The sequence below is a fragment of the Centroberyx affinis genome, unplaced genomic scaffold (assembly GCF_046629955.1).
Source record: "Centroberyx affinis isolate AG114_WGS23_722 - 3 ecotype Tasmania unplaced genomic scaffold, CSIRO-AGI_Caff_v1 ptg000786l_1, whole genome shotgun sequence".
NCBI classification, from domain to species: domain Eukaryota; kingdom Metazoa; phylum Chordata; class Actinopteri; order Beryciformes; family Berycidae; genus Centroberyx; species Centroberyx affinis.
This window is the reverse complement of record NW_027279393.1, coordinates 78299-148791: the sequence shown is the minus strand read 5'-3', so window position 1 is coordinate 148791 and position 70493 is coordinate 78299. Positions and strand designations below refer to the sequence as shown.

Sequence of the window (70493 nt, the reverse complement as noted above, 5' to 3'; positions counted from 1 at the left end):
GTGTCTTGAGGTCAATTCAAAGCTGTGTGTGGTGTCATGAACCAAAAACACTCTCAATCCATTTTTCCACGTTCATTTCCAGCATCTCTCTGAGCCTTACCAAGAACAGGCTGTTTCTGTCGCTGTGTCTTTAAGGCTCATTAATATTAACGACCCCTCTGTTCCGATTGGCTAACCGTTTCGAGAGTGAAACGTGAGACACCGTGGCCAGGCAGCTACAGGTAGGGAAAACGCATCTAACTCCTTTATAACAAAGAGGCAAGGGAAATCCTGTTTTCCACAGTATGGGACCTTTAGTAAAACTCAGCCAGCTAAAATAATAATAATCCAAATAAATAATAATGTTTTTTAAATAGCACCTATCTAAAATGCAGAATTTAGTGCTTTGAAGGAAGGTGAAAAAAACCCAGTAAAATTCATAATGAGGAGACAAAATCGGAAATAAAATTAAGAGAAAACAGGTTAAAAGAAGAATAAATAAATAAATACATGACGTAAACAAAACACTCTCTCTTTTACATTTCCCCTTTCTCAGAATCGCGGTGCCAGCTTCTCTCTGCACCGTAACCATAGCAACTGCGTCGCCGGGGGGAAGCGGCCATACCACACCCTAATGCCCGCCCTCCTCACCGACTCCGCCCAAAAGTCACACAAGCCACGCCTCCTCGCCGCGCTCGGGGTGATGGGAGCTTTCATGCAGCCGCAAGGACATGTCCAGGTACACAAAATTAAATTGTAAATTTTTTTTGTAAATAAATTGTTGATTATAATTATTATTGGTTATTTTGGTCTAGATTTTTGGCTGTCTGCAGAATATGCCCTTGACGTTTTACTCATCAGTGGTTGTCAACATGGAGTCCGGGGACCACCAGGGGTCCTTGAGGGGGTTCCAGGGGGTCCCCAGCAAATTGATAAATTGTTAAACTTCAGCATTATTTCATTTACAAGAAGTTAACACAGTTAGAGAATGTAGAAGAATGACTGTTTTGATCATAGTTTCTCTGTTATCTCTCTACCTACAATACAGATAGTCATGGAATTCTGGACAAAATCATATCTAACAATTAAAATATTCTCAGATTTGGGTCCGTGGCCCTAATGTGGACTGAATTAGGGGTCCGTGATATGAGAAAGGTTGAGAATCACTGAGTTAAATCATACAGACACACTCACCTATAGACACACACACACACCTGCTTATAAGTGTCTATACAGATCACAAAAGCACACATGCGTTCATAACACACTGTTGGATACACAGATAGTCACACACAAACTAGAGCGGAATAGACAAATGTGAGTGGCTGCCAAAAGAAGAGCCTGTAGGCCAAGTATAGTGTGTTAATAGTGTGACAGGCAAAATATTCTAGATTTTGATATATTTTGCATATTTTGGTACAATTTTAATAGAGTATAAAGGCATTGAATAGCTGGTTCAGTCTGACTCTTCAGTATAATGTGTTGATAGTTGTTGTTTCTCTTGTGTGGTAGGTGTTGCTGAACATGCTGGAGTTTGGGATGAACCCTCAACAGGCTCTGGACGCACCAAGAGTCTATGTACACTATGACCACAAAGGTACCCCCCCCTCCTCTCCCCCATACACACACACACACACACACACACACACATACATACATGCATACATACACCATGCAAACATGTTTCAGCATCATTTGAATGTTTTTCCATACCTATTAGACTATGGCTTGTGTGTGTGTGTGTTTAGTAAAACTACTGTCCGGTGGTGTACTTTCTGTTGTGAGGATAAGGTTAGTACAGTAATACAGTAATGTTAGTTGCAGTTAATACAGTCATGTTAGGCTGCTTGGATTTATAGTGCGAGAGTATGTGCTGCATACGAGAAGAGGATTCTGGGAGTCATTGAAAAATCACAGCTTAGGTGGGAGTCTTTATGGTTAACTTTTAATAATAATACGTTTACTTTATGTTATTAATAATGCTCACTAGAGAGTAACCCAGTTTTCTGTCCCATGCTCACGTAAAGCACTCGTTATCAATATCCTATTCTGATTGGCCGGTGTGTCTGTTCAGCTGATCAGTGGTTGGTTAATCTGGAGGAGGGGGTGGACCAGGAGGTGGCTGAGGAGCTGAGAAGGCGGGGCCACCAAGTCAACTGGCCAATCACAGGTACCCTGTTTATTTACACAATTACTGTTTGTAGTAGTCTTTTAATATCTATTATTTAATTAAGCAAGCTGACTGCTATCAAACGCATTCATGACACATTTTGTAATACATTTCTATTTAAAGGTGTTACATTTTTAAACATCAATATATCATGGCCAAATGAATTGTGATACCTTCCTATAATTACCATAAACAAATAAGACCATTTTCTTGTTTTGTGCCGTAAAGCAATCTCCATTTGTGAAGTAAAGCAGATTTCCTATGAAATCCAACCTGGTGACACACAATGTAAAATGCAGTGTAGAGGCTGGTAGAGGCTGCTGATGTCCTTTGTTTATGGTAATTATACTAATATTTCAAAATTAATGTGGTAATCATTTGTTGATGATAAACGTTTAGCACCTTTAAACGTGTTGTCAACTGGAAATGAATTCTTGATAATGTGCTTTATAATATTTAAAAGCTCGGGTTATGAAAAGACTTGACGCAAAATAGAATTCCTAATTTCTTTCTTCCTCCTTTCCCTCCATCCGTCTATCCATCCATCCATTTTGTTGCACTGCCTTTTATTCAAAGCCAAATCAGCGAAGCCACTGTGTTGCTGTCCTAATAAATGTTTCACTGTTTGCATGATGTGTGAGTTATGACTCTCCTGGTGTCAAATTTTGGTAATAATTAACAAACAAAACCAATAAAAGGCACCAAACGCCCAACCCAGTGCTCATCACTCAACCACACAAGCCCTGTGCATCTCTCACCCTCCACCCTCTCATATCCCGCCTCATGATATTAGCGCCACCTAGCGTGTTTTGTTTCATTTATCCATTCGTTCGTCCGCTCGCAGGCCACCAGAGGTCTCAGTTTGGGCGGGGACAGATCATCACGGCGGGGGATTGGTGGAACCCGTCTGTCAATCAAGCCGACGGTCCGACCGGGGTGCTGTGGGCGGGATCGGACCCGAGAGCGGACGGATGTGCTCAGGGCTACTAGACGCGGCTTTCTCCTTCTCTTCTCTTCTCTTCTCTTCTCTTCTCTTCTCTTCTCTTCTCTTCTCTTCTCTTCTCTTCTCTTCTCTTCTCTCTTAAAATAGAGCAACACAAAACACTGAACATCTTTGTGTGCGATGATGCATTGCAGACCAGAGACGCCCTTTTTCAACTCTCTTTGTATTTTTGGCATAGACAATTATCTGTTTCCATCTCTTTATTTACTATCTACAATCTTTAATAGATTTAATATGGGAGTAGTGTGTCTCTGATGTACTGTTTGTCAGAAATGACTAAATCTATAACTATAACTTGAGGCTTAAGTCTCTAAAATACTTCTATAAATCATGGTTATGTCTTTACTGAGGGTGATTATCATTTTATGAAGACAAATAAATTCACTTGAGTTCAGAATTAATGTCGATCCAGTCCATCAGTGTTGGTTGGTTGATTAGATTCCAATTTTAAAGTGGAGGATGATCGTTTCTGTTATTGGAAATATTATTGGTATTTCAAATATCTTGATTGAAGTGATGCTGAATCTATTCATAATGATTTTGTATATCTTTTATAAAGGCAAATAAATGTATTTTTATGTTGACTTCCTGCTTGTCTGAGTCATCATGGCTGCTGAGGTACCCAGCGTTCGTCACCCCATGACCACCCTCTAGGTGTCATCTGAGGGGAACCACCCTTCTCTCTGACACACACACACACACATACTGTACATACTGTATTAGGGACACTTACTGATTTCCCTTACATTTTCCCTTACAAAGTGACTCACACACACAATGCCTCACAGACTAGTGTCTCACTCACAGTGATTGTGTCCCCCACCAAGCTTGTGTTTGTGTGTGTGACACTAGAGTGAGTGGTATGTGAGAAAAAGCGTGTGTGTGTGTTTTATCTGCGAGTGTATTTTTAGCTGTAGGGAAACGCCTTGCTGCCCCTGAACGCACCACTCAGCCGGGGGAAAATAAAGAAGGTACATTGTACTAGATAAGCCTGCACAGCTGCAGCACACACAGTCAGTTTTGAGGATGTGAGCAGTGGCGTGTCCAGGTCATTTAGATTGGGGGGGGCCAAGGTGGGGCACCGAGTCAAGCAGGGGTGGCACTGAGCGCGGTGTTTAGGAAGGGTGTAGGCAGGTCCCACTGCTGTGTGGGTGGTGTTGTGGTGAATTTTGATTGCTTTTTGGATTCAGCTGTTGGAGATTGTGTTGGCCTTGTGTGTTTATAGCCGGCCTATTGGACAGCAGCGCTCCTGACTATCTGGAGGTATGAAAGCTCTACAGTGAAGTGAAAAATTTGAGTTCTGAGATTAATCTAAAATCCCCAAAAAATTCTCAGAAGTCTGACTTTAATCTCAGAATTCCAACTATTTTCTCAGAATTCTGACTTTAAACTCAGAATTCTGACTTTAAACTCAAGATTCTTTTTGTGACCAACTTTATTTAATTTAAAGGAAAAATTAGTACACAACATTCTAGAAACAAAAACATATATGTTCACAATATGTGTACTTTTCCCCCCAAACCCATCCCGTCTCAACTCCCCGACCCTCCCTCATCTTCCCTCCCCCTCATGGCGACCGATCCCCCCACCCACCCACCCACACACCCAACACAGATCTCTATTAATCAATTCTCAAAAGGAAGGCAAAAGGAAATGATTATGAAATATTTTTAAACTCAGAATTCTAACTTTATTCTGAGAATTCTGAGATTAATCTCAGAACTCAAATACATTTTTCATGTGGCCCTAATCCTCTTCCTATACAAGGCCCAGGTTGAAAACAGCACGAACCTTGGCGGAGGTCTGTGCTCTCCGAGTGTCCTTCTAGTTCTGGTTATTATTGCTTGTTCATGAGTCGGATCCAGATCCGCTCCAAAATTGATTGGGTTCTTCCTTGGCCCATGCTACAGTACACTCTTCCACAAAGTTTCATGAAAATCGAACCAGTAGTTTTTCCGTAATCCTGCTAACAGACAAACAAACAGACAAAAAAACAAACGGCACCGAAAACATAACCTCCTTGGCGGAGGTAATTATCAGGCAAAACTGTCTACTGTATGCATATGAAAAATGTAGGCTACTAACATTACCTCTTTGTTTTTATCTTCAGGTGCATGTTGCATTTATATTTGCCATTCAGTTTGGTCAGTTTTTCACATTAAAAGATCCCTGAATTTGGTCTTCTCTCTGCTCCCCTTGGTGTGTTTCTTGTAACACAGGTGCGTAGTTTTGGAAAAAAAAAATGCACCGACTCTAACCTGGCCATCAGCCAATCATAACTCACGATTTTGGGGTGGCACCTGGGGTGGCCACCCCCTAGACGCGCCCCTGGATGTGAGAAAAATGTGAGAATGCGAGCACCTTGGGAAACAGCTTGTAAGCTCCAACATGCTGGCAGCTCAGCGCGAACCTGTTGATGAGGAAACAACCATGTTGATGCGGACTTTGTCTCCAGGCTGATCTCCTTACGAGCTCCGATCCCCTCCGGCACCATAAAGAGCCGTGTGTTCCGTCCACCCAGACACACTCCGCTTTACATAATCAGCCTTAATGAGGAGGGCTCGTTAGACGGGCTCGTTAGTGTGGCTCGTTAGCGGCAGATTACAGCTCGTTTAATCTGGATGTGCCACATTCCTGCTGGATTATTAGACGCCTCACAACATCCTGGACACACACACACACATACATACATACACTTATATACACAGTGTGGTGCTCTGACACAGCATTGCACATACATATTAAGGGCTCATGCCCCCATTGGAAGTCATGTTGTGCCCTATTGCCCTAGATAGACCTGCTGAGTTATGATGACCCAGAGAGAGAGAGAGAGAGAGAGAGAGAGAGAGAGAAATGACAGATATTAAGAGGTCCTTGCCAAAATATGCCTATGCTTAACATATGCTTCTATATATAAATATACAGTATGGTAGATATACTGTGCATAAGGATGACTGGGTTTGAGTATGAATGAATTGAGGTGCTTGGAAACATGGAGGCCAGTTGTGACTCAGTAGTTCTGTAGGAAATTAATTCTCTTGTTCGGTGTGCTGTGTGAGGCCCTGCTGCCTAAGAGGGTGTGGGAAACACACACACACACACACGCACACACACACACACACACACACACACACACAAACGGTCTCCACTCTTGTGGGATTTGTCATATTTTTCTGGCTCAGCTCTCTGCAGGGATTGGTCAACCCCCTTCCTGCGTCTGTGTGTGTGTGTGTGTGTGTGTGCGCGCTTCCTGAGGCACGTCGTGTCATACCAGAAGTCTCTCTCTGCGAGGAAGGAGAATCCGTTAAATACGTATACACACACACACACACACACACACACACTCACACACACAGCAGGCCCTCTCACCACTTGTTCGTTTCCTGGCGCTCCAGCTGGCTTGACCCACCCCTCCTCTCCTCTCTCTCTCCTCTCGCTCCCTCTCTCTCTCTCTCTCTGCTCTCCTCCGTCCATTCCAGCGCTCTCCTCTCGTCCCTTGCGGTCGTGTGTTTTTTTTTTCTTTCGGGGGGCTGAGCGATGTGCTGTTCGGTGGGTTTCGCGCGGTCTCTGGGCCTGGCCCTGCTGCCTCTGGCCCTGTGCTGTATCGTGGCCAACCTGCTGCTCTTGTTCCCTATGGGAGAAATCACCTACATCCAGCAGTACCGCCTGGCCAGCTACATCTGGTACTTTGGTGGACTAGGAGGTGGGGGAGTGCTGGTGAGTTCAAACTCTATTCTATTCCGTTCTATTCTATACTTGTGGCTTATAGCTAGGGCTGCTTTGTTTAAATTCTACTCAATCATGCCAAAGCTAAGATGAAATTGTTCTATTCTGCTCTGTTTTGGGGGTCAGAGGTCATAGATGCTGTCGGCAAGGTAAATTCATTCTATAGGTTTAGTATAAATAAAGTGTATTAAGTGTATTCAAGTTGTAGTTCAGTTCATTTCTCCATCTATTCAGCCACACAGGCAGTTTAGTTTAGTGGGATAACTAACCCTTTCAGTGCCATATATGGGGAATTTTATTATACTTTAACTTAATTATTAGATTTATCATGTCATGTATCATATCATATATCATACTATATGATATTATATAAACCTTTTAATTAGATGTTTGTAAAGAGAAGTGAAGTTGAAGCATGGAGAGGTTTTGTATCTTTGTCTGTAGGCAGGAAATAGAGGAGTGGTAGGGATGAGGCAGTATCTTCCCTAACAGTGAATGGTCAGGTTGGGACACCCTGCCCAGCAGATTAATATTGGTTTATTAGTTTATTGGTCTGTTTCAAAGAATTCATCAGTATCGGTTTCAGCCGGGGGCAGAAATCCACCGGAAACCAATAATAATGAGATTCTTCGGAAAAGGCGGTTTAACTAAAAGTCTCCATTGAAACCGATGCAAATGAAATTCTTTTCATTGCAAAGCAGTACCACCTCCCTTCCTCCCTTATTCAACGATAGGGGAGACACTGGTGCATGTATTGTATGTACAGTGGTGGCAGTGTGTTGCTATTCAGCAGACTGGCCAAAGCCTGGACTGCACTGAACTCATTGGTCTTCATTTGCCTTCCTCATCCACTTGCTTTGTGGGTTTGTTTCGGATTAGCTCTGTCTTTCTTATACATGCATATTATTAAGTTTTTTACATCCAGCACTACTTCAGCTTCTCAGTCTCAGTTTGTTTGCCGTTGCTCGTCGGGAACAATGGAGTGTTGTGTGAATTCGCAGTTAATCCATCTGCCCTACATGTGGCTGATCTGATGGGTTTACCCGCTGACTGAGCAGAAAGGAGCTGCCCTTTAGGTTCGGTTTTTAAGACTGAACAGAGGAGAGATTGTGCTTCTCTCCGGCGAGATTAACCCTCCTGAACGGCGGAGGGCGTGTAAAGCTTCACTCTCCAAAATGTTTCGTTTAGGTTGTTTATTTACACGTATGAAGCGATGAAACCCAAAGAGAGTGCAGTTTGTGCAGGTGAGATAAAATTTAAAAAAAAGAAAAAGTAAGGGACTCGCAAGAACGTGATCATCTCAAGTAAATTAGATACCATAACCCAACTTAAAACAAAGTGGAATAACAAAAATGAATTGTTTCTTAAAGGAATAGTTCACCCAAAAATGAAAATTCTGTCATCATCTCCTCCCCTTCATGCCAGTTGAAACACAGGTGAAGTTTGTCCATATAACACACAGGGAGGCTGCAGCACAACTCCATAGCAGCCTTCTCCAAAACAACTGAAGTCAGTGGGGACCAGTTCTTCAGAGTTCCAAAAAGACCTACAGTATATTTACACCATCATTTAGTGCAAATCTTAACTACAGCTGATTGATTTGCAACAATTAATGGTGTATAGGTCTTTCTATTCACAGTGTGATTGTTTGGCTGTTTTTGTTCTGGAACTCTAAAGAACAGGTCCCCATTGACTTCAGTTGTTTTGGAGAAGGCTGCTACCAAGTTGTGCTGGCAGCCTCCCTGTGTGTTATATGGACTAACAAATTTCACCTGTGTTTCATTTGGCATGAGGGGGAGGAGATGATGACAGAATTTTCATTTTTGGGTGAACTATTCCTTTAAAATGCTCAGTTCAGACACAAGACCCGGGAATTCCCTATGGGTTGTCCCCTTATAACGTTGTCAAAAGCAGATTTGTTTACATTCTAGTTTATACTTCCTGGAAACAAAGCCAAGGTCGGCTTATTGGCCAATCAAAAAGCAATGATGCCTTGTGTCGTTCGCTGGCACAACCCTATGAGATATGTGGCTCTGGGTAGATCAGGAAACAATGTTGTGTCTGTGCTTAGTAGATAGATTGATTATCGAGGAGCATTTGGAGTTATATAAGTTTGTTCTGGAGATTTAGCTGAACCAACTTGTTTTTGTCCCTTTTTTCCCTTATTTATTGCTTCTTTTCTGGAGATGACAGAACACCAGGAGTCAAAGTGCAAACCGAACCCCTCTGGGAGAAATCTATCTTTAGCTCGCTCCCTTCCTCTCCCTCTCTGTCTCTCTCCCCCGTCTTTTTTCCTGTCTTGCTCTCCCACCCTCCTCCCTTTTCTCTCCCTCTTTCCTTCTCTCTCTCTCTGCGCCTCCCCTTTACGCTGCCAGCCTCTCTCTCTCTGGCTCTGCTGAGGATGTTAAGGATAGTGCTTCAGGGGGACATCCAGGATGTGTGTGTGACGATGTTTTGATCTTTGCATGTATGTGTGTGTGTGTGTGTGTGTGTGTGTGTGTGTGTGAAACCTTGGGAACTTCCCTCCCTCTGTGAGGATGTGATTTAAAGTCCCTGACCTCTGGGAGAGAAACAGAGAGACAAGAACACAGGAAAGACGAGGAGAGAGAGAGAGAAGAGTGGAACCCTCAAACAAAGGGATGTATAGGGCTGTCATCTCCCTTCTCTCTCTCTCTCTCTCTCTCTCTCTCACTCTGATCCCAATCTGTGACTGGGTGAAAATAATGAACCTACCAGCCCATGGCTCGTACTTGGCCATCCTTCCTTTTATCACTCGCTTCGGGGAATTACTGAAAAGAAAGGTCGGCTTGTCTCGCCACTCCAAGTTTTAGGCGCTCTGCTGTTTTATGGCGCTGTTTATGCCAGTGTTTACCCACCAGTCGATCGCTTTTATCGTTAAGAATGTGGAACTGTGAGAAAAGGCCGGTCATAAATCGAGTGTAATCTTCCCTATTAACAGGCCACAAACTGCTGATGCTGTCTCAGGCCATGGGAACACCTACTGCAGCCACAGTAGACAGTATAGTATGTATCAGCATGACAGAGGTGGAAAGTAACTCAGTACATTTACTCAAGTACTGTACTTAAGTACAATTTTGAGATACTTGTATTTCCATTTGATGCTACTTTCTACTTCCACTCCACTACATTTCAGAGGGAAATATTGTACTTTCTTCTCCACTACATTTATTTGACAGCTTTAGTTACTTTTCAGATGGAGATTTGACACAATGGATAATATAACAAGCTTTTAAAATACAACACATTGTTAAAGATGAAACCAGTGGTTTCCAACCTTTTTGGCTTTTGACGTCTTCCAAAAAGCAGTGTGTAGTCGGGTCACATTTCAGATGTCTATGAGTTGTTAACAGCTCCACCAAATAGTGATTTTTCCCTCTAAACCTCACATGGTTTCATTTCAATAAATGTTCAAATGATCCAATATTTCAGCAAAAATCAAAGATTAGAGAAAAAGTCCAAAAACTGAAAACAGATTTGTGTATCAGAACTTTGTTTTTTCTTCTTTCCTCTCCCATTAATCATCTCACAACCCCTCAGATTTATCTGGTGACCCTTTGGAGGGGCCCGACCCCTAGGTTGGGAACCACTGGACTAAACTAGCTAACTGTATATAAAGTAGTTCAAACTAGCTCCACCTCCAGCAGCTACAACAGTAACATGCTGCTTACACACTGATGCTTCAGTATTAATAATCTAATGATGTCATATAATAAAATATCAGTCAGAGGGACCAAACCACTACTTTTACTTTAATACTTTAACTACATTTTGCTGCTAATACTTATGTACTTTTACTTAAGTAGGATTTTTCGTGCAGGACTTTTACTTGTAATGGAGTATTTTTACATTGCTGTATTGGTACTTTTACTTAAGTAAAGGATCAGAGTACTTCTTCCACCACTGATCAGCACAGTGGATTGATTTCTTTACTTCCCAGGTGATTGGTTTGAAAGATGGACTAATTGATCATTACCTGAATAGATTCTAGGTTGCTTATATGAGCGGTATTGCCTTAACACTTCAGGCTATAAGGCTAGTTAAGCACTATGTCAGTGCTGATGAGCAATGCTCCCAGTAACAAGCAACAAACAGAAACCAGGTCAAGGTTCTCTAGATGTTCCCTAATTTTCCTATCTTTCTTTACAGCAAACCAGCTGCAGCCTCCTCCCTTAAAACGTTGCCATGTGTATCACTTCCTAATGGAAAAAAAGTTGTTGTTCGGAAGTTATATGTATTGAAATGATGTCATTTTTTTGTTCTTCCAGATGCTGCTTCCAGCTGTGGTCTTCATCACTTTGGGGAAATGTGACTGCTGCTGGAACGAGAGCTTAATGGTGAGGAGCTATGCTAACACGGACGCTAAACCTGTAGGAGGCATGCTAAGCTAATGCCGCACGCTAAGACCCATAAGAAGCGCATGGGAGGAATGCTAAGCTAATCTTTCTTAAATGTGGTGTTCACTCGCTATATTGTTAATACAAAGCTTGTGTCTTTCAAGCGACGAGTGACGGGCTGCCAGACATTTCCTTGGTTATGCTTTTGAGAGCCAAACAATTTCTTGCTGTCCCGGAAGGGGGTCATCCTTATGTTCCCTCATCCCTATGTTCCCTCATTAATCTTTTTCCCCATCCAAATTAGGCCCTATGTTCCCTCAGCATCAGAAGGTAAGGGTTAGGGTTAGGGGGCGAAAGGGGTGAAAACATTACCTCATTGGCGGAGGTACTGATCTGAAGGAACATAGGGCTGAGGGGACATAGGGCTGAGGGAACATAGGGCTGAGGGAACATAGGGTCGAGGGAACATAGGGCCGAGGGAACATAGAGTTGAGGGAACATAGGGCTGAGGGAACATAGGGTTGAGGGAACATAGGGCCGAGGGAACATAGGGTCGAGGGAACATAGGGCCGAGGGAACATAGGGTTGAGGGAACATAGGGTTGAGGGAACATAGGGCCGAGGGAACATAGGGTTGAGGGAACATAGGGTTGAGGGAACATAGGGCTGAGGGGACATAGGGCTTAGGGAACATAGGGCTTAGGGAACATAGGGTTGAGGGAACATAGGGCTTAGGGAACATAGGGCTGAGGGAACATAGGGTTGAGGGAACATAGGGCTTAGGGAACATAGGGTTGAGGGAACATAGACTCGCTCCCGTGGAGCTAACATGACAGCTACAGCTACTTCATGATTTTTCTTTCTTTTTTTATCAAGATATCAGGCTTTGGACCCCACAACTCTATTTCGCACCTATTAACTCTTCATATAGATTTCCATTTTCCTGCTTTTTTCATGGTTTTTTGCTCCAAACTCGGAGTAATAAGTTTGAAGAGTTTACAGTAGTAAACTATTGTCAGTAAGCCAGCTAACCCTGTGTCTTTATGAGGTGGAATGCTAATGCTAATCCAGCTACGACAAGAGCCCCATTGTTCATTAACACTCAACAAAGTAAGCTTGGCCCACGCCACATGAACAGCTGCAGTGAAGTGCTGCGTGTGTGTGTGTGTGTGTGTGTAGCAGCTGTCTTATGTCTGAAATGGAGATAGCCTGATGAAGTAGCTGACGAACACACACTCATACAGACACATACACATTGTTATTTAAAAGGTGTGTCTTCTCTCTCTCTCCAGATGTGTGGGTCAGTGCTGGCGGCTGCGGTTGGCCTGGTGGGGTCCGGCTACTGCTTCGTCATATCAGGGCTGGCCTTGCTGCAGGGTCCCCAGTGCTTCACCTCCCTGGGCTGGACGTACCCCTTTGCAGACAAGGGGGGCAGGTGAGGGGAGACAGCATGGTGTGTGTGTGTGTGTGTGTGTGTGGTGGCATTTACACGGTGCATGGTGCCTCATTTCTGCTTTAACCCTCATCCTACCAACATATTTAACATACAAGGACTACCGACTATAAGAATAAACTACTGTAAGAAACAACCATCATAGCAAAATGTTAACTTATTTCTTCTCAAAACATTATTAGATATGTAATTAATGTCATCTGAAGTTACAGTTAATGAAATGATGTATTGTATTTGTGACTTTGAACATCATCTTACCTTAGGAAGAGCAGTATTTAGGGTCACAGAGCACATGAGGAAATCTGTGTCTGCTGCATCTGTGTCTGTCTCCTTCAAAATGACTGACAGAGAGCCCCTACCCCCCCCTGATAGTGTGTGATACTTTAAATTAGGACCCATGGCAAACATGAACTCAATAAATAGTTCCATCTATTAAAACTGCATAGGCGGAATTGGGTGCTTTTTCCCCCAGGACCCCAATTTATTGGTATTTTTAACAAGCACTAATTAAAACAGAAACAGAAAACAATGATATGTCATTAGGAACAAATTGATTGACAAAGTCATTAAAAATTGGAATGATAGAATAAAGCACCTGTGAGCCCACTGAGCAAAAGACTAACCCTAACCCTTTAGACCAAGCAGTAAATACATTATTACAATGAATAAACATCTGTAAATACCAAAAATATGCACCAGAGAAGTCCTGTAGACTAGCCTACAAGATAATTATCTGAGCACAAGAAGTAATTTCAACATTGCGTCTATGCGTAGCTCTCATATAGCCTAGGATCATTTTGTCTATGTATAGACATCTAATAAACTTTCACTTTTCGACCCCATTTAAACTTAATTTAACCTAGACGGCTATGGCCATTTAGACGTGTTTTAAACGTCTAATCAACGTAAAATTGCTCAGTGGGAGATATGACAAAAAGTATAGCTCTGGGGTCTGCAGGTGCCCCAGATGTAGGATGAGGGTTAAATAGCCAACTTTTTACTGACTCTCTCTCTCTCCCTCCCTCCCTCCCAGGTATCTGCTGGAGCCGGAGTCGTGGTCGACGTGTCACCAGCCGGTCCACATCGTGGAGTGGAACGTGACCCTGCTGTGCGTGCTGCTGGGCCTGGCCGTGCTGGAGTTCATCGTCTGCCTCCTGCAGCTGGGCAACGGCTTGGTCAACGCCGTCTGCCGGCCCTGCTGCTACAAACAGGAGTACAGCCTTAACGCTTAGCGAGTGTGTGTGTGTACGTGTGTGTGTGTGTGTGTGTGTACGTGCACACTTCAAAATGAACACACACGCATAACGCAGGGGGCTCTGCATGCACACGCAGCCTCAAAAGCCCGGCGCTACACATATGTGTGTGAGTGCAACACAACACACAACCTCACCACTTAGACACACACTCTCTCTCTCTCTCTCACACACACTCTCACGCACACCTGAGCAGCATGTCTGTAACCACTGTACTTTACAGCTTTCAAGTCGCCATGTTTAAAGTGATAAAGACTCTTTCCAGTCATTAATAATTCAGTAACACTTTACAATAAGGGTTAGTTAATGCTTAATAAGCATTAACTAACCCTTTATTAACAGTTAACTAATGTGTAATTTACTAATGGTGTTCATGTTAACTAAGGTATTAATTTATACATTATTTAATAGTTTATAAAGATGACTATTCAATTAATACCTTAGTTAATATGAACACCATCAGTAAATGATTACCAGACACATTAGTTAACTGTTAATTAAGGGTTAGTTAATGCTTATTAAGCATTAACTAACCCTTACCCTTATTGTAAAGTGTTACCAATAATTCAATAATAATTAGGCTGATGGATGGGAATACTCTGTATACCTGCATAAAAACCCTCGACTACACTACTGATTTTATTATATGAACACAGCTATTCTATTCTAACAGCATAATTAGAATGGATAGAAATGATACTCCCATTGAAATGAACGTCATTTCGCTCGTACACTTAAGATAGACACTTCAGATGAAAGTAGAAATCATAACACCAAGATTATGAAGTTTCTAAGGCGGCCAAGATACACCAGCAAGCGTCCTTTCTCTCCATTTTTATCTCTGTGGTTCTAACGTCCAACAGGTGGATTATGGGGCTTTCTACGACAGACAGATTTACATATTTGTGTGTGTGTGTGCGTTTTGTATGACATTTGTTTTCATTTTCAGAAAAAAAAAAAAGTGTTGTAAATTGTTTTCTGTATGTCTTCCGGATGCTAGTTCAGTATTAAGGACATTTTATATATATTTAGCGTCATATTTTTATAATGTATGTTTGTTTGTGCTGCCTTGAATAAAAAATAATAACTGTTTCCGTTTGAAATGTCCAGTGAGTCATTCTATGTGTGTGTGTGTGTGTGTGTGTGTGTGTGTGTGTGTGTGTGTGTGTGCGCACGTGACCCTCCTTCCCCCTGCACCTCCTCCTCCAAACTTGCTGTAAATGAGCTGTGTGTGTTCTTTGTCAACTCATCTGCATTTCTTCTCTTGGGTTCTCCTGTGTTATTTTTGGAGGGAGAGGGTCAGTGTGTGTGTGTGTGTGTGTGTGCTTTCCCCGCTTGGAGTGTTGAAATCAGCTCCCAGACCGGAGTTTCCAGAGTTGACTGTTATTGATTGATAAGTTACATCACTGTAAAGACCCAAACTGAGTAAATGTAGTTAAAAAAAAACGGGTGATTGTTGGATTGCTCGGACATGTTTGAAGGCAAAACATGTATTTCGATTTTGGCATTATGAACACAAATATTGATGTTGATTGGTGTTGATGATGAGATGTGTAAATAATGATAACACAATTGAAAACCAGTCTTTAAAGTAGTATTAATTATCCTGTTTAACTTGAAGCCAAAAGGATGTGAATGTAATTACCTTACTGTGTCATGTAATTAGTGAGCATAGTACTGATCACAGTTTTAGTAGATTGCCTGTTCTAAGTCACTTTTCCAGCCCTTTCCAGTAAACTCTGGGCAGCAGTATCGACTGGATCAAAAGTCACCTGTTTATTTAAACTGAAGCTGAGCCTGGCCGACAAAACACACATCCAGCACAGCAACGGGCAAACCTGATGCTTAAACCGCCCGTGACCCAGATCGGCTCTTTTCTTTGCTGGCTAAACATGGGAACCGACACCAGGTTCTGGGTGCACTTTCACATGCACAGAGGACCAGATTTTTTTTTTTTTTTTAACTTTTTAACTTTTTATTTAAATGTTGCCATTATTTTACAGAACAAAACATTCCCTGATATAGGACCTCATAGAAATAAAAAAATAAAAAATAGGTATTCCATTATAACAACACATTCTGTTACATCAACCCATCTCACTTAGTTAAACACCTAGGCATAGCGTAACACAAGTCCACCTTTGTATGAAAGTATCCAATTTCAGTTCCATTATGTAAACCCCTTTTCGGTCTCTGCACCCACTTAGTTATGTTTGGTGGTTTTGCATCCTTCCAGTTCACAGTTTTCATCTTATTGGCAATCAGCAAAAGTATCCGCAGTATATACCTCTGATCTGTGCTATATATTCCTTTAGGTACAGCTCCTAACAAAAATAACAATGGATCTGGGGGGGGACATCCACCTCTAAAATATTGTCAATTTCTTCTTTACCACTTATCCAGAACAGAAGACCTGATTTTGAACTCTTTGTGACACAGATCTGGTCTTCTACTGCCATCTAAAACAGGGAGAAACCACACGGAACCTGATTTCTAACACTTTGCGGCTCAGATCTGATCTTTATGTCTGTCCAACTTAACGTACAAATCTGATGTATCCTCGTTTGGGAAATCAAATTTGGGTCCAACAACATCAGAGTTTCTGCTCTTATGCAAGTCCGACCTTTTGACCGAACGGCGTGTCAGGCGCCCGCCTCGTCTCTGACAGGGCTGGCTCAACATGTCAATCAAACCCCGCTTGATGGTCTCGAAGCGACCCCTCTGCCCTGCTTGGCTGCTCCGAGCTGTCAGTCAACAGAGAGTGTATAAAGACAAAGAGAGAGGGTCTAAAGTCCCTGAGACAGACCGCCATCAGTTGTCTGCACTGTCTATCTTCATCATCCTCCTCGTCTGTTGGGTTTCAGTCTGTTTTTGATTTGTACTCGTGTGTGTGACTGGTGACTACCACCAACATGCATGGAGCTGCGGGGTTACGGCTGCTGCTGCTGCTGCTGGGCTGTACAGCAGTGTGTGTGTCTGGGATGAGGAGAGAGTACTTCATCCGGATAGAGGAGGTACAGTGGAACTATGCTCCATCTGGGATGAACGTCATTCAAAACCGCACACTGCAAGAGGACGAGTGAGTACACACACACACACACACACACATATAAGTTTATACCACATATTTACTCACACAAGTGTACAGTACACGCATGCAGACTCTACACTCTAGACTCTATACACACACATGTAAGCACAGATGCACAGGCAAACAAGCACATACAAGTTATTCTCAATATGGGATCCATGACAAATGTGTCATTACAACTACCATTAATCACCATTTGCAAAGTAGGCAAGGCAAGGCAAGGCAGCTTTATTTGTATAGCACATTTCATACACTGAGGCAATTCAAAGTGCTTTACAGAGTAATAAAAAAATACAGTAAAGGTAAAACAAAAATTTACAATTAAAAAGTGCAAAAGTACAGACAAGAGATCCACAAGATAAAAGACTTAAAAAAGTAAACTAGTGCAGAAAAAGACAGTGCAAGAGGATTAGAAAGGTGTGCATTAAAATCACATTTAAAATAAAATAAAAAGGATATAAATAAATACATTTCTTAAAAAGCCCTGGCAAACAGAAACGTTTTAAGTCCTGATTTAAAAGATTGTAAACTGGAGGCAGACCTCAGATGTTCTGGAAGTTTGTTCCTGGCCTGAGGAGCATAAAGACGAAAAGCTGCTTCTCCATGCTTTGTTCTGACCCTGGAACAGTAAGCAGACCAGCACCTGAAGACCTGAGGGGGTCTGGCGGGTTCAAAGTATCTATGATTACTGTATTTTTTAGTAATTGTAACAAATTACATTCAACAAACATTTGAAATCTTATTCCATTCCTAGTCCATTTATCTGTATTCCTTACACACACACACACACACACACCGCCGCATGCAAACTGACAAGCCTGGTATTTTGATAGTGTCTTACAATGAGTTTGAAAAGTGACTTTCACAATATATTCCATGGAAAAATGACTGCCTGCTTGATGAAAACTGTGACCATTAATGTAATTTTGTCACCTTATTCCATTTCATCTAATCCATTTCAGTTACTGTCCTTCAAAACAGGCATTCAATTGTGGTAAAGTTGTGTTGAAGTTGTGTGAAATTATGTTTATACTGTATAGTCACAATCAAAATCTATTTTTCCCCTTCAGACGTGTTTTTTTTGTTTTTATTTCAGTTTTGGCAACTTATACAATCATATTCACAATTTTGCCTGCTGTTTTTTCTGTTTTTTCAGCTGTACCTATGTATATGGTTTATAGATAATATAAAAAAAAAAGGGGGGGGGGGGGGTTAGGGGTCAGGGAGGGGGGTTGTGTGTAAATGTGTGTAATAGTATGGGTGTGTGTATATCCATGAAGAGATAAGATGAGTTGGGGAGACAAAGATACATGATTCAGAATGTGTGGAAGGGTTTAGATCGCTTCACTGTATCAATATAGCCAAGGCAGGGCTCCACCTTATAGTAAATATATCTTTTTGGAGTCTCAAAGAGTATGTTATTTGTTCCATCTGATAAATTTCCCATACTTTCTCAGTCCATATATTGTATGTTCGGTGGTCAGGTTTTAACCACTTCATTGTGATGCTATTTAATTGCTGCTGTTAACAATATTTGTAAAAGATATTTTTTTAGCTCTTCCATCAATGCCTTCCGGTAGACATGTTTTTTTCAAATGCATCTCTCTCTCTCTCTCTTTCTCTCTCTCACTGCCTCTCTCTCTCTGTAGAGAAGCCTCGGTCTTCCTGGTGAAACGTCCTCAGCGCATCGGCCCCACCTACAAGAAGGCCGTGTACAAGCAGTACAGCGACGCCACCTACAGGACGGAGGTGGTGAAGCCGGAGTGGCTGGGCTACCTGGGGCCCATGCTGTCGGCCGAGGAGGGGGACACCCTGGTGGTCCACCTGAGGAACATCGCCTCCAGGCCTTACAGCATCCACCCCCACGGACTCAACTACAGCAAGGACAACGAGGGTGAGGAAGGGAATGAATCAAAGAACGATGCGATGAATGACTGGATAGATAGATAGATAGATAGATAGATAGTTTGTTTCTGCCTCCCCAGGAGCGCTGTACCCAGACGGTACCGGTCCAGAGCAGAAGCATGACGACTCGGTGGCTCCCGGCAGGACGGTGACGTACGAGTGGACCCTCCCGGCGTCCCACAGCCCCACGCCGGAGGACGGGAACTGCCTCACCAGGTTCTACCACTCCCATGTCTCTCCCCCAAACGACATCGCCTCCGGACTGGTGGGGCCCCTCGTCACCTGTAAGAGAGGTATGCTGGGTCCTCTTTAACCCTGTCAACTAAAGATCTGAATAGTTCCCATGAGTGGTTTTACGCTGCGATATTACTCAACATACACCTCTTTACCTTCATCTTAGCTTGTTGAAAACACCACATGTAATTGCCTTAGGACATGAAAGCATACCACTACCTGTCCTCTACCAGTCAAATAAGCAGTGTTGGGGAGTAGTGAACTACATGTAATTAAACTAGTAGTTTAACTACATTTGCAGTAGCTTGCTGGTAGTTCAACTACATTCATATTTGCATAGTGATTCAAGTAGTTAAATTACTTTTTTTGCCATTTTTTGTGTAGTTAACTACTGAAACTACAAACTACTATGGCACATTATGGCGGGTGGTGCAAAAATGTGCCATAGTATTGATAATTCTTACTTTTTACTTTAACTACTTACTTTCTACTGTAACTATTGTGTACATTACTTTTTACCTATTGTGAGAATCTATGTTTAGAATTTATACTGCCGGAGCGAATGGGGAGTAAGCATTCTATTGTACTTGTTACACATGGCAATAAATGATTATTGCTATTTATTAACAAATGTTCAGAGAAGTTACCTGGCTAACTGTGTAATCCTGCTCGCTGCAATACCCCCACCTGGACTCTAGTTTCTGGAAGGCAGCTGTCTGACTGATGGACATTGTATACAAAACCAAAGCTGACATTCCTTGTACTTTCCCATGAATAGTGGGGTATTTTATTTTTTGGTTTATGTATGACCTGTGAAGAAGTGGGCACTTTTTGCAATAAACTCAATAGAATGGCATTTTTTGCTGGCATGTGACTTTTTTGTATTATACAGTATATTGTTATAATTTCATATCACATGTACATTGTCAATTTGATCATTTTTTCTTTACAAAGTAGTTTGAACTACTTTTTCTAAGTAGCTTTAGTTAACCAAACTAGATTTCTCCCTTTGCTGTAGTTCAACTACTTCCAGTGTGAAGTAATTGGTAACTTGCTTCCCCAACACTGCAAATAAGAACTTATCCTGTCATAAGAACTGATCTAGTCAGGCTAGGCATGTGCTGTGAAAGATCAAGTAGAGGCTGTTTGTTATCTGTATCAAAAGGTATTGGAAGCTTTAGATGCTTTAGATCCTACGCTCCATGTAGACCCATGGTATTTCAACCCTAACCCTAACCCTAACCCTAACCCCAACCCTAACCCTATTGTTACATTTAATACCAAAATGGATTGCAGAACTGTTCCTGGTGCATTCCCTACAGTGATTATATGTTTCAATGTGTATGTATCCAGTCAATCAGAAGGTGGGTAAACTATGACCTCCAGTTGGTGATCATCATAAGGAAAACAACCACCAATATGACTCTTCTCTTCTCTTCTCTTCTCTTCTCTTCTCTTCTCTTCTCTCCTCTCCTCTCCTCTCCTCTCCTCTGTAGGAACTCTGGACGTCCACGGAGACCGGTCGGGAGACTACCTGTACGCTCTGCTGTTCATGGTGTCGGACGAGAACTTCAGCTGGTACCTGGACGACAACATCCGGACGCACATCACCAGCCCTGCCAACGGCCTGAAGGACGACGAGGATTTCATCGAGAGCAACAAGATGCACGGTGAGGAGGGCGTGCGTATGTGCAATCACTCACACACACACACACACACACACACACACACACACACACTCTTGTTTAACCCTGAGTGTGTATTGCAGGTATAAACGGTTTTCTGTATGGTAACCTGCCTGGACTGAGCATGTGCCAAGGCAACAAGATCCAGTGGCATTTGATTGGCTTGGGCAACGAGGTAACTGTTGACCTTTCTAAATATTTGACTTTCAGTGTGTTTTCATTGTATTGTCTAGTAAACAGCAGAGTGACCTACCAAGTGACCTACTGACAATTACCTTGTTTCTTTATTAGATTAGATAGTATTAGCATTTTTCATTAGTTTTTATTTTTATTTCGTTTTGACTTTTTATTTTCAATTTCAGTTTAGTTTTAATTCGTTTTTAAAGCGGGTTTGCTAGTTTAGTTTAGTTTTTATTTTTTGAAAATGCTTCGTTTTAGTTTCGTTTTTATTAGTTTCAGTGTTATTTTTAGTCTTTTTTTGTAATATGGGATATTTGTCGGGGGCGAGATTCAAAAATTCTAAATACTAGGCTTATGTATGAAATATATTGACAAAGATGAAAGACAATTTCTCTATAATTTTTGTTTATTTTAGTTTATTTTTTACACACAATACAGTTTCAGTTAGTTATCATTTTTTTGTCAAGCCTTGTTTTTATTTTTATTTCAGTTAACGGAAATGTTTTTTCACACCTAGTTTTCGTTATTTCGTTAATAAGCAATAACCTTGCTTCTTAGTACATACAGTTTTAGTGAGGACTACACAGTACAAAGCTTTCAGACAGTCTAACTGCTACTGCTCTGCACCTGACAGGTGGACATGCATTCAGTCCACTTCCACGGCCAGATCCTGACCAATCAGAACCACCACACAGACACGGTCAGCCTTTTCCCCGCCTCCACCGCCACAGTAGAGATGGTAGCTGACAACCCTGGACACTGGCTGCTGACCTGCACTGTTAACGACCACCTGATGGGTAGACACACACACACACACACACACAACAAAAAACACACAACAGGGCTACCAGTCCATCTAAATCACCAGCAAGTGAAATGGTGAGATCATTTCACTTGAGGACCCTGCATCATTTTAGGAAGACAACAAGATGTTTAGTGTAGGCTTGTTTGTATTGTCATTTCTTATTGTTTGGTATTGTTTGTGAGTGTTTATGTTGTGGTCTCCTCCAGCGGGCATGCAGGCTTTATTTGAGATCAAGAAGTGTTTCCCCAACGTCCATAAGCCCCGCCCACATGGTGAGCTCAGACAGTTCTTCATCGCTGCTGAAGAAGAAGTCTGGGACTACGCTCCTACAATACCCACTGAGGGGTATGCACACACACACACACACACACACACACACACACACACACACACACACACACTGGGTTGATTGGACCTAAACATTATTTTGCAAAGCTTTAAATAATAGTCAATTAAAGTTGTAAATGATGAAAATAAGAGACCCAATGGTGTGTGTGTGTGTATGTGTGTGTGTGTGTGTGTGTGTGTGTAGTGAAGCTGAGACGTACATAACCAGAGGTCCCAACCGTATTGGAAGTCGCTATAAGAAGGCTCGCTACGTTGAATACACTGACGACACTTTCTTAACCAAGATGCTACGCAGCCCGGAGGAGCAACATCTTGGAATTCTGGGTAATCTAGGCTGGGCTAGGGTTGGTTTTGCAGATTGGAGTTTTAGTTCTACAAAGATTTCTTGGAGGCAGAGCTAATAAGAAATAATCAGAAGAAATAATCGCAGGCAGAAGAAATAATCTCATTGGTTGAGTTAAACCTCAATGGGCGGAGCCAAAGAACTCAAGGTTAATAAATTAACCCCGGTTCTCTGATAACATGAGTGAAGTATCTCACTATGGGACACGCCCCCCTCGGTGTGTCCCCCATCTCCTCGGTCTCATTAAGCACACCTCATCCTCGCTCCAGGCTAGGAGGATGGTCTGGTGAGATACCTCACTCATGTTATCAGAGAACCGGGGTTAATTTCTCAACCTAAAGTTCTCTTTCAAACATTTGTTTCGGTATCTCACTATAGGATATCGTGACTCCCGTATTGTCAGACAAGCTCAACTCAAGGACTGATATAATGCAGCCGATCAAACTGACATATTTGCCACTGAACCTACACTCAGGACCGAATGTGCCAATGTAGGAGCAGTAACATCCAGTTTATAAAGTTTGCCAGTCATCATAGCGAGGATTGCCCCTGGACAGTAAATCTGCACCCAGATTCAACACGCCAGGTACGTGAGTGGCTCTCAGTGAAGATGGGAGCCGCTCCACTAAAATCAGTCTGTGTGCCAGCATGTGTAGATGACGTGAGCGCAGTCCCCCCTGTCTGCTGATATATGCCGCCACTGTGGTATTGTCTGTTCTGACCGAAAAACATGACGTCCCTCCAGAAAGGGCAGAAAATGTTTCAGCGCAAGAGAGACTGCGAGGAGTTCCAAGCGATTTATGTGAACGGACTGCATCTGTGAACCCCATATGCCACTCACTGTCCTGCCTTCGTGCATGGCTCCCCAGCCCGCTAGAGAGGCATCTGTTGTAACCACTTTCCTGGTCAGGACCGCCCCCCCCCAAAGGAACACCTGCTGTCAGAAAAGCAGGACGTCTCCACGGGCGCAGGGCGAGAACGCAAGTCATGGAAACCGTAACGGTGACCGTGACATAGTGGGCTCAGTCTGAGAGTGACGCAACCCACTGTTGAAATGCTCTCATGTATAAGCGACCAAGTGGAACAGCTACCAGTGCCGATGCCATCAGACCTTGGAGCCTGAGACATTTTGAATTTCACTGTAGCCCCCCCCCCTTTCCGCTGACAGGCTTGCTTTGAATGCAACTGAGTCCAGGAACAGCCTTATGAAAATTATGTTTTGGGTTGGGCTCAGAACACTCTTCCCCCAGTTTATCATGAAACTCAGGGTAGCCAATGGGGAGGAAGACGTATCAAAGAGGGTGACAATGAGACCAATGAGATTTCCGCCTCCAGAGTAGCTCTGCCTCCAAGAAATATTTGCAGAACTAAAACTCCAATCTGTGTCAGTTGTGTTTTTGTACCATTCTGTTGGGCAAACAGCAAACTCTCTCTTTCTGTTTTTTCGTGTGTGTGTGTCTCTATCTCCATCTGTGTGTGTGTGTGTGTCTGCAGGTCCAGTGCTGCGCGCTGAAGAGCAGGACACTATCAAGGTGGTGTTTAAGAACAAGGCCAGTCGACCCTACACTATCCAGCCACATGGTGTGCAGTACAGTATAGAACAAGACGGGACGCTCTATCACAACGAACTGGAAGGTTAATACACACACACACACACACACACAGACATGTACAATGAACAATGAACAGCATTGTCACCCTCTTTCATATGTCTTCCTCCCCACTCTTCCTCTCCAGAGTCTTACACAGCTAAGAAACTGCGTGAGCTGAAGAGGGAACCAAGTGAGTTGATCAATAGAAGTCCTTAAGACCTACATGACACCTCCATCCTAACTTCCCTCCAGGGCATGAACTCAAATAATTAAAGACTGTATATTAAAACCTCTGCTTTTACTAATTCTCCTAACCTCTCCTTATTTAGGGGTAGTGACCCCTCCCCCGGCCGCTCTGGTCAAACCAGGGACGGTGCACAGCTATGAGTGGGTGGTGCCTGTGGGTGCTGGGCCAGTGGCAGGGGAGGGAGACTGTCTGAGCTACCTCTACTACTCTGGAGTGGATCCAGTTAAAGACACCAACTCCGGACTGGTGGGACCGCTCCTCGTCTGTCGACCTCAAGCGCTGAAGAAAGGAGTGCAGGTGAGGAGGGGGAGGGAGACACAAAGAGACAACAGAGGACCATCACTGCTCTGTAAGACACTTTTCTCTCTCTCTCTCTCTCTCTTCCCCTCCTATAGAAGAACTATAATAAAGAGTTCAACCTGCTGGCTACGGTGTTTGATGAGAACTTGAGCTGGTATCTGGACGACAACATTAGGACCTTCACCAGGGCTCCCAACACCGTTAACAAGGAGGATGAGGGCTTTATGGAGAGCAACAAGATGCACGGTGAGGACACACACACACACACACACACACACACACACACACACACATATTAGAGTCTGTAGATTGGAGTCTCCCTGATCAGTGAACCCTTAGAATGAAATTCTGTGTCAGTTTCTATGCATTTATTTCTTTATACTTTGTCTTTATGTGAGATGTTAAGATAATCATCCCCATCTCTCTCTCTCTCTCCCTCTCTCTCTTTCAGCCATCAACGGCTTTGTGTACAGGAACCTCCCAGGCCTGACCATGTGTAAGGGGGACAAAGTGACGTGGCACCTGTCAGGGCTGGGCTCGGAGATGGACATCCACAGCCTCTATTTCCACGGCAACCGCTTCCTCTACCGCCAGAACAGACGGGACAGCATCAGCGTGTTCCCTCACATCTCACACACTGTCACCATGGAGCCGGACAGCATGGGTATGAAACAGTTCAGCTTCAGCTTCATTCCATTTACTAATCACATCAGGGGCCGGATTCACCAATGTGTTCTTAAGATAGATATTCTTAAGAAAATGACATAAGAGGAAATTTTAGGAAGTTCTTAAGAAGGCTCTTAAATGCAATTCCTCAATATTTTCTTAGTAACAGTCTCATTTCCTACGAATTTCTTGAATTTTCCTACTTAAGAACTTCTCAAAATAGGGCCTGAATTAATTCTGGTTAATAAACTTTAGGCTTACTGCCATTGAGGCTAGGAGACAAGGCTAGGAGGCTAGGAGACAAGGCTAGGAGGCTAGGAGACAAGGCTAGGGGACAACCCAAAGTGCTTCCATCTACAAAACAATTGGGGAAAAACCTATTTAGAGCAACTAGAGCAAAGATTTAAACATTGGTTGCTGTTGGTAACTGTAAAATTTGCAGCTTATTTCCAACAGACATGAGACAGAGGCCTACCTGGCCCTACACCAAATAAAGCTTTACAATAAATGTTCATCTTAATGTTAGGTGTAGGGGAACCTATGAAGACTTTGAACTATAACCTACTTGTCTAAAATGTGTTTAAATATATGATATTAGAGGCTTACCTTTTCACTGTAGGAGTTTTAAGACAGATGAAGGGCCGTCTTAAAGTTAAGAAAAAAATCAAGAACAAATTTGACAACTTTCATTTCAAGAATACCATTTATATTTACCGTTTTTTCTTAGGAAGAAACATAAGAAGAAAGTTAAGAAAATATATAAGAACTGTTTTTGAGACTACTTTTTTTCTTAAGACTAAAGTTAAGAAAAAAAAAAAAATGGCACTTGAGAAGATTCTTTTTTCTTAAGAGGGTTTTGTGAATCCGGCCCCAGGTCTCTCCAGTGAGTCTCAATGGCCTTCCAGCTGTGGATCCACTCTGCTCCGCTGTCCATCGCTGTTTACCTGGTTGGTGTCTAGTAGTGTTATTGTCCAGCCTAGCCTGTGTGTGTGTTAGATGTAATGTGTGTGTGTGTGTGTGTTCCAGGTCAGTTTGAAGTGGTGTCCGCGACAGTGAACCACCATCGTGGCGGGATGCGAGCCAACTACACGGTGCAGAAGTGCAGCATGTTTCAGCGTCAGGGTGAGACCATGCTGCACTCCAAAACCTACTACATCGCTGCCATGGAAACAGACTGGGACTACGCTCCGAACCGCACCTGGGAGACTGAGATGTTCCACGGACTGGCTGACAGGTAGCACACACACACACACACACACACACACACATGCAGTGTCAGACCAGGTTACAGGTTGGAGGTGAAGATACATGAGCTCCTTCAGGCAGAGTGAGGCCTGAGCTGCTAACTCCCCTAAAAGAATTTCAGTGGTCTGGGTTTCAATGGAGAGTTTTAGTGTCCCATGATGGTCTAGATCAGTGCTTCCCAACCTTTTTCCTTAAGGGAGCCCTATTCTATCACTGAGTAAACAGACGACCCCTGACGAAGTGACATATTTTATGGATATTTCATATTATATTCAATGCATAACAATCACAGCGCAGAACAACTGATAACTGTGCAATTAACCCAAATAGTGAACGCAATAACTGCAGGAAGTTTGTGTAAAACGAGCAATTTGGATGAATATTGAGCAGATTATGTGAATATTGTGTCAGAGATTAGTTTTCCTGATATTTTTAGGAATGTTTTATACAATTTATTTTTAACTATCATATATACTTATTATGCTTATTTCGGACAAATTCAGTGTTTTCTTCTCCCTGACTTCGCACTTATCCTCGTTTATATCTTAAAAAAACATCTAAACTTTAAAAATTCATCTAAACTTTAGAAATTAATGAAATGCTGAGATATACTGTATATATATATTTTTTTTTAAGTTTTCTTACACCCCTTAAAACCAAGAAGGCCTTGCGAGCCCCCCGTGAAGCTTTGGCGACCCCTAGTGGGGGTTGGGACCCCCAGGTTGGGAACCAGTGGTCTAAATCAGTGATTCTCAACCTTTTTTCATATCAAGGACCCTAATTTAGTCCACATTAGGGCCACGGACCCCCATATGATGAGATTTTGTCTCTCAGACACAAATTTGAGAATGTTTTTATTGTTAGATATGATTTTGTCCAGAATTCCATGACTATCTGTATTGTAGGTAGAGAGACAACAGTGAAACTATGATCAAAACAGCCATTCTTCTACATTCTCTAATTGTGTTCACTAATTGTATCAATTGCTGGGGACCCCCTGGAATCCCCTCAAGGACCCCTGGTGGTCCCCGGACCCCACGTTGAGAACCACTGGTCTAAATGATATTTCAGAGGCTTTTGAAAATTCCAGGAGAAACACTGAATCCTTGTAATTTGGGGGGATTTTTTTGGCATGAAATTCACACTCAATACAAACTCAAATACATCTAAATGGGCGAGACCCACAGAGACATTTGTACGTACATATTACACACACAAATAAGTCTGACTCTCTCTCTCTCTCCCTCTCTCTCTCTCTCTCCAGTCCTGGCTCAGTCTTTATAGACCAGCAGAATAAGTATATAGGCTCCCGTTACAAGAAGGTGGTCTACCGCCAGTTCACCAACGACAAGTTCACCAAGCAGGTGGAAAGGGCGGCCGATATGGAACACCTCGGCATTATGGGTAGGCTGGGAGAGCGGGGGGGTAATGCGCGGGAATTCACAGAGACTGCCATCATTCATACTGTCAAAGTCAAACATCATGCATTAAACATTATGCAATTCTACAACTTCTTCAGAATGAATACTGTTTTAACTCAAGCTCCAGCCTGATCAGTGTGGTAGAAAGAGAATGTAATGTACTTTCCTCCTCTCCTCTCCTCTCCTCTCCCCTCCTCTCCTCTCCTCTCTCCTCCTCTCCTCTACCCTTTTCTCCTCTCCTCTCCTCCTCTCCCCTCTCCTCCTCTCTCTCCTCTCCCCTCCTCTCCTCTCCTCCTCTCCTCTCCCCTCACCTCCCCTCCCCTCCCCTCCTCTCCTCTCCTCCCCTCCTCTCCCCTCTCCTCTCCTCTCCTCTCCTCCCCTCCTCTCCTCCTCTCCTCTCCTCTCTCTCTCCTCCCAGGTCCTATGATCCATGCTGATGTGGGGGATAAGGTGAAGATAGTTTTTAAGAACATGGCGTCCAGGTCTTACTCCATCCATGCCCACGGAGTCAAGACAGAAACCCCCGATGTCCACCCCACCCCACCAGGTACAGACAGGCCAGACCAATGTGTGTCACTTGACTTTCTGAATACAATGTGGGACTCCTAAATCCTAAATCCTGAAAACCACATCTTTGCCTTTACCAGGTGAGACCCACACCTACTATTGGTACGTTAACAAGGCAACGGGACCAACCCCAGAGCAAGAGGAGTGTTCTGTCGGGGCGTACTACTCTACTGTTGATGTTAACAAGGTAGGCAGTGGTTCTCAACATGGGGTCCGGGGACCACCAGGGGTCCTTGAGGGAGTTCCAGGGGGTCCCCAGCAAATTGATGAATTGTTAAACTTCAGCGTTATTTCATTTACAAGAAGTTAACACAATTAGAGAATGTAGAAGAATGCCTGTTTTGATCATAGTTTCTCTGTTATCTCTCTACCTACAATTGAGATAGTCATGGAAATTCTGGACAAAATCATATCTAATAATACAAATATTCTCAGATTTGGGTTTGAGAGACAAAATCTTATCAAATGGGGGTCTGTGGCTCTAATCAACCACTGGGCTAACACACACAAACACACCACACACACGCTCACACACTGACACGTTGTTGTCCCGCCCCCCCCCCCCCCCCCCAGGACCTGTACAGCGGTCTGATTGGTCCGTTGGTGATCTGTCGACGCAGCTGGGGCAGGTGAGTATTTCTCCACTACATCCACAGTGAAGAATCAGTTAGTGCTCTGACCTATAGGAACTGGAACTTGTTATTGTATGTGTTGCATGTATAATGACAGCAGTAATGTACAGTGTTATAAACTGTGTTGCTTCCAGGTCTCTGGGTCTGAAGAAGGAGGTAGAAGAGTTTGCGTTGCTCTTCGTGGTCTTTGACGAGAATGAGAGCTGGTAGGTAGAGAAAGCCTGAGACTAAGACTATAACCCTAAAACTAGCCTTAGCCCCGGCTGTAGTCCAGACCCTGGATCAGCGCTCTTCCTGCTCTCTGATGAGAACTACAGCTGCTCAGTAGGAGGGACAAACATTTCACAGCATCCTACCTCATGTTTTAATTCCACCTTCATCGTATTTCTTCCTCTTAGCCCTTACTTAACCAGCTATAGGTTCACTAAGAACACATTTGTGGCTACACAGACACACACACAGACACACACACACTCTTCACTGTCAGGTGTGATTGCTGTACATTTATTGCACTTGGGGAAAATTCTTCTTCTTGTTATTCCTCCAGGTACCTGGATGAAAACATCAGGACCCACATCAGGAACCCGGCCAGAAACCTGAAAGAAGACGAAGCCTTTATAGAGAGTAACAAGATGCACGGTGAGATGAACACACACACACACACACACAGGTGAACTGCAGCCTTTTGATGAACTGGACGATATGATTTTTCTTTTTTTTTTATCCAATGAGCCACTTCATGATCTACCAATCAAAGCATCCTGGCATCAGAAAAGTTCTCTGCTTTGTTTCTCAGCTTTGATGCATTTTTTTTTTCATCTAGACCTCACAAGAAATTTGCCTGAACCTCTTTCCAATGTGTGTGTGTGTGTGTGTGTGTGTGTGCGTCTATATGTGCAGGTATTAATGGTCTTCTATATGGTAACCTGGTTGGTCTGAACATGGAGGTGGGTGATAAGGTTTACTGGTATCTGATGGGAATGGGCAATGAAGTGGATATACACACCGTACACTGGCATGGCCACAGTGTGGAATACAAGGTACACACACACACACACACACAGAAGACATAACACACACACTGTAGAATCAAAATGTTGGGTATGGCATGTATTCACAGAGCACACACACACACACATGCTAATCCCCTCTGTCTCTCTAGCTGGGTGGAGGTCCTCATCGTACTGATGTGTTTGAGCTGTTTCCAGCCACCTTCCAGGTAAAGCCTCTTCATCTCAGCAGATCTACACAGTTTGTGATGGAAGTTATTGCCGATCTTCAGCATCTTAACGGCAAATAAACACAAAAACATCTCAAAAATCACCTTGAATCAATGAATCAAACTGTTCTCAGACGGTGAAGATGCGTCCTCAGTATGCTGGAACTTGGCTGCTCCACTGTCACGTCACTGACCACATCAAAGCTGGCATGGAGACTGTGTATACTGTGACTGAAAAGGGTGAGGGACTGTGTGTGTGTGTGTGTGTGTTACATTATGAAAGAGACAGATAGAGAGACAGAGAGTTGGACTGGGAGAGAGATGGAGAGGATGCTGATGATGATGCTTTGTGCTAGGTGCTAATGTGTGTGTGTGTGTGTGTGTGTGTGTGTGTGTCTCTTCAACAGGAAAGAGGAGAGGAATCTTTGGCTGAGCAGTAGAGAAGAATGGATCAGCGTCTGGAAAAGAAGGAAAAAAACACATGTAAACAAGCTCAAAAGTGTGACTCCAAATGGAAATGTATATTTTTATAATTGTCCGACTGCTTTGATAAGACAAAAGGCGGCACATGTAAAACACAATGAAGCACTATGTCATGTAAAAGGAAGAAGAATGGAAGAGGGAGGGACAGAGGAGCAAAGATGATATTTCCCTATCATGATTATTTGAGCATGAAAATAAACGATTTTGAGCATGAAAGATGTCTTATTATTTGCAAAGAGCTATTTTCAAAAGTACAATGAATGAATGATTTGTGACCAAGTGTAGAAAATGTGATGAAGAAAATGCTGTCACATCATCAGCATGTAAAGGTAAAGCAGTGATGCAAACAATAAACAAAAAATCACCAGTCCTTATAGAAAATCGTTTTTTCCCCCTATCATACAAGTTTGATACAACTTACAGGCCAACTATGAATTTATATCAGAAAGATTTTTGTCATCTTAAAAAATGGTTAAACTCCTCCACAAATATAGAGTTGGTCAAACTGGCTTTAGGTGGTTTACTCTCCTATAGATATGAGTCCAGATGGCCAAATGCACATTATTAGTATATTTACAGGTGACATTGCTGTAAAAAGGTCCATAGTTATTTTATGGTTCTATGTTGCTAGCTGCTAGTTCTTAGAGTCAGAGAACAGCTGTGATGCCACAGCGCAACATTCCCTGTTTAAATGCTGTTTGGAATGAGAATCATCACTTGACCCGAGAGCACGCTCCGACTCAAGAGACATTTTGGCATCGATTGACTACATTTGTTCATTCATTTAGGCACTTTTTAATTCATTTATTTTTTCATTTATACATTTTTCGTTAATTCATTCGTTTATTCGTTGATTTTTTGGGGGTTTTTGGGTGAATTTTTGTTTTGTTTTTTGTCCGGAGTTTTTTTCTTTTTTGGTAAAATTTTCACAGCAAAAGCCGGACCTGGTTAGGACTTGGCACCATGGGCAACGACCTCTCCAAACCGGTAAGACTGACTCATTTTCATCTTTGTAGTGGAAGAAATTTGTCTTTCTTGTGCGTTTTCACGGTGTAACTTGAGCTACAAGTAAGAAACTTTGTGAAGGATGTGAAATGCAGCTCAGAAAAAAAGTAGTGTGTCAACTGAGATGTGACGGTTCCGAGTAAAACACAGTAATTGTTTCATTAATTATGAATTATTGTGGATTTTTATGGGTCCGTGGGGTCAAAGTGTTGCTAACGTTGTTAGTTCACGGAGCCTCGCTCTAAGCTTCTCGACTGCGCGCGGACACTGGACTTGTTATTGTTTGAATGAAGCACGCGCTTTAGCTCGAGCCGCTGTTCTGACTTTAGAATGCTTTTGACTTCAGCGAACACACACACACACACACACACACACACGTGATGTTTCAATATTTAGAGGAAAAAATGGTTTCTGCAGCATGAGCCACGACCAGCGATATTATCTGGTTAGATAATAAACATCGAACAAAAAGTTCGGAAATTTGTGTTTGGTAGATTATTTCTCTGTTGTAACAATGCTTCTTGGCAATACATTTTATACCGTTGGAAAGCCTGTTTATTTCCCTTTTAAATGGTGCCTCATTTGTGTAAAGTAGTCTAGCTCGGATGGCAAGGAAGGTGGTAGGTAGGCAGACATCTTGAGTTCGCAGAGGTGCATATTTATTTACAGTGTTCGCCATTACATGTGTAACTCAGGCTAAATAACAAAAAAAATACAAGAAAATAATCTCTGAAAGTTAAATCATAGTAAATCAAACAAACGGCACGTGTTTGTGGCAGCACGGCCTCCCTTCCCCCCAGGAGCACAAACCCTTCTGAATTTATAGGGCGTTCAATTCACACACAGACTAATTCAGCCAGTACCATAACATACAAAGGTTGACCTACACAGTAACCTTAATACAAGGAAATCAAATGATGTTCTTGACTCACTTACAAGCTCATTTACATTACTAAATGGCTCATTCAAGGTAAGTAATCTTAACATTACTTTTAGAATGCCTTAAACAAACCCCAAGAAACATTCCTACAAAAAAAGAAAACCCTTCCACTTGGTCTGGCCCAGTGATGTCAGCATGACATCACCAATACCATAAAATCAGGAAATGCTGGGCGGGCCCCTTCCCAAACAGTAGTCCTGCATGGTGGGTCTGAACCAAGGAACACACTATGTAAGTATGAACAAAGGAACAAACACTTAAACAATATTCCAACCTGCAACATAGTAAAGGTAACTTAAACTAACTTATGGTTGTGTGTTTGCTTTAACTTACTCATGTGCTTTGATGTGAACTGTAACAGAATGCTACCACAAACAAACCCGGGATAGTAAGTGATGCAATTTTACAAAAGCAATAGTAAATTATAACCACATGGACACATACAGAAATAAGCTGGTGTACTGCATAAGATGACTATGTAAGGGACAAGTAGTGAGTAGAGGAGAGTTCTCACCCACTTTGTCACAATTTGTAAGGAACATGCATTTGTGGGATGAGCAGCACAGCTGAGTATGTGGGTTGCGCTCATGTAAAATTTGCCAAATCTTCTCTGCCAATGCCAAACAGCTTATTCTGCTGTTGCTATTGACTCTTGTTTGGTGTTGTTTGGTGGATTGGATGATTGAAGTCTATCAGTAACAAGGAAGAAACAAGACATATTGGCAATTTTACAATTTATTCATTTAACAAACAGTCAGGAGCCTCAGTAGCGTGTGGAAGAACCATACACAGCCACAACAGCCTGGCACCTCCTCCTCATGCTGGTCACCAGCCTGGTCACACACTGCTGTGGGATGGCATTCCACTCCTCAACCAGGATTTGTCGCAAGTCAACCAACGTGGTTGTGTTGGTCACTCTAGCACGAACAGCACGCCCAAGCTGATCCCATAAGTGTTCAATTGGGTTGAGGTCAGGACTGTTGGCAGGCCATTCCATTCTCTCTACTCCCAAATTCTGGAGGTAGTCTCTGATAAACCCTGCTCTGTGGGAGCGAGTGTTGTCATCTTGGAGGATGGAGTTCGGTCCCAGACTGTGGAGATATGGGATTGCCACTGGTTGCAGAATCTCATCTCGATATCTCTCTGCATTGAGATTACCTCCAATGATGACAAGCCTCGTTTTTCCAGTGATGGAGATGCCGCCCCACATCGGTGCAGCAATCAGCATAGCGTTCTCCCCGTCTTCTCCACACTTTGACCCTACGATCCAACTTCCGTAGGCAGAATCTGGACTCATCGCTGAACATAACGTTCCTCCACATGTTCAGGTTCCAGTGCAGGTGTTGCCGACACCAGCGCAAACGGGCCTGACGGTGAAGGGCAGTCATGGCAGGCCTCCTGGCAGCCCCATGAGCCCGGAGATTGGCTGCGTGCAGTCTGTTCCGGATCGTCTGGGCTGAGAGCCGTGTGCCATATCGTCCTGCAAACCTTGACTGCAAATCTGTAGAAGACAGCCTACGGTTCCTAAGTGCTGAAAGGGTGAGGAACCGGTCTTCTTGGGGTGTCGTCTTCTTGGGACGCCCACTTCGCGGTCTGTCTCTGACATCCCCCGTTTCATGGAACTTGGCCTTCAGTTTGGAGATTGTACTATGGCTCACTCCAAATAATGCCGCAACTTGCTTTTGTGGAACACCAGCTTGAAGTTGCCCTATCGCACAGGCCTTATCGAGATCAGACAAACGTGGCATGCCGATTCTTGGAGCAGACACCAATTGACCACTGTAGCAGGGCCCATGCTCACAGGTGCTGCCAATCAGGTGCCAATCAGGTACCTGATTGTCAGCACCTGGGGGTACCGGAAGCTCAAAACAAGAGTCAATAGCAACAGCAGAATAAGCTGTTTGGCATTGGCAGAGAAGATTTTGCAAATTTTTCATGAGCGCAACCCACATACTCAGCTGTGCTGCTCATCCCACAAATGCATGTTCCTTACAAATGGGGCACCATTTAAAAGGGAAATAAACAGGCTTTCCAATGGTATAAAATGTATTGCCAAGAAGCATTGTTACAACAGAGAAATAATCTACCAAACACAAATTTCCGAACTTTTTGTTCGATGTTTATATTGATGGATAAATACATAGATAATGAACTACAAATCCCAGAATGGACTACAAGCAAGAATCTTCTGCCATAGATCTGCTAGTCACAAGGTAATCATCAAGGTTCCAGAAATGTGTTGGCCGCTCATTTGTAGCACTCAGATTTCAAAATAGCTGGACCCACATGGTTTCACTCATTCAATCGCTCAGAGGATTTACAGTGAAAGAGTAATGGTTAACTAAATTAAAATTGGTATATTAAATGGTATATATACAAATGATTGCACATTAGGCATGTTTTCACATAAAAGCCATTTGTGTATTTGCAATGCTAGTGCAGATCTCCATAGACCATAAATCCATAGATACAGGGGCTTGGTATGAGTAGACAAAGGAGTAAATAATCTTCTGTATTCTGACTTCCAATAAATTCTGATAAACTTCTAATATATTCCAAATATTGAACAGCATGGTGGTGAGTGAGGAATTTCTTCTTTGGAGGATAAAGAGTATCACAAAAACCCACAATGTTGTGTTTAATTTATAACTGAATGATCTGATGAGTTCATTTTTTAATTAATATTGGAGTTTAGGCCATACAACGTCACTTTTGTCCCATTGAAAAACCCCAAAACAATTTGAAAACACAGATAGACAAAAGATTTCAGATGGTAGACGCTCAACACAAGTTGTGAAGATCATAAACAGTCTACTAGTTATGTGTTGGGCCATGATCTCCATGAAGTGTATCATTGTGATAGCAGCTATGATTGGCAGCGCTAACCACTTTATAGAACTTTGTAGTGCTCTCCATTAATGAATAAATCAATACAATAAATGATAACTTTATTAGTGTCCTCCATTAATCAATTTAAACATGACTTTACAGACATCTAACTCTGTATAAACATATCACATTGTCAATTTATCAAACTATTTGCAGCTGCACATTTCAGTCTACCATACACTCAATTTTAATCAAATCATCTTTGGATATATCAGATCACTTTTAGTATTCCATCTTTGCAATTAGGGTCTGCAATTGTATAGGTCGTTCTATTCACAGTGTGATTGTTTGGCTGTTTTTGTTTTGGAACTCTAAAGAACTGGTCCCCATTGACTTCAGTTGTTTTGGAGAAGGCTGCTACCAAGTTGTGCTGGCAACCTCCCTGTGTGTTATATGGACTAACAAACTTCACCTGAGGGTGAGGGCATGAGGGTGAGTAGATGATGACAGAATTTTCATTTTTGGGTGAACTATTCCTTTAATTGTCACTAGAAACAGGCTAGTTAGGTGTTTTCACATAAGCTATCAGCACAAGCCAGTTATTCTTTATTTGCCAAAAATAAACAAAGCCTTTACAACTTCACCCTCAGAACCACGAACAGATCTTTTCCATATTATTACCAGTCACTAAAGGCTTTCATGGCTGCCTGTGGCTATATTTGACTTTTCTTTTGCACTATGATTTTTTTGTCTCTATTGTGCAGCCTGAGCAGTAGGTGTGCCTTGTGACTAGTGTGATGTTCAGTTACATTGTGTGTTGTTCAGGTGATTGGTGTAGCTTCCAAACCAGCAGTAGTCCAGACAGTCAACTCTGTGGCTGATCGGGGGAGCCAGCCTTGCTCTCAGACAGGCGGTACAGAAGGCAGCACACACACCGACCCTCCACCTTCAGTTTGCATTTCACTAATAGAAAGAAAAAGAAAAAATAACACATAATGTTATTCCTATGATCGATCATTCCTGTAATCTTAAAGGGGTATTAAGTAATCTATGATATTCATTCTATGATCAGTTATGTCACCCTCTATCAGTGACTAGTAGGAAATTCAAAATCATCAACAGAACTTTTCTGTGGCACAGCCCTCTGCCACCCCTCCCTTCTCCTTGATCTGTCATTTTATACTATGGGGCAGTAAAAACCTTATTTGTGGCTCCTTTTTACATTTGTCTCTTGATTTATTTGTATATCACCTTTTAAAACAAATGTAACAAAGTGCTTTGAAGCATGGAAAAGGCAAATTCTCAAAGTGCAAAATACAAGTGAATAAAAAAAAAATCATAGTAGATAAAAATGTGAAACAAAAATAAACAAATACAAGGGGCCTAGCATGTATATGTGCAGGCACTGAAAAAAGTTGCCAATGTAAGGCTAAATTATTGGGCAAAATACAGGACAAAAAAGAATATTATCTAGATCAGTGATTCTCAACCTTTTGCATATCAAGGACCCTAATTTAGTCCACATTAGGGCCACGGACCCCATTTGATGAGATTTTGTCTCTCAAACTCAAATCTGAGAATATTTTTGTTTGATTTGATTTTGTCCAGAATATCATGACTATCTGTATTGTAGGTAGAGAGATGACAGCGAAGCTATGATCAAAACAGTCATTCTTCTACATTCTCTGTGTTCACTTCTTGTAAACGAAATAACGGTGAAGTTTAAAAATTCATCAATTTGCTGGGGACCCCCTGGAACCCCCTCAAGGACCCCTGGTGGTACCCGGACCCCATGTTGAGAACCACTCATCTAGATGGCCCTGATAACCCTGGAGAATGTGAAGAAGTGCAAGAACTTCCTGGTGACTCTGATCAAACTGGCGTCCAGCGACTCCCAGTCTACTGCCATGGCCGCTAACGTCAGAGGTCTGGTCAGGAGTCTGCTGGTACGTCTCCCTCCTCCAGTCCTTGACATCATGACCGAGAAACAGTCAAGGACTTTCTTGTCCCTCTACGAACATTTAGGAAGACTAAGGGTGCGTTCAGGTGTCGCCTTTTGTACGCATTTAAAGGAATAGTTCACCCAAAAATGAAAATATATTAATCGCTAATGTTACCGAGTTGGCTAGTTAACTGATGTAGCAAACAAACCCATCATGTTTCACATCACATCAGCCAAAGTGGTGATAAATATAATTCCATAACTGGATACTAACGTTACTTTGTTTCCAATCATATATGTTCACCAAAGCTAGGTAGCTAGCTTACTTACTTACTTATCAAATGTACATCCTGATCTCCTAATTACGAGATATTTTCATTTGGCTGAACTATTATTGACTGTCCCAATTGTACATTTGATGTTTCGCCACAGAGTCAAAACATTAAGGTTATGTATTTGGGTATGAGTCTTGAAAGTAAACGAGAAGTCGATCGTATTTCGCAAGTCAGCAAATTATTGCATATTGTAGATTATAAAGCAAAGTATAGCAGGTTTCATGTGAATAAGCAGATGCTGGAGTCTAGCCAGTAAAGCAATCCAGCCAAATTTAAAGAAGATTTTAAGATAAGATAAGATGGTACTTTATTCATCCCTGAAGGGAAATTAGGGCGTTACAGCAACTGATAACAAAACAGTGCAAAATAGAAATTGTGTAACAGTGAAAACAGTAAAAACACAGTACAGTACAATAGGAACATAGTCAAATAGATACAAGTAACACAGAGCATAAAAACGGTGCAGAAGATAATCAATAAATAATAATAGATATTTCTGTAAAAGAAATAAAACTACGGAGCCCCTAAAGTCCCGATAAGGGCAAATAAAAACACATAAAAATAGGCTATGACTCAAAACCGTAAGTGTTATACACAAGGTGGGAAGGTGGTATATATAGCTATCACAATCACCAGTAGTGATATCCTTGAACGGTTACTTGGAAGACTGCGTGAAACGGTCAATGTGCGTGAGGGCAGTAAAGCAGCAAAAAATCACCTTCCTACATGGGCCCCTGACAGCTTCTGGGCCCCGTGGATATTTACGCCAGTGTCCTCTCTGTTTGTTCTCTCATCATGTGTTTGGTCTCTGGTAGCTGCTGTAGTAATCCCTCTCCACAAAAGCTCTGCAGAAACAGCTGTACAGCAGCATCAGTACTCTGCTGATGTTGTTACTCCTACAGAGGAGGATTTACCTGTACAGTGATGCTGCTGCCAGTTCTGACTGTCACTCAGTTAAGAGAAAACAACCTGCATTTAATAGTAGCACCAATACAGTATGGAGGCAGGGGTGAAAAACAAATGCAGAAAAATGATCCAAGAAACAAGCAGAAATATTCATCTTTGGTAAGTAAATCAACGCAAATTTGAACAATTTGATTTGTCCAACAACTTTCTGACAGATCCTATGACTTAAAATCTCAACAAGTTTTGTTAATGTGCACTTTTGTTGCAAATTAGAAACAACTGCTGCAATTTATCTTGATGCCTCTGTAATTTATTGGAGTTCACCATCCTCTTCTTTTCTCCACTCATCGCCTGTCAAGACAGATTAACAGACAGACAAGGTGAAATATTGAACTTATTGTTCACACTGTGCAGGCTATTTGCTTTCATATTGTATGGGATATTAATTTCTGGATCAAAAGATAACATTTAGCTATAGAATGATGCAATCTGCTTTTTTGTACATCAGAATAAGGATAAAAAATCAATGCTGAGTGTTTTCTGTATAATTACATTGTAACACTAAGTGAGAAAATGTTTTATCAGAATGACTTTTTGAATCCTCACCAGCAGGTAGATGTGAATTACAACTCTAAATTGTGTTTTCGTCTAAAGGGAATCAATGATTTAGTAAAGATAGAGTATCTGCTTATATATCTGTGAGTATTATGCCAGTACAGCAGTTATGCACATCTGCACAGAATAGTTTACATGATGAAGTACTCACTGTGATCAGGTAGGAGATGCAGGTTTGGCAGATGAAGTCTCCAAAGCTACAAAAAGACGACAAAAAAATAATAAACAGCAATATTATAAGAAACAGAACTATACATGAGAGATTAGTGATTGATTACTAATGCCTGGCTGTCTGCCTTGTCTTTTAAGTACAAACAATGGAAGCAACAGATATTATAATATTACACATTACAGTACAGTACATGCCAAAAATATATATATATATATTTTTTTTTAAGTAAGAAAACTTACTGTTAGCTGGTCTGAACCCTGAAATACAGACAAGAGGTTACATTATTACTCAATGACAGATTATGATTTAAGATTCATGAAAGGAAACAAAGAGAAAATTAAGTTACATATATGCATTACTATTACTAGATATGTCAACTAAATGTTTCTGTTAAGATAATATTTATATTTTATGGACTTTGCATTACCAGAAGCACCACACATTAACTATATATTAAGACTGTCACAAGCATGTGTGCTAAAATCCAACAGTGGAGTAAAAATGGCTTCATGATGAGTAAAAGAAACTCTTCGTCCCTCACCATTATTGTTCCTTCTGCAGATGAAGACTCCAGCGATGCAGATCACCAGGAGGAGCAGCAGTCCAACGACTCCAATGACAAGAGCAGTATTGATCCCTGAAGGAGAACCTGGAACCAAAACAGAGCATTCAGACTTTGTCACACAACACTGGATGGATCACATTATGTTTTTGTTCCACTTCAGTATTTTAAGTATAGAGAGGAGGTCATGTGAATCAGACAAACAAGAGAGACACCTAATGTGTTTTAGTGAACCGACCGGCATGTTTGGTTTCCTTCAATATTCTCATGGAGTTAAAAACTGTCTGGTTGCCCAAATGGTAAACAAGACTGAGCCCAAATTTACTAACAAGGAGGATTAAACTATGTAGCTATCTGGGAACACCATACAGTACATAGAAGCTACTCTGCATGAGAAAACATAGGCTGTAACTTGCAATCGATACTATATATAAAATCCTTTTTTAAATATAAAAAAAAATGTTTTTTTGTTTTTTTAAATCAATGTATTGTTGTATTTATATATAATTGATGTTGAACAAGAAGGGCACTCTTTGAGTGTCTTTTTCTTTGCAGAGCTGTAATTTTATGAAATTGTCCAATACATTCATTCATTCATTCATGAATTGCAAGTCAGGTGTAAGAAGTAAACTATATGTCTCTCCTCCTCCATCAGCTCTGATCCCAGTCTTACCCGGGTTGTTGGTCTTGATCACTGCTGGATCCAGTTTGGTGACGATGTCCTCCTTGACACCAGAGAGCTGAAACACACACTCGTACTTCCCCCAGTCTTCAGGTTTGACTGATGAAACTTCCAGCTGAACGCTCGTCTGGAAGGTTCCATTGTGGTTGGGGAGGATCTCTCCCTGGTCCATGAGGTCCTGAAGCTCCTCTCCATCTCTAGTCCAGAACAACATGCCTTTGTCAGGGTAGAAACCTGTAGCGTGGCAGCTGACTGGAGAGTAGGGAGACTTCTGGAGGAGAGACACAGAGGGAAGCACTGGAGAGACAGCGAGAGAGAGAGAGAGAGAGAGAGAGAGAGAGAGAGAGAGAGAGAGGGACAGAAAGACAGAAACAGATGTGTGTAAACTCAAAAATCATTACAGTTACATGTACAGTGTGTCTCTATATGCTGGTTCATATTTATTGTAATGTTTCTGTACATTAGAAACAGAAGAGACAGATGAACATTGTTGTGTCCATGAAACTACATCAGGTCATGTGACTCTACCTGTTCTCTGCAGAGTGCTCTTCCCATAGTGCACATACTTCTTCAGAAAGTCAATGCAAACCTGGGTCAAGAAGTCCTTCCAGTATGCTAATCCAGCTTTGTCATTGTTCCAGTTCTGTTTGATGATGACAGCCTGCGGTGTTGGAGCGATCCATGTCAGTGTCTTCAGGTCCAATACCAGCCAGTCTTCTCCATCATAACCATGCTGATTAAAACCATTAACATAATCCCCAGTCTCATCATCCCATTCACAGCCAGTCATCCTCTGGTAGGTGTGGACACCTGAGAGAGAGACAGAGAAGTAAATCAGAGTGAGATCCTAGCACAGTCAACTATCAGTGGTTGATATCACATCTTTACCACAGAGACACACTGATCCACAGACACCAAAACAGAGGATCTACACCTACTGCTGTTACTGGCTGGATGGAAGCCGCTCACAGCCAAACATAATGTGGACAGTGTGGACGGCTCAGAGAGAGACAGAGAGGCAGAGACTGCTGTAAAACAGAGTGAGATCCTAACACAGTCAGTATCCTCTCTTTACCACAGAGACCAACAGACACTCACACACATTGAGGGGGAGTCCTGACTAGCAGACACACACTGAACCTGATCCTGGAGTTAACATCACATCCACTGAAACCCTGCAGCCAGTGGATCAGTCCCACAATATCCTCTTCCTAGGAGAAACTACAGAAGCTCACTAGACTGTCCTGAGGCTGGTCTAGAAGCTTCCACTGAAGGAGAGTTTCAGCCTAGGATTAGTCACTAGGCTAGACCTGGTCAGCCAGGACATTGAGTCTGTTCAGTATTGTGTTACTACAACTGGTCAGAATAAGGCAGAGACCAGCAGGACCATTCTGTCTGTCCTGATTGGTCCATCCATCCATCAATCATTCCATACAACCAACAACTAAACATCGAACAAAACGTTTGGAAATTTGTGTTTGGTAGATTATTTCTCTGTTGTAACAATGCTTCTTGGCAATACATTTTATACCGTTGGAAAGCCTGTTCATTTCCCTTTTAAATGGTGCCCCATTTGTAAGGAACATGCATTTGTGGGATGAGCAGCACAGCTGAGTATGCGGGTTGCGCTCATGAAAAATTTGCCAAATCTTCTCTGCCAATGCCAAACAGCTTATTCTGCTGTTGCTATTGACTCTTTTGAGCTTCCGGTACCCCCAGGTGCTGACAATCAGGTACCTGATTGGCACCTGCACTGGAACCTGACCATGTGGAGGAACGTTATGTTCAGCAATGAGTCCAGATTCTGCCTACGGAAGTTGGATTGTAGGGTCAAAGTGTGGAGAAGACGGGGAGAACACTATGCTGATTGCTGCACCGATAGAGTAACACCTTTTGGTGGAGGCAGTGTGATGGTGTGGGGCGGCATCTCCATCACTGGAAAAACGAGGCTTGTCATCATTGGAGGCAATCTCAATGCAGAGAGATATCGAGATGAGATTCTGCAACCAGTGGCGATCCCATATTTCCAGAGTCTGGGACCGAACTCCATCCTCCAAGATGACAACGCTCGCCCCCACAGAGCGGGGTTTATCAGAGACTACTTCCAGAATTTGGGAGTAGAGAGAATGGAATGGCCTGCCAACAGTCCTGACCTCAACCCAATTGAACACTTATGGGATCAGCTTGGGCGTGCTGTTCGTGTTAGAGTGACCAACACAACCACGTTGGCTGACTTGCGACAAATCCTGGTTGAGGAGTGGAATGCCATCCCACAGCAGTGTGTGACCAGGCTGGTGACCAGCATGAGGAGGAGGTGCCAGGCTGTTGTGGCTGTGTATGGTTCTTCCACACGCTACTGAGGCTCCTGACTGTTTGTTAAATGAATAAATTGTAAAATTGCCAATATGTCTTGTTTCTTCCTTGTTACTGATAGACTTCAATCATCCAATCCACCAAACAACACCAAACAAGAGTCAATAGCAACAGCAGAATAAGCTCTTTGGCATTGGCAGAGAAGATTTGGCAAATTTTACATGAGCGCAACCCACATACTCAGCTGTGCTGCTCATCCCACAAATGCATGTTCCTTACAAATGAGGCACCATTTAAAAGGGAAATAAACAGGCTTTCCAACAGTATAAAATGTATTGCCAAGAAGCATTGTTACAACAGAGAAATAATCTACCAAACACAAAGTTCCGAACCTTTTCTGCGATGTTTATTTCCACCTGCAGATGTTGACTTGGTGCCACCTACTGGGATGGACCAACACACTGTGGTCATTAGAATTATTATCATCTAATGTGTTTCTACTGCTGGAGATTTATTATGGGATGGACCAACACACTGTGGTCAGTAGAGTTATTATCATCTAATGTGTTTCTACTGCTGGAGATTTATTATGGGATGGACCAACACACTGTGGTCAGTAGATTTATTATCATCTAATGTGTTTCTACTGCTGGAGATTTATTATGGGATGGACCAACACACTGTGGTCAGTAGAGTTATTATCATCTAATGTGTTTCTACTGCTGGGGATTTATTATGGGATGGACCAACAGACTGTGGTCAGTACAGTAGAGTTAATGTAATCTAATCTGTAATCTGTTCTACTATATATTTATTATGGGATAGACACAGCAGAGTTGGGTGTTGAACTTTTTCAACCTGTGACCTGGATGAGAAATTTGACATCTTGTCCTGTCAGCAGGTTTATTAAAACATACTGCTAACTGTCATATGGGACCCAGCAGAAGCAGCCTGTGTCCAGGTTACAGTCCTGCAGTCCTCCCGTAGTTTGAGAAACCAGGTAGTAATGTTATTCTATCAGCTGTGTGTTGTGAAACTGTTGTGATAAACAGGTTTCTACAGTAGAGTTATTATGGAGCGACTCACTGTGGGCAGTTCAGTGGAGTTATTATGATTTTTATATTATAAATTATTCTAATCTAATCTAGTGAAGATAAACTGTTAAAAATCTCTGTTGGTTATTATGGGATGGACAGAAACACTGTATGAGTACAGCAGACTAGCATCCAGTCATCGTATCTGCGTGTGTGTGTGTGTGTTTATGATGGAAGCTACATCTCTCTGTTACTTTACAACAAACAAGGATGAAAAACATTTCAGCAGAATAAAGTGAAACACAAACAAACCTCCAGTTTGGTTGAAGCGCTGCTTCAGAGTCTGAAGTTCGGCTTTTAAGAGCTGATGGGCCTCCAAACATCTCACAGTGTTCCACTCCAAGTGCTGTGGATCATCTGCTATGAATTTGTTCATCCAGTGTTTGGGTTCTGCTCTCTTGGTGTTGCTGTCATAGTAACCGATCTGAACTCCATCAACCAATCCAACAGCCACAAACTCTGGGAAGTTTGGGACTCCAGAGGATGCAGTGTTGAAATACTTCAGGGAGTGAGTCACTGTGGGACAAACAGTTAATAGAAGGAAGGTTTTTATTTATACTTTTTTGAATAAATCTTTATAACAACAATATATTATCGGTTGAAAATTCCCTGAGCACGGCAGAGAATTTACATTTCTGTTTGATGACTATGGGACAAATAAATAAAGCAACAGTGTCTTGAGTAATGTACAGAGAGTTTTCATTCATTTTGTAAAGGCTTGGTATTCATTAACACCGAATCAAAAGGGATTTATAATTTGCCAGAAATTTAAGGTTATTTCACTTCAAAACACTGTCAAATATATCAATTTTCTGAAAATCTTACGACCTGGAATGCATGAGTCATTATTGTCAACACATCATGCTATTTTGACAACTGTTATTTAATTAAAATATTTCATCATATTAAATACATCATATCAATAAGTATCAGTATAGAAGGAAAGTTGAAAAAGCTGACATTAATATCTATAATCACAAAATAGTCTCAATATGCTGGTGGTAGTTACAACAACTACAAAGGAAAGATTTTAAATGTGATCTTACCTGGAGATGCAACATGACAGAAGAGCAGCAACAAAATAATCTCCTTCATCTTGTTTTGATAAAGAAGTAGACTACAGTTTAAAGTAATGAATAAATTCTGCTTCTGCTGGTTAAAACTTTGTCTCTGGTCCACAGATTGTTACAGTCAGCTTCACGGTGAAAGATCCAATTCTAGCCAATAGAAATTCAGAAAAGACTTTTACATCATAGGTTACCAGGGAGGAGACTTCTTTAGTGGCAACTTCGTGGTGTACCAGCAGGTGGAGCCTATAAATTACAACCAATAAAACCATCATTGATTTTTGAACAATCCCTCCGTCCCATCAACTAAAACCACCCTGCCAAGTTTCTGTAATAACAGACTGACTGGAACACACTGACTTCTATTTTTATTTCTTTTGTTATAATTGCATCAAACAAATTCAAACTACAAGCAGTAGGCTAGTCAATTTATAAGCCTACAACTGAGCAGCAGATTCAAATACAACATATAACAACTGACAACAGATACAATAAATCCATATAACAGACCAAAGTCTAACATAAAGTGCATAAGAGGGGATAAAAATCTTCATATATCGTCATTGTATTGCATAGCTTTAGGGCATTTTTGCTTTTAACTTTTTTCAAGGATTTGGAATAGAACGATTTAGTTTATGAAAGCAACAAACTTCAGAGGGGTCTTAAAAAAACAACATTTATTTATATGTGTGACTTCCACCTGAGCTTATGGATGTCCTTGTGTGGGAAAATGTTTCTGCTGATGACGAGGTTGTTGTTCATGCTCAGGTCAATCAGCCGTTCTCCATTGTTGTTTCTTTCTCTGCACCCCTGGGTGCCCGTTGCTCTCTGGTAGTTGGTACTGTCAGAGCCCACTGTGGCTCTCAAGTCTCCAGTTATCTGAAGCATGTTGTGTTGGGGTGCTTTGGAGTTCGTACCAGTTGTCTTTGTCCTCTTCAGCCTCATTTGTTGGTGCACAGCACTGCAGGATGGTTAGTTTGCAGTACTTTGAACTGAGATGTACTCTGATCAGCCTCTCTCTCACTGGTTCCCATTCCAGCAAGGTTTAGTCTTTCTCCTTTGACAGAATGATGGCAGAGATAGCAGAGGTGTGGCCAGGTCAACTTTGCTTGAGTCCCAAGTTTCAAGTCAAGTCCCAAGTCTAAATGTAGATTACCAAGTCAAGTCAGAACAAATCAAGAGTCCAGTATCAATTTAATATCTTAAACGATAAGATGTGTTTTTTAATGCATTGCTTACCATCAACAAATCTTATGAAAATAACAAAATCAATGTGTTTGCTCTATTCCTGTTACTTTCTGACTTCCCACGTACCGTTTTTAGCCATCAACCCGGAAGTCACTGGCTCCAATTGTAAGCTAAAAACCTTGAAATACAGCTCACAAAGACATAGTTTACATTTTAAAAATCACTAACTGTTACCATGAAAAGTCAGGCTGTTGTAGTTATTACCAAATCAAATTCAAATGGGAACAAATTCTTCATTACGCCAGGGTGCATCATGTTTTTTTAATACAATGGAGTTCTATGGCTGCTGGGACATGGCTGCATTGGGCACCGGCTACATGGACGAGATTTGTTAGCAAAACAAAATCATTACTGATTTTGTTATTTTCATAGGATTTGTTGACGGTAAGCAAAGCATTAAAAAACACCAGCCTTATCCTTCAAAGAAAACTAAATATCTAGGACTTTTCAATCCAATATGGTTTTAATAGGATATAAACTTGGTAAGAGCATCATGAGTTTGATTTCTATAATCAGTTTCAACGTCAATAAATTCAATCATTCCATACAAATTCACAAAACAGAATTTAAATTTCAGTCGTCAAATCTCATCACTTTCAATCTAAGTCATTTACACAAACACAAGATCTTTTGTCAAGACTTTAGAAACCTTTTCAAGTCATCAAAGTACAAGTCAAAGTCAAGTCCCAAGTCAGAACCCAAGGCAAGTCAAGTCTTAAGTCTTCTCTTAATGCATCAAATCAAGTCTCAAGTGATTGTGACTCGAGTCCAAGTCATGAGTCCCCACCTCTGTGTCAGGTGATGCCTCTTCATCCCACTGAGGACTTGTTCCGTCTTTGAGGCCTCCAACGTGGTTCGGACATTTCTCGCACCAAGGTGGACCTTGGTTTTTGCAGAGAAAAACTCTTAATTAGGTTTTCAGAAACATTTTATTCATTCAACAATGTAAACCATTTTCTGTGCAAGTTAAACAAGGGGAACCATACTCCTTAACCTCCTTCAAAATCTCCCCCAACATACACACACACAAACGCCAATTCAAATTGTAAATGAAAAATTATTGCTCTCATACCCATTCAAAATGCTATTGGAGATCATTTCCACACCATTTGAACAGCTATACAATGACAGAGCAGAACATTGAGCCACAGCAGCATCCAGGAGAACTGAACCAAAGTCATTTTGTGTGATTTATAAACTGTTTGTTCTCTCATCATGTGTTTGGTCTCTGGTAGCTGCTGTAGTAATCCCTCTCCACAAAAGCTCTGCAGAAACAGCTGTACAGCAGCATCAGTACTCTGCTGATGTTGTTACTCCTACAGAGGAGGATTTACCTGTACAGTGATGCTGCTGCCAGTTCTGACTGTCACTCAGTTAAGAGAAAACAACCTGCATTTAATAGTAGCACCAATACAGTATGGAGGCAGGGGTGAAGCACAAATGCAGAAAAATGATCCAAGAAACAACCAGAAATATTCATCTTTGGTAAGTAAATCAACGCAAATTTTAACAATTTGATTTTTCCCACAACTTTCTGACAGATCCTATGACTTAAAATCTCAATATTCAATTAAACACGTTTTGTTAATGTGCACTTTTGTTGCAAATTAGAAACAACTGCAATTTATCTTGATGCCTCAGTAATTTATTGGAGTTCACCATCCTCTTCTTATCTCCACTGGTCAGACAGACAAGGTGAAATATTTAACTTATTATTGTTCACACTGTGCAGTCTATTTGCTTTCATATTGCATGGGATATTAATTTCTGCATCAAAAGATAACATTTAGATATAGAATGATGCAATGTGCTTTTTTTCAGAATAAGGATAAGGATAAAAACTCAATGTCAACTGTTATTAATATAATAATAATAATTTTTAATAGTAATTAATTATACTGTAACACAGAGTGAGAAAATGTTTTATCAGAATGACTTTTTGAATCCTCACCAGCAGGTAGATGTGAATTACAACTCTAAATTGTGTTTGCGTCTAAAGGGAATCAATGATTTAGTAAAGATAGAGTATCTGCTTATATATCTGTTAGTATTATGCCAGTACAGCAGTTATGCACATCTGCACAGAATAGTTTACATGATGAAGTACTCACTGTGATCAGGTAGGAGATGCAGGTTTGGCAGATGAAGTCTACAAAGCTACAAAAAGATGACAAAAAAAATAAATAAACAGCAATATTATAAGAAACAGAACTGTACATGAGAGATTAGTGATTGATTACTAATGCCTGGCTGTCTGCCTTGTCTTTTAAGTACAAACCATGGAAGCAACAGATATTATAATATTACAGTACAGTACAGTACATTACCATATTTTTTTAAGGAAGAAAACTTACTGTTAGCAGGTCTGAACCCTGAAATACAGACAAGAGGTTACATTATTACTCAATGACAGATTATGATTTAAGATTCATGAAAGGAAACATAAAGAGAAAATTGAGTTACATATATGCGTTACTATTACTAGAAATGTCAACTAAATGTTTCTGTTAAGATAATATTTATATTTTATGGACTTTGCATTACCAGAAGCACCACACATTAACTATATATTAAGACTGTCACAAGCATGTGTGCTAAAATCCAACAGTGGAGTAAAAATGGCTTCATGATGAGTAAAAAAAACTCTTCGTCCCTCACCATTATTGTTCCTTCTCCAGATGAAGACTCCAGCGATGCAGATCACCAGGAGGAGCAGCAGTCCAACGACTCCAATGACAAGAGCAGTATTGATCCCTGAAGGAGAACCTGGAACCAAAACAGAGCATTCAGACTTTGTCACATAACACTGGATGGATCACATTATGTTTTTGTTCCACTTCAGTATTTTAAGTATAGAGAGGAGGTCATGTGAATCAGACAAACAAGAGAGACACCTAATGTGTTTTAGTGAACCGACCGGCATGTTTGGTTTCCTTCAATATTCTCATGGAGTTAAAAACTGTCTGGTTGCCCAAATGGTAAACAAGACTGAGCCCAAATTTACTAACAAGGAGGATTAAACTATGTAGCTATCTGGGAACACCATACAGTACATAGAAGCTACTCTGCATGAGAAAACATAGGCTGGAACTTGCAATAGATACTATATATAAAATCTGAAGAACGGCACTCTTTGCTTGAGTGTCTTTTTCTTTGCGAGCTGTAATTTTATGAAATTGTCCAATACATTCATTCATTCAGTCATTCATTCATAAATTCAAGTCAGGTGTAAGAAGTAAACTAAATGTCTCTCCTCTTACATCAGCTCTGATCCCAGTCTTACCCGGGTTGTTGGTCTTGATCACTGCTGGATCCAGTTTGGTGACGATGTCCTCCTTGACACCAGAGAGCTGAAACACACACTCGTACTTCCCCCAGTCTTCAGGTTTGACTGATGAAACTTCCAGCTGAACGCTCGTCTGGAAGGTTCCATTGTGGTTGGGGAGGATCTCTCCCTGGTCCATGAGGTCCTGAAGCTCCTCTCCATCTCTAGTCCAGAACAACATGCCTTTGTCAGGGTAGAAACCTGTAGCGTGGCAGCTGACTGGAGAGGAGGGATACTTCTGGAGGAGAGACACAGAGGGAAGCACTGGAGAGAGAGAGAGAGAGAGAGAGAGAGAGAGAGAGAGAGAGAGAGTAAGTAAAGTCAAAAATCATTACAGTTATATGTACAATGTGTCTCTATATGCTGGTTCATATTTATTGTAATGTTTCTGTACATTAGAAACAGAAGAGACAGATGAACATTGTTGTGTCCATGAAAATACATCAGGTCATGTGACTCTACCTGTTCTCTGCAGAGTGCTCTTCCCATAGTCCACATACTTCTTCAGCAAGTCAATGCAAAACTGGGACAAGAAGTACTTCCTGTATGCTAATCCAGCTTTGTCATTGTTCCAGTTCTGTTTGATGATGACAGCCTGCCGTGTTGGAGCGATCCATGTCAGTGTCTTCAGGTCCAATACCAGCCAGTCTTCTCCATCATAACCATGCTGACTAAAACCATTAACATAATCCCCCGTCTCATCATCCAATTCACAGCCAAACATCCTCTGGTAGGTGTGGACACCTGAGAGAGAGACAGAGACAGAGACTGAAGTAAACCAGAGTGAGATCCTAGCACAGTCAACTATCAGTGGTTGATACACACACACACACACACACACACACTCTGAGGTGGAGTCCTGACTAGCAGACACACACTGAACCTGATCCTGGAGTTAACATCACATCCACTGAAACCCTGCAGCCAGTGGATCAGTCCCACAATATCCTCTTCCTAGGAGAAACTACAGAAGCTCACTAGACTGTCCTGAGGCTGGTCTAGAAGCTTCCACTGAAGGAGAGTTTCAGCCTAGGATTAGTCACTAGGCTAGACCTGGTCAGCCAGGACAGTGAGTCTGTTCAGTAGTGTGTTACTACAACTGGTCAGAATAAGGCAGAGACCAGCAGGACCATTATGGAGACTGGGAGGCAGTCTGTCTGTCCTGATTGGTCCATCCATCCATCAATCATTCCATACAACCAACAACTATTTCCACCTGCAGATGTTGGCTTGGTGCCGCCTACTGGGACGGACCAACACACTGTGGTCAGTAGAGTTATTATCATCTAATGTGTTTCTACTGCTGGAGATTTATTATGGGATGGACCAACACAGTGTTCTGTATATGTATTATGGGATGGACACACTGTGGACAGTACAGTAGTGTTAATATAATCTAATCTGTAGTTCTACTATATATTTATTATGGGATTGTGACAGTCCTCCCACTCTGTTGTGTGCTTCCAGATTGTGTTTTTGTTACAGGGGATTGACAGGCAGAGTTGGGAGGTGTCCCTGATACTGATGTGGGACGCCTGGGATGGGTGGATCCCAGGTTATTTAAGATGGCTGCTCTCTCTCCCTCTTTCGCTGAATCCAAATGTCCACCCTCTGGTCTTGTGGTCTGAGCCCTTGCGGACTTCAGTCGTACGCACCGTGACGTGTTCAAGACTACAAGGCTATACAAGCCACTGATAGACAGGACTCAAGGCTGTTTCACTCGTTACTGTGGAAACGTTCAAAGCAACAGTGTAGCGACAACTACAATCATGTACACAGTGATCGCTGCACGATCGTGGTCAAGATCGCTCGTGTCATGATGTGGTGGAATATTATTTCTGGCCTGCATGATTCAAGTAACGTTTTAATAAAGTCATTGTTTTACACATTCATAAGTCCTTTTTGTTTTTCTGTTCGGCAATTGGGAAAACTACACCGTCACGTCCGTATTGCAATGAATTGTGGGTATTAAATCAGTGAAGTCTGGGGAAGTCTGCACCCCAAGCGGACTCTCTGGAAGTCTGCAGAAAGTCCACTTGAGGCCCCTTGTGGACTGGATGAATTGTGGATTTGGACAGCCCTCAGCACTCGCAGACTTCCCGGGAACGAGCCCGCAAAGTCCGCGAGTCTGCGAGTGCGATGAAGTCCGGACATTTGGATTCAGCTATTCTGTCTCTCCTCTCCACCCTTCTGGATGGTTTGAGCTTATGCTCCTTTTTTTGGTTCTTTTCTTTCACCATACAACACCACACTTTACACTCACCCATGCAATGCATTCACTACTGACATTACAGACTTACACCCTTATTCTTATTTTGTGTAATTTACTTATTTAGGTTAGAATAAATATTTTGTTGTATTACTTTGAAACATGTGTGGTCTCTCTCTTTGTCAAGTCCATTGAGCCTGGGCTGTGACAGGATGGACACAGCAGAGTTGGATGTTGAACTTTTTCAACCTGTGACCTGGATGAGAAATTTAACATCTTGTCCTGTCAGCAAGTTTATTAAAACATACTGCTAACTGTCATATGGGACCCAGCAGAAGCAGCCTGTGTCCAGTTTACAGTCCTGCTCCGTAGATTGAGAAACCAGGCAGTAATGTTATTCTATCAGCTGTGTGTTGTGAAACTGTTGTGATAAACAGGTTTCTACAGTAGAGTTATGATGTTTTTTATTATTATAAATTATTCTAATCTAATCTATTGGAGATTAACTGTTAATAATCTCTGTTGGTTATTATGGATGGACAGAAACACTGTAGCAGTACAGCAGACTAGCAACCAGTCATCGTATCTGTGTGTGTGTGTATGATGGAAGCTACTTCTCTTTGCTATTTTACAACAAACCAGGATGAAAAACATTTCAGCAGAATAAAGTGAAACACAAACAAACCTCCAGTTTGGTTGAAGCGCTGCTTCAGAGTCTGAAGTTCGGCTTTGAAGAACTGATGGGCCTCCAAAGTTCTCTCAGTGTACCACTCCAAGTGCTGTGGATCATCTGCTATGACTTTGTTCATCCAGTCCTGTGTGGATTCTGCTCTCTCGGTGTTGCTGTCATAGTGAGCGAACTGAACTCCATCAACCATCCCAACAGCCACAAACTCTGGGAAGTTTGGGACTTCAGTGAATCCAGTCTGTACAAACTTCAGGGAGCGAGTCACTGTGGGACAAACAGTTAACATAAGATACTCAGGTTTTCGTTTACATTTTTGCCGGGCTGGCCTAGAAGAGTGAAATTAGCTAACTGACTGACTGACTGACTGACTGACCTACCAACTACCCGTTGTTGAAAGTCGCGCGATAAGTGGCGTCAAGACCTACAGAGTCATGGTGGTGTACGTGATATTGCGTTGTTTGCACTGTCACGGTGTGTTTCTGCCCCGGATTTCAAACTGGAAAAACATGCCGTCTCATTTGGAAACTTCCTCTTATATTACGAAAATGGTTCACCGAAATGTGTTTCTGAAAACATTTGAGGCGAGAAATCAGCCATGCAGTTGTTGAATCTGTCTTCATTTGACATCGACAACAGTTAGTTTAAAAGTTTGTACACAAGTTTCGGGAGTTTCCAGAGGCGGCGAGTCGCACAACTATTCTTGGCTTAACCAACACTTAAGGTCTTTGCACAGTCTGTATCTTTCATCCGAAATTGTCAGACGTCGAAAAATAAATACGACCTCACGTTGTGTCAGTCACGTTTACACACCAACTCCGAAACTTTCGTCCGTCATTAAAGTTCATACAGGTTCGATTTTTTGCGTTTTTTCGCATTCGTCAAAAGCCTTTAGAGAGTTGTTTGACCACTCAGAGCCACCGTACTGTTATTATTTGTCATCCAAAATGGCATCTGATAAACTGATTCACTTCGTCTCCCAGCACAAAGCACTTTATGACAAACAAAGTAAAGAATACAGAGATGCGGAATTTAAAGACAGATTGTGGCAGGTGATTGCAGAACAGCTTGGAATTGGGGATGGTAGGTATGATCGCAAAACAAAGGATGTACGAAAGATTAGACCGTAGTGATTGTGCTCTAGTTATAGCTAAGCTAGCTTAGCGATAGCTAAGTTATTAATGTTCCTTGTTTTGTATAACGTTAGTTGAAGCAGTGAAGAAAATGTGGCGTAACCTGCGGGACACATACGTCCGCAACAAGAGAGAGGAACAGGGCAGAAGTGGACAGGGGGCCAGCAGGAAAAAGAAGTGGAAATACATGGAAGCAATGTCCTTCTTGAAATCTTCCACGACAAAGAGGTTAGCCTATCCAGAAATGCACAACAGCAATGATGATGCTTACAGCAGAGTGCAATTTAATAGCTGCACAGTATCATTTCATAACTCTTTCAACAGGTCAGATAGTAATATTCAGGTGGAGGATGAAATAGAGGATGAGGACAGCACACAGACAGAGATGGAGAGCGACAGTGTAGAGACAGAGAGGGAGGACAGCTCAACCCCTTCAGGTAGCCGCGCAGCCTCCAGAGCTCCAAGGCAATTAGGGAAGTTCCATTTCTCATTGAACCTCCTTGCCGTGTACTTCCAGATCTCCTCTGTTGGAGCTGCCATGTATTTTTCTTTGAGATGCAGCCAGATTTGGTCACAGGTCTCCCTCACAAGCTTCTAAAGAGGTCAAAACTCCAGCAACACTTGTCGTATACAGAACAACTTTATTGTTAGACCAACGCGTTTCGGCTTGTGGCCTTCATCAGGGTCATCATGAAACATATTACAGACAGCATTTAAATAGGGTAGCAGAAAAAATTCAAAAAGGTAAAAAAATATAAAAGACAACCAATCATATACATCTGTGGCAGGGTCAGTGCTATGGGTTTTATGCATGTTTTAATTAATTTTGTGCGTGTTTTGGATTGTGTGTTTTGTGTTTGCAGTGGTTTTTTAATGATTCTTTTAATCAGCAGTTTTATTGGCTTGGTGTGTTTTTATGGTTTTGCATGCTATTGGTTGTGGTGTGTTTTCCCAACTGCCGAGGGCTTCGTGGCTGCCGACATTCATCGTGTGCTGGCATTCGTGTGGACTGGTGGTTCCATTTTTGCCTCTCCTGCAGCAAAGGTAGGTATTCCCGTACCCATCGTTTCCAAAAAAGGTCAGAAATATACTGAACTTGTTTCCATCTTCGTTTTACGTACAGCTCATGTGGCTCAAACAATCCAGGTGGTAAGGGTGGTCTTCCTTTCATAAGCAGGATATGGTTGGGAGTAAGTGGCTCCAGATCATTTGGATCTTCAGAGAGTTTGGTGATAGGCCGATCATTTAAAATGGCTTCAGCTTCGCACATAACTGTATGAAGTCCATCGTCATCCAGTGTCTGTTGTTGAAGAACTGAACTTAGAATCCTTCTCACCATGCGGATTACACGCTCCCAAACACCACCATGATGTGACCCTGCTGGAGGATTGAAACTCCACTTGACTCCATTTTGCTGCAAAACTCCTTGAATCCGTGTATGATTCCATGATGCGAGTGCCTCCTTTAGTTCTCTCTCTGCTCCTTTGAGTTGGTCCCATTGTCAGATTGAATGTGTACAACTTGACCTCTCCTACAGATGAAACGGCGCAAAGCATTGATGCATGCATCTGTATCCAAAGAGTTAGCCACTTCCAGATGGACTGCTCTGCTTGCCAGACAGGTGAATATCACTCCATAGCGCTTGACTGTGCCTCGTCCTTTCCTCACTACAATCGGTCCAAAATAGTCGACTCCCACATTGGTAAATGGTGGATAATCAGGAAGAATCCTTTCCTTTGGCAAATCTGCCATCTTTTGCTCCATCATTCTTCCATTATACCTCCTACAAAAGCAACATTCTGTTATGATTCTCCTCACAGCTGAGTTGGCACTTGTGACCCAGTACTTCCGCCTCAGCGTGGACAGCGTGTGGTTGCGACCACTATGGCCAAGCTGTTTGTGAATGTGCTTGAGGATGAGAGTGGCTACATGTTGATCTTTGGAGAGGATGAGTGGATGTTTAGTTTCCTCTGGCAAGGAGCCTTTAGTCAACCGCCCTCCAACTCTCAGGAGCCCATTATCCAAATATGGATCCAACCTGTAGATAATACTCTGTCTGCTCACTGTAGCTTTCCCAGATGACAACGTAGCAATCTCTTCTGCAAATCTTTGCTGCTGACAGTACCGAATGATAGCAAGCTCGGCCTCCAAAAGATCATTTGTAGACAAAGCCTGTCCTCCTGGCCTGTCTTTAACCCCTTGCTTGTCTTGCCGCATGACACTATTGTCTAGTCTCTGCCTGCTGGCATCAGACGCCTCCGACTCCCTCCTCCTGTGACTCCTTTCCAAAAGAGTATTTTTCAGCTTAAGGAACCAGGCAACTGCTACCTTGAGCTTCATCCAATTTGAGAAGTAGGCCATTAGCCGACTAGTGGCATCAGGTGAGCCCTCCACATTAACAACATTCACCATGGCTTCCTTCTTGACCTCCAAGTCATCTGCTTCCATCGCAGTCTCTACCACATTTGCTGGCCAGTCCCCTTCTGGTTTACACAAAAACTTTGGACCCTCAATCCACCTGTTGTCATGAACAAAGTCTCCAACCCTCACTCCTCTGGATGCATCATCCGCTGGGTTTTGCTTGGAGCTGACATACCGCCATTGTGAAGTTGTGGTGGCTCCTCTAATAGTCGCGACCCTGTTTGCCACAAAGGTATGGAAACGCTTGTCCTCGTTCCTTATGTACTTCAGCACAGAAGTGCTATCTGTCCAAAAGACTGACTCTTGTAACTGGAGCTTCAGCTCTGCCTTCAGCATCAGGTCGATGCGAACAGCAAGGACAGCAGCAGTCAGCTCTAAGCGAGGAATAGTAACAGTCTTTAATGGTGTAACTCTGGCCTTGCCCATCAGGAATGCAACATGGATGTCATTTCCGTCATTCTGCATCCTGAGATAAGTGACGGCTCCATATCCTGCTTCACTAGCATCTGCAAAGTGATGAAGCTGAACATGTCTGGGATGTCCAAAGCCCTTAGGTTTAATGCACCTTTCAACCTTAAACTCCGACAGCATATCCAGCTCTTCCATCCACCTTGTCCACTGATGCAAGATGTCCTGGGGTATGGTCTCATCCCATCCAAAGTTTCTTCTGCAAAGCTCTTGCAGCATGATCTTGGCAGGCAGCACAACTGGTGCAAGAAAACCCAGAGGGTCATACACAGAACTAGACACAGACAGCATTCCACGTCTGGTGCAAGACTTTTGATGGACCTCCATTTTGAACTTAAATGCATCAGTCTCAACACACCACTGCAAACCAAGAGCTCTCTCTACAGGAAGTTTGTCTCTATCCAGATTCAGTGCATTAAAATCTTTAGCTCTGCGTTCCTCAGGAAGAGTTTGCAACATGGTGCGATTGTTGCTGATCCACTTTGTCAGAGTGAAACCTCCCTTCTGACAGAGAGCAATTAGATTTTTGACCATGAGGGCAGCTTCCCCATCCGAGACCATGCTCTTCAAACAATCGTCAACGTAAAAGTTCTCCTTGACTGTTTGAATCACTTCAGCTGGAAAGTCGGATTGATTGTCATCTGCCGTTTTCCTCAGAGCGAAGCTAGCACAACTCGGAGAGGACACAGCACCGAACAGATGGACAGTCATACGAAACTCTGCCACTTCCTTGGTCAGATCTCCCTCCAGCCACCACAAAAAGCGCAGAAAGTCTCTGTCCTCCTCTGCAACCTTGACCTGATGGAACATTGCTTGTATGTCGCCCATGACTGCCACAGGTTCCTGTCTGAATCTAAGGAGGACTCCAAGCAATGTACTTGTAAGGTTGGGACCTTGCAAGAGCTGATGGTTTAATGATGTACCCTTGAATGCCGCACCACAGTCAAATACCACCCGCAGAGTCCTCTTCCTTGGATGATATACACCATGGTGAGGAATATACCACACCTTTCCACTGCCACGATCCAGCTGCTGTGTAGGTACTTGCTCTGCATAGCCCTTACTAATCACCTCGTTGAGACACGTTTTGTACTCCTCATACAACTGTTCACTGTTCAGGAACTTCCTCTTCAGGCCAAGTAACCTTTGCTTCACCACAGAGAAGTTGTTGGGCAGAGATACATTGTCCTTCTTAAAGGGCAATTTCAGGCTGTAATGACCCTCTTCAAGTGTTGCAGAATTTTCCACAAGCTCCATGAACTTGATGTCCTCTCTTGATAGCCCTTTCTCCTCCGTAGCTCTCTCGTTGAAATCATGGTTGTACTGCATATTCAGCATTTCTTCCAACCTACACACAGAAATCCTGTTGACAACTGCTGCAGGGAACTCAGCTTCCAAGCTGCTGTCATTTCCTTGCAAAGGACCATTAATGACCCATCCCAATGCTGTTCTTATAGCATATGGGCCCTCCCCACGGCTGTTAATGACCTCCCAAGGTTCCAACATCTTGGGAGCGTTGCTTCCAATCAACAGGTCAACGTTAGCCTTTATGCTGGGAATTTGTACCTTTGACAGGTATGACCATTTTGCCAAATCTCCTTCAGTCACAATGTTGTCTGTACTTACAGGCATTTTCTTCTGGGTGAGGACTTCTGGGAGCTTATAGAAGAGGTTGGTCTCCAAACCAGACACTTCCAAGCCTGACAACGAATATGCTGGCACAACCTTTTCCTGTCCCATGGTTTGTAGGAGAAAGCGGGTTTGTCTACCAGCAAGATTGAGCCTTTGCATGAGATGCTCCGAACAGAAAGTGGCTGAACTGCCAGGATCCAAAAATGCATAGGTGTGTATTATCTGGTCTCCTTTGATGGACTTGACTTGGACTGGTAGGATAGAGAGAAGACAGCGATCCTTCCCGGCCCCTGTATGACCACAGGTTTTATGAGATGCTGTGATATTACATGCTACCAGCTCTTTGGAATGTTCTGTGTCTGTGTTGGCTCTGTCCCTGTTGTCAATATGAAGCACACTGGGATGGTTTTGACCACAAATCCTGCAGGTCAAACGCTTATCGCAGTCTCGACTCCTGTGCCCAGCACATAAGCAGCCGAAGCAAAGCTCTTTCTCCTTTAGAAAGCCTATTTTATCTCTGTGCTTCTTCCTTTTAAAATGTTGACATTCTTCCAATGAGTGACCTTGAGTACAGCAAACACAAGTTGACTTCACTGTAGAGCCATGTGCTGGTAAGACCACCCTTAAGTCTCTTGAGTTCTCAACTGATTGCACAGGTGCAATGGTGGTGGCGAAGCTGTTTCCTTTAAATTTATTTCCTGGCTGTGACTTCAGCCTATTGACAACCTTTGAACCAGTTGTTCCAGATGGTATATCCCGAATGTCGCCAAATAAAGGGTCTGATAGGATTCTGACATGTTTTTCGATGAATGCAACCAGATCTTTGAACAGAGCTCTGCGTTTAGATGTTTCCAGTATACCATGTGCAATGGTTCTCCATCGCTCTCTCAGTTTAAATGGCAAGTTAGACATGACTGCTCTCATGTTGCTTGGCATGTCCAATTCTTGCATGTACTGCAGATTCTCCATGACGTTACAGCATGACCGCAGAAAAAGAGAGTAGGCTTGTAATGCATTCACGTCTTCTGACTTTATTGAAGGCCAAGCCAAAGCCTTTTCCATGTATGCAGTGGCAATTTTGTATTCATTGCCAAAGTGTTCTTGCAATAGCTGTTTTGCTTGATCATAGCCATGATCAGGAGCCATATGCTGGCAGCTACGCACCAGCTCCCTTGGCTGCCCTCTAGTGAACTGCTCCAGGTAATATAAACAATCACCTCTGCTGACCTTTTCCTCCACTCCTTGCTCAAATGCTCGTTTAAAGGAAATGTATTGAAGAGGATCCCCATCAAATAATGGAATATCTCTTGCTGGCAATAACATTAAACGTTGCTGTTGGACAAGGGCTGATGTTATTTCATTTTGCCTTTGCATTATGGTGCAAATGTTTCCAAGATGCCTTTCATCCACTGGCTGAGCATTGAATAGGGAGGGTTCCAAAAGCTGTGACAGTGCATCCACTTGCGACTTGTGATGGAAACTCTGCATTTCTGAATCAGTCCACTCCTTTGGTCCAGCTGTGCATTGCCGACTAGCCCCCTGAGGCAGCTCAACAGTTGGTGGTGGGTTACTTGCTGGAAGTGACCAATCCTTACTTTGCTGTGTTTTGCTCTGATTTACAGGCTTGTACTCCTTTGCCATCGGGTTGAGACTGTTTGAAGTTGCTGCCCTTTTTTCTTTGTCCAGGTATGAATTCATTGCATTTGATGATGCTTTGGAAAACCTTTGAACGTCAGAGGCCTGTAGAACTGCTAATTTAGCAGTGGATGCAGCTAGCATGGATTCTAGCTCAAGTTGTTCTCTTCTCCTTTTCAGCTGTTGCTCTTGTTCCTCCAAAGCATGCTTTTCCTTTAAAGCTGCTGCACGAACAAGCAACGCAACTCTGTCCACCTCTGCTTTGATTCTTGCAGAGGAAGTAGTGCTAGAATTTCCGCTACGTGAACTCTTTCTGCTTGAGGGTTTGCTAGCAACGTTTGACACACTGTCCTCTGGATTAATACCATCATCATCATTGTCACCCTTAAATGCATGTTCAGCACATGATACCCATCTTTCCACATCAGAAATAAATTCATTATTAGATATCATTTTTGCTTTGAACCATATGTCATGCTTTTCTTTTTCATCAACAGGTAACATACCCATCAAAGAACCATGAATACCTTTTGCTTCATCACACAAATTGACAAGATCATCAAGAGCACATTGTACCTCTGATTTTTTACCTCTTTTTTGCATAAGCCCTTGCATATTTTCTCTTAACTTACTAGCCTTATTTAGCTTAGCTTTCCTAGCATTTTGCAACCTTTCCAGCTTTTCTGCAAACGCTTTAGCAGTTAATTTTACAACACGTTTTTCTTTGTCCTTTTGTGTATCAGCGTCATTCGTGATACTGATTCAGCTGATTGCGCAATAGCCTCAGCGGGCCTGTCCATAGTTTCACGTGCATCCATAATGTTTTTTCCCCAAGCACGCTTGATCGTTACAAAGTTAATAAAGTAAATTGTCCTCCCTTTTTGACCACCAATGCATTGGATTTACGCCACTATATGTAGCGAACATTGTGTGCACACAAACATGAATGGCCATTCATAGCAATTTGTAGCCCTACACATACCTCCCGTTGGGCGCCGTGATGATCCCGGTGAACGACTCCTCTGCCGGCATTTGAAGAGCCGCTCCCGATGTCCTACTGGCGGATGGCCTTGATCCGAAGGATGAAACGTGCTGAACGCTCCCGACGGCAGCAGGCATCGGCGTCCTCTCGCCGATAGCTGGATGTAGCAGCCGGGCTCAGATGGGTAGAATAACCGGCGTTTGGATGTCCGGTTTCCAGCGTCCACTCAGCTGGAAACTGTAGCGGTCGAACTGACATCTATTGCCGCACGCGATGAAGCTCTTCCAGCGTCACTAAGCATAGTTTTTTGACTTGAATGTAGCGGCTAAGCCTAAACTTAAAGCCACTGAGGGGCTGCATAGCCGGGCTAATAATTGACGCGCACGCCTTAACACCGCTTAGTAGTGTCTAGGAAAATAACAGAGTCCAACTTCTGTTGCTTGCTTTGATGGGATTTTTTATTGCTCACCGTTGTGGTCTTCAACGTGTTAAAGGCAAGAATCCATAACCGACGTGTGCATAAATCTCCATGATAAAGCCAACATTTCACCAATACAACAAACAAAGCGTTCATATGCCGTGGCTTGGCGCTCAAAAAACTGTATGTGCTCCTCCGTCCAGCAACACCTGTTACCTGAACAAAGGTTCCTACCTATATAGTGACCCATAGCACAATGGTGACCCCTACTGGATCAATTTGGTGTCTTTCATATACAGAAACGCTGGAAATGGCTCCTACACTCTGCGTTGTGGTTTTAACTCTGCTCACCCCTGATTTTAAAAGAACCTGTGTAGCCTTTTTAATGGAGTCCTAGGCTCCTTCCAATTCCTAGGTGGCGTTGTCGGCATTTTAATCCTTTTACGTTCTTAATATTTATTTTAACCATTGAGTTGGCCTAGCCACGGCACACATCCACACACATATCAGCCAATGGGATACCTACAAGGATGGGTCACAATCTTCCCCACGGTGCTGATGCCCAACCTGAAACTGCTGGCGATGGTGGTAAATGAGTCCCCAGTGCTGAGATATCTAAAATCATACAAAGATTGTTCTAGCAAATGAATTGTTAAACGAACAAACATGTGGGTGTGTGTGTGTCAACATTATTATAGTTAACTAAAACTAAAAACTAAAACTACGTGTGAAAAAACATTTTAGTTAACTGAAATAAAAATAAAAACTAGAAAAAAAACGAAAACTAACAAACGATATTGTGTTCTTACAAAACTAGGCTAAATAAAAATATAGGCTACAGAAAATGTCTTTATTTTTACTCTTTGTCAATTTGGTCAAATTTGTCAACACAACAAGCATGAGGAGGCATTGGTGCATATGTTTATTGAGACTGGGATGTCTACGTGACTGTGAGTTAACTGCCTTCACAAAGTGTTGTCTTTGTATTGTAATAGCCTATCTATTCTGAACTTCTTAAATCTTGCCCCTGACAAATGTCCCCCTAAATTATAATAAAAAACTAAAACTAATACTGAAACTAATAAAAACTAAACTAAAACTAAACATTTTTAAACAATAAAAACTAAACGGAAACAAGCAAACCCACTCTGGAAACTAACTGAAACTAAACTGAATTGAAAACGAAAATGAAAATGAAAAAATACGAAATAAAAATAAAAACTAATGAAAAATACAAAACTATAAAAACTCTGGTGTGTGTATGTTTGCAACAAGCTTAATAAATTGATGGAACAATTTAAAGGAATGTCAAGAAGGTGTAAACACTGTGCATGCACGAACTAGGCAATGAGGCAGCTCAGCCGTTACGCACGACTGGATCTACTGGGATCTCCGGCACAGCCTCGAAACACTGATACTATCAGCTCTGGCAGAAAAGTGTGATAAACAGACTGATCACAGGACAACTATTGACCATGATCTTGTCTGTATGTTGCAGCGTTTTGAGGCTGCGCCCTGAATATCTGCGGATCCAGTCGAAAGGCTGATCACCTATGCGCACTTTTCCGATGGCACAATTTGGATTGCCAAATCATGAAGAGAGAGAGAGAGAGAGAGAGAGAGTGTTTGTGTGTGTGTGTGTGTGTGTGTGTGTGTGTGTGTGTGTGTGTGTGTGTGTCCCTACCTTAGACATACTGCCAGCCGCGGTTCAGGATCAATTGGATCGCGGAAATTGGTGGTCTTCTTTTTAATGTGTGGTTCCAGTATTGCTAGCAGTGTATCAAACTGGACCACTGACATCCTGAAATAGACCTGGAAACGATCGGGATAATTCCGCAGCTCCTTTATCAGCAGGTGAAACTCTCCTTGCTCTTGACGCCTTCTCAGGATCGGATGGACCCAATATTTTCTTTTTCTTTTTCTACTTTCAAGAAGTGAGAGGACCACAAAATCATCCTCACTGCTTGACGACTCCATTTTGTCTCGTATTGCGAATTTTCGCAACGAATAGAATAATAAAACGCATCGGACTCAGTGTGCAATGTTTCTGTGCGTAACGGTTTTTATCGGACGACGGATTAAAAAAACGCATACGAAAAATACGGACTTGGTGTGCAAAGGCCTTTAGCCTAATTCAACAAAGTCTGATCTGACATCAGCCTTGGCAGTAACGAAATCAAATTGCAGTTACAACAACTACAAAGGAAAGATTTCAAATGTGATCTTACCTGGAGATGCAACATGACAGAAGAGCAGCAACAGAATAATCTCCTTCATCTTGTTTTGATAAAGAAGTAGACTACAGTTTAAAGTAATGAAGAAATCGTCCGCTGGTTGAAACTTTCCCTCCTTTCTGCAGACGTTACACAGTCAGCCGCAGAGTCAAGAGTCTAATTCCATCCAATAGAAATTCAGAAAAGACTGTTACATCATGGGTTACTAGGCTGAACTGAAGAGCTGAGGTTGTTATATGAAAGTGAAACTACAGGCTAGGGAGAGAAGACATTACTTCACACACATAACGACAGATTTTGCAGATTGTTTTTGTCTCTCAGTCGTAAATATTCTCACACTAGGAGGATTAGGCAAAGATGTGGTATCACACACAAAGTCACACTGCATTTTTTTTTTTAAATCTCAATCTATCATACCATAAACTTATTTGACAATTAATGTCAAGCAATTACAAAGATTTGATGTTAGGCTACTTTTCTATCAAAATGTCTTTTTCTTCCTGGACAACAGAAAATCTTTGGTGGTGGAGACTTCTTTAGTGGTGACTTCATGGTGTACCAGCAGGTGGAGCCTATAAATTACAACCAATAAAACTATCATTGATTTTTGAACAATCCCTCCGTCCCATCAGTTAAAACCACCCTGCCAAGTTTCTGTAATAACAGACTGACTGGAACACACTGACTTCTATTTTTAATTTTTTTGTTATAATTGCATCAAACTACAAGCAGTAGGCTAGTCAACATATAGGCCTACAACTGAGCATCAGATTCAAATACAACATATAAGAACTTACAAAACATAGGCCTATATTTAGGCTAAAGACTATGCTAAGTTTGTATAATGTATAACTGTTTTTTTTTTATACAAGCTATAGGCTATAGCTTAGTCTACTGTTGACTCAATCAAAAAAATAAAATAAAAAAAGTTATTTTTTGCCTTTATTAGAGGGTTGAAAATGGAGAGAAGCAGCAGGATGACATGTGACAAAAGGTCGGACACCTGCACACTGTCAATTTGAACCAGTTGCTGCTGTTCAGTTGCCCAGCCAAACCTTTGCTTTTACATTTTATTTTTTAAACACAATCGAAAACTCTTTTATTATTTAGCCGTTCTCAATGTGAACATTTACGCTCCTGTAATACATTTCCAATTCCGGCATAAAACGAATTAACAGGCGGGTTTTTCATTTAAGCTCCAACAGAGCTAAACATTTTTCACAATGCTACCACAATTATTATCATCTCAGTAATGAAATTGTAGCATTTACACGCCTACCTTGCAGATATTAGACTGACTGGGCTCATTATCTGTTGGTTTAATTTAGATATTATCCTGAAGTCTTTATGCCTTTCTCCCCCACTAAAATCTATTGAACTTTTTAAACAGAGCAACAATTGTCAAAAGTATTTAAGTAAATTGTGTCTTTTCTGCTCCGCCTTAAAAGGTCCCAGGTCTCTACACGATCAATGGTAAGCCTGTTGCGCTCACTGACGGATAATAAAATTAATCTTATTTGCACGTTAAATACTTAAAAAAAACAAAGAAAAAATAAATGAAGTGATAAATGGGTGCTGAGGGGGCTGCAGCACCCCCTACTGGCGGGGGGCTGTAACTGCAAGGCTAAGCCCCGTCACACTGTAAATTTCAGATGCTTTGTGTGTTCATTGTTTTAAACTTGGTGTGGTGGTGCTGCCGGACGATTCGTTATGTAGCTCGCTCCCTGTCTCTCAATTTCCTGTCTCACTGGTTACAGGCAGGGGTTAAAGTTGATAAGTTAATAAGTAAATAAATCTGATTGGCAGTTTCATACATAATAATGTCAAGCGAGTTCACATGCCTGCCAACTCTCACGCATTGACCGTGACGCCACAAGTCCATTTTCTCACGCAGTGAAAAACAAATTCATAACTGATAACGTCGCGGCGCGAAAAAAGGACACTGACAGCAGGACAGACGAGACAGAAATGTATTATATTGTAATTTATTCCCATGCATGCTGCTCAGAGTAATCTCAGTCAGTCAGTCTGTCTCTCCCTCTCCTCTCGCGCCGTGCGCACCAGGCAGGAGTGAGAGTGAGTTGCTATGGTTACGGGGACGCTCTGTGTCTGTCGCTCTGACTTTCTCACGATTCCCAATAATAGGTTTTTAGGTTAGTATGCCCATGCAAAATCATGAATATAAGCACCTCAATGCTGAAATCTAGTAATATAACATAATTTTACATTTTTGGTTAACATTATACAGGGTTGCTATTTCTTGACTTAATCCAAGAGGTTAGGTGGTGTAGAAATGCAGGAAATTTGGTTTAAATTACTATTTTTCTCTGACTGCTGCTTACATGTATGTCGATAAATCAGTATTCATATTCTAATAATTTATGAAAAATATTTCTCTAAATGGGGACAGTTTGCATAATGAGAAAGTTTAGTTTGATACTCTAAGTACATTTTTCTGCCAATACTTATGTACTTTTACATAAAGTGGATACAGACAACTTTTCAACTTTCCACCCGTTGTCCCCCTCTAGCGTTTCCAAGTGGTATTGTTGTTTGCGCTGCTGTTGCAAAGACAACCGGATCGCTTTCTGTTAGAGCCTAGCTCTGTGCAATAGAACAAACCATCTGTCTGCTTATCAACTCCTTGATCATAACACAATATAGTAACTTTCACCACTGCTCATTTTAGAAAGGCCACTGCAAGAAAACGTGTTCTTTGTTTAGATTATCAAACGGACAATGGATCATTTGTTTGTTTCTGGCTGCTAGCGTTAGCAACATGGCTAACGTTGCTAACGCTAGCAGCCAGAAACAAACATAGTTAGATGTTTGTTTCTTTTGTTCTAGAAACAAACATAGATGTATGTTTCTGGCTGGTCCTGGCTTCCTTGTAGCTCCTGGTTCATTTTCTGGCTGCTAGCGGTAGCGTTAGCAACATGGCTAACGCTACCGCTAGCAGCCAGAAACGTTAGCAACATGGCTAACGCTACCACCAGCAGCCTGCTACTGTCCAAACTACTACTGTCCAAAGCAAGAAACAATCCCAATTTGAACTAGAAACCCCGATCTCTGTGCTATGATAGAGGGTAGTGTTTCCACTGTCACTGCGGTTGTTCCACCGTCTGCCATTTCCGCTACTGGGGATAGCTACCTTTTTATTTTTTATTTTATTTTATTTTTTTTTTACTGGGGATAGCTACCGGACCTCTGTTGGTTGCGCAATGGATGACGCACTTCCTTTGTGCCGTAAGTCGAACCTTCCTTGTCCCGGGAGATCGTACCCGGTGGCAGACAGAATTGCATAGTGAAAGCGAGGCTTATAGGGAACCAATCTAAACGCCGATATTATCATTATTCTATAGACATTACACTGTGCAATCATCATTTACTTCATAATGATAAGTTAAAGCAAAAAAGTTGTCTATAGAGTCTTTAAGTAAGATTTTGAATGCAGGACTTTTACTTGTAATGGAGTATCTTTACATTGTTGTATTGCTACTTTTACTGAAGTAAAAGATCTCAGTACTTTTTCCACCACTGGAATTGATTATATAATTTAGTAAGTTACGTTATTTCTTGTTTCTGTCACAGATCTGGTAGTGCGACATGCTTGGAATGAGAGCAAGAGGATGTCTTTGTAGTGTGGAGTTGAATTTTGGAGTGCGGTCTTCAATTAATTCAGTTGTTATTAATGTTTTCAGTTGCTCTGTGTGTGTGTGTGTGTGTGTGTGTGTGTGTGTGTGTGTGTGTTATAAAGTTCAAGTGCCTTGTTCTATTGCTACCCGTATAGCGTGGCTGTGGCTCACTCAACAATAAATCGTCTTCTGATTAGGAATAAACCTGCATTCTGTGTGTGAACTGTCCATAGCTGAATATGGCACTATGCTGCTTTGACATACAGCATGTTGGTGTTCAAGTTTGCTGTCTGTTGTAGTGTAAAATGTTCTAAAACTGGTGTAAAATGTTGGCCATTCAAATTAATACAAAAATCATGAATGATGCGCAGCATTTAATATGACGTCATTATATAGACTTTCTCTCAGCACCCCCAACTCTGACTGACTTCCAGCGTCCCTGCCCCTACTGTTGGCCTAGGTGAATGGCAGCATACTTTACTTTAATTAAAGTCGAGATGAAATGAAAAATGCATTTTTAACCCTTTTAGATCACATCCCCGCTCATATTGTACACCTATTTAACAATATATGCCAAAAAAAATACAAAAAATCCATTTCTTTGTATTCTTATATCAAAATCCAATCATGTTTTCTTCCTGTAAAACAAAATATGCCGTGTGCTTACGTAAACATGAACCAACCGATTTCAACCAATAATATCATGACATCCACCCATCAATCATTCTTCAACCTCTAGCTAGCCACACCGGTCATATAAAACCGCACTTCACCGTTTCTGGGTCTTTGCAGCTGACAGAGCAATATGCAGTGGCGGCACCAGAGATTTTCTTTTGCTGGTGCTATGGGGTTGCTCGACTTTTCAGCGAGGGTGCTCTGAAATTTTGTGTTTCCCATTAATGTGCCGGTCGCGACACACGTACACATGCACACACACACACACACACACACGCAGTGCACACATACGCAGTACCCGCTCCACAACAGTTACAATGTCATTCTGTGTTAAACACAAGGCGAGATATTCAGCTCAAGGGATATAGATGTAAGGTTCACAAGCCTGCCTACGTAAACACACCTCTCTGAATATAAGATTTCACACAATTATGCCACGGACAGGGCTTACACACAAGCAGCAAGAAACAGAAACAGGTTTGTGCACATTTCAGTCTCAGATTCTGAGATCACAAACTCATGCTGCCAGTTATCAACACCTCGACTAATGAATCAACAGTATTCCGTTCCTCCATAGACCTAATGTTATATGAATGAGCATCGCATAGAGATAACTATAAGGAGTCAGAATTTGTGCCTCAACCACCAAATGCATTAAATTCATAATAGGAAACAGAGGGGAAAAAAATCATGCACTTACCATTATGTGCAATTTAATATTACACTGCAAATAAGAGTCTTAACTTTTCTGGTAAACCAAAATATCGCGGGCAGGTGCAGGTCCCCTTCCTCATCTCCATCCTCCGGCTTTTCTTGGTCCTGGTCAGTGACTAGCGTTGTGTCTACAGCTTCATGAGACCTATTATCACCTGTATTAGGTTCACAGTCACTCTCCTTTCCAGGTTTTGATTGAGTCTCCATACGTGGACGTTTATGGAGTAAAAAACGATCCATGGTAACTTAGCTAATGCTACAAAAAATTGCGCTCTGGCCTCTGGCTAACAGGAAGTGGAAGGTCAAAAGTTCAATGCGTGCTGCGCCCATTGGCCGAATCAGATCACCTGTGTTGGCTTTATGTTTTTTAGTCTAAAAATAATCGGTTTGTTTTATTAATGTATTCATTCATTTTTCAAATTATACATTATAGTATTCACACATTAAACATTTAAATTTCTAAATACACCATAGAAATTTCTTGGGGGTGCTAGGGGGGTGCTATGGCTATCCTAGGGATAGCTACAGCACACCCAAGCCCCTCCCTGGCGCCGCCTATGGCAATATGGAGAGAGATAGGAGGAGATGTGTGTTTGGATATCAGTGGGCAAAAACTTTGTTTTCATTTCCAAAACAATGTTGCTGAGGTCTAATTCATTCATCTCTCCCTTGTCCTCCTCCTGATCTAACAACAGGTGAGGGAGGTGTGTGTGGAGCCAACAGTCCTCTGTAGCTCCGTTTCTCTCTGTAGCTCCGTATCGCGCTAAACTCTAAGCCCCGCCCACTGTATAGCGGTCCAATCAAATGCGAAGGATTTGATTTAAATCCCTCTTGTAACTGTACACCGCTCAAATATTCCGTTTAACTGGGAAATACGTCACAGTACAGAAGCTAAAGACGCTCTAACTTCCGTTTCAGTGGGACTTTAAGCGGCAGGTGCGTGTGGAGGCAGAATGCCAGAAAGAGACCTGTATGCACACACGCATACAGGAACATAGATCAACAAACAAATGATGGAAAAAGTTTTTTTTGTTTAGAATATTTATTTTTTGTTTATTTGTTGATTTGAACTTGGATCCCTGCTCTGTTTGGGTTGATTCCCCCTTTTTATTTTGATACATTGATCATTATTAGCACACACACACTCCTGCCATAAAATCATCCGCTTGGATTCCATCATCAGAAAATCATCAACCAACCTCATCAAACAGTGAGTAACCTAAGCAAACAACAGCAGAACAATCCAAGTGTGAGCGCGTTGTCACCCCGTATTATCTGGTGTAAAGGCTGTTAGTAAAAAACAACTGAAAGCCATAGGCCTTACAATAAAGTTGTAGATATTTAAGTAGACATGGGTAATACAACTAGAGGCTTTATGAAATGTTAATGAAAAAATCTGAAAGGTTAAAGTGGTTTAAAAAAGGAGTGGAAACAACCCCAACGAAAAATCACTAACATATTCCTATAAAAACCTGTAGTGTGTCCGCGCGTTTATAGGGACCTCATTTAAGATATTTTATTCTCCTATGGTATTGCTGTATAATATTCCTATAGGATATAGTTTATAGTTTTGTGTTGTATCCTCCAGTGTATCATGTAATTAGCCTACTATAGCCTAATTTGTTATTAATTTTCTTGAGAGCTGAAGTCTTTGTATTTAATTTTTTTAGTCATTTTTTATTTTATGAATTTTTGACTGAGATGAATGAAAATGTT

The 70493-nt window shown here is 41.9% G+C and overlaps 5 protein-coding genes across 9 annotated transcripts in view; 3 read left to right on the top strand and 2 right to left on the bottom strand.

Annotated features, from left to right (window-relative positions):
* Positions 1-3685, top strand: part of LOC139644785 (glutathione hydrolase-like YwrD proenzyme) — a 9106-nt gene extending 5421 nt beyond the window's left edge. The window contains exons 7-10 of the mRNA XM_071520266.1: positions 536-718; positions 1492-1576; positions 2054-2149; positions 2994-3685. Coding sequence (XP_071376367.1) covers positions 536-718; positions 1492-1576; positions 2054-2149; positions 2994-3139 — 510 coding nt within the window. The 3' untranslated portion in view covers positions 3140-3685. The remainder of the gene's footprint in view (positions 1-535; positions 719-1491; positions 1577-2053; positions 2150-2993) is intronic.
* A 2982-nt stretch (positions 3686-6667) lies between these two features.
* tm4sf18 (transmembrane 4 L six family member 18) lies at positions 6668-15002 on the top strand. The gene is made up of 4 exons (XM_071520281.1): positions 6668-6869; positions 11165-11233; positions 12525-12667; positions 13719-15002. Exons 1-4 carry the CDS (start codon positions 6690-6692, stop codon positions 13915-13917), a joined length of 591 nt encoding a protein of 196 aa, XP_071376382.1. The 5' UTR covers positions 6668-6689; the 3' UTR covers positions 13918-15002.
* A 1848-nt stretch (positions 15003-16850) lies between these two features.
* cp (ceruloplasmin) lies at positions 16851-30721 on the top strand. The gene is made up of 23 exons (XM_071520265.1): positions 16851-17017; positions 18679-18923; positions 19015-19227; positions 20665-20838; positions 20937-21028; positions 21668-21830; positions 22045-22183; positions 22371-22510; positions 24024-24164; positions 24267-24311; positions 24451-24665; positions 24764-24914; positions 25120-25332; positions 26361-26568; positions 27844-27983; positions 28419-28547; positions 28648-28754; positions 29141-29196; positions 29334-29405; positions 29747-29838; positions 30100-30239; positions 30362-30418; positions 30553-30721. The coding sequence occupies exons 1-23, from the start codon at positions 16851-16853 to the stop codon at positions 30709-30711; spliced, it is 3258 nt and encodes a 1085-aa protein (XP_071376366.1). The 3' UTR covers positions 30712-30721.
* A 27-nt stretch (positions 30722-30748) lies between these two features.
* LOC139644786 (major histocompatibility complex class I-related gene protein-like) lies at positions 30749-63862 on the bottom strand. Of its 5 annotated transcripts, none has more exons than XR_011695210.1 (11): positions 63748-63862; positions 63204-63331; positions 62046-62134; positions 52831-53097; positions 50399-50680; positions 49895-50200; positions 49270-49377; positions 48966-48983; positions 48723-48768; positions 36485-36638; positions 30749-30876 (listed from the first exon to the last, which is right to left on the bottom strand). XR_011695210.1 is itself a non-coding variant. In XM_071520269.1 (10 exons), exons 1-9 carry the CDS (start codon positions 63760-63762, stop codon positions 48761-48763), a joined length of 1221 nt encoding a protein of 406 aa, XP_071376370.1. In that variant the 5' UTR covers positions 63763-63862; the 3' UTR covers positions 35604-36638; positions 48723-48760. The 5 variants fall into 5 exon arrangements, 2 of the variants coding, with proteins under 2 accessions (XP_071376370.1, XP_071376369.1); XR_011695208.1 differs by lacking the exons at positions 30749-30876; positions 36485-36638 and adding exons at positions 45715-46504; positions 46678-47493 and having other exon boundaries at positions 63748-63861; XR_011695209.1 differs by lacking the exons at positions 30749-30876; positions 36485-36638 and adding exons at positions 45715-46504; positions 47399-47493 and having other exon boundaries at positions 63748-63861.
* On the bottom strand, positions 38348-45433 carry LOC139644787 (major histocompatibility complex class I-related gene protein-like). Its single transcript, XM_071520270.1, has 8 exons — positions 45343-45433; positions 44549-44812; positions 41418-41699; positions 40839-41186; positions 40187-40282; positions 39885-39902; positions 39625-39670; positions 38348-39209 (listed from the first exon to the last, which is right to left on the bottom strand). Exons 1-7 carry the CDS (start codon positions 45389-45391, stop codon positions 39630-39632), a joined length of 1098 nt encoding a protein of 365 aa, XP_071376371.1. The 5' UTR covers positions 45392-45433; the 3' UTR covers positions 38348-39209; positions 39625-39629.
* Positions 63863-70493: the final 6631 nt, after the last annotated feature.

What these genes read in the sequence shown, in the direction of transcription:
- tm4sf18 (XM_071520281.1), top strand. Translation starts at nt 6,690, where the DNA reads ATGTGCTGTTCGGTGGGTTTCGCGCGGTCTCTGGGCCTGGCCCTGCTG. An exon ending in TAGGAGGTGGGGGAGTGCTG is followed by an intron (nt 6,870 to 11,164) that starts GTGAGTTCAAAC and finishes TTGTTCTTCCAG; the next exon opens with ATGCTGCTTCCAGCTGTGGT. An exon ending in TTTGCAGACAAGGGGGGCAG is followed by an intron (nt 12,668 to 13,718) that starts GTGAGGGGAGAC and finishes CCTCCCTCCCAG; the next exon opens with GTATCTGCTGGAGCCGGAGT.
- cp (XM_071520265.1), top strand. Translation starts at nt 16,851, where the DNA reads ATGCATGGAGCTGCGGGGTTACGGCTGCTGCTGCTGCTGCTGGGCTGT. An exon ending in CGCACACTGCAAGAGGACGA is followed by an intron (nt 17,018 to 18,678) that starts GTGAGTACACAC and finishes CTCTCTCTGTAG; the next exon opens with AGAAGCCTCGGTCTTCCTGG. An exon ending in CTACTGTTGATGTTAACAAG is followed by an intron (nt 28,755 to 29,140) that starts GTAGGCAGTGGT and finishes CCCCCCCCCCAG; the next exon opens with GACCTGTACAGCGGTCTGAT.
- LOC139644787 (XM_071520270.1), bottom strand. Translation starts at nt 45,391, where the DNA reads ATGAAGGAGATTATTTTGTTGCTGCTCTTCTGTCATGTTGCATCTCCA. An exon ending in GCGCTTCAACCAAACTGGAG is followed by an intron (nt 41,700 to 44,548) that starts GTTTGTTTGTGT and finishes TCTCTCTCTCAG; the next exon opens with GTGTCCACACCTACCAGAGG. An exon ending in TGGAGGAGGAGAGACATATA is followed by an intron (nt 40,283 to 40,838) that starts GTTTACTTCTTA and finishes GTTCTCCTTCAG; the next exon opens with GGATCAATACTGCTCTTGTC.
- LOC139644786 (XM_071520269.1), bottom strand. An exon ending in CGGCTGGCAGTATGTCTAAG is followed by an intron (nt 62,135 to 63,203) that starts GTAGGGACACAC and finishes GTATGATTTTAG; the next exon opens with ATATCTCAGCACTGGGGACT. An exon ending in GCGCTTCAACCAAACTGGAG is followed by an intron (nt 50,681 to 52,830) that starts GTTTGTTTGTGT and finishes TCTCTCTCTCAG; the next exon opens with GTGTCCACACCTACCAGAGG.